At 38.0% G+C, this 72089-nt stretch overlaps 1 long non-coding RNA gene across 1 annotated transcript; it reads left to right on the top strand.

Moving 5' to 3' along the window:
* Positions 1 to 31983: 31983 nt before the first annotated feature.
* On the top strand, positions 31984 to 52362 carry LOC131273936 (uncharacterized). Its single transcript, XR_009181102.2, has 4 exons — positions 31984 to 32154; positions 34100 to 34302; positions 51769 to 51888; positions 52285 to 52362. It is a non-coding gene; the product is annotated as an uncharacterized lncRNA (long non-coding RNA).
* The last annotated feature ends 19727 nt before the right edge of the window (positions 52363 to 72089 follow it).

Raw genomic sequence — 72089 nt, 5'->3', positions numbered from 1 at the left:
AATTATATTTGCCTAAATTCAGAAGTGAAGAATGTTAACTCTTTTCCCTTTCCTAGCTAACCCATTATTATCAAGTTTCTCACACTTAAGAAGAATAAGGTAAAATGCCCCAGGTGAGAACTCCTGCTGTTACCAAAAATAATTATGAAAGAAATAACAATGTTAACTTGCACAGCGATTTATAGTTTGCAAAGTGCATTTTCATTTCCATTACCTCAAGGCTTACACCAGATTTGTGGGTTAGGTTTTTGTAGCAGACACTGCTAGATTCCTAACCAGAACCAGTACCTTCATTCTTGCTTGGCTATGAGATTCCAGATTTTATTCAGGAATGTGGCAGCAATAGGCTGAATCTCCGGCATAAATCACATACAGTCTGAACCAGTCATGTTGGCTCCTTCCTGTCTGCCTTGGATTGGTTTAGGGATGCCATGTGATATGGCACAGTTCCAGCCAATGACACATAGGGAAAGTCAGCTCTGAGACTTCTGGGAAATATTTTCCTTTCTGATAAAAGGAGACTGATGACAAGATGCTATTCTTTGCCTCCCCATTTTTTTCCTTGGGGACACAGTTGTCTAAGTACAGGGTTTTGGGAGGTGGTGCGGCCATCTTGTGACTATTGTAGGGTATACCTTTGACACAATAAAAATGGCTGAGCAGGAAGATGGGAAGACCTTGTGTTTCAAAGTCATCAAGCTAGTGAGTTAACTAGCTTCAGAATTGCCTCTTTCCTGACTTTTTGATTTCTATTACTGATTGTTGAAGTCATTCTCTCTAATATTTTTTGCAGGTGAGGATACTGAGGCTTAGAGCGGTTAAATGACATGCCCAGTATCACATAGCTGATAAATGAAAATTTCCAAATGCAAAACCAGTTCTTCTGATTCCATGTTTCTTTTCAGAATCTAGTCATTTATTTTACGAAGTCATGACAGATTTCTGGCTTGGTTAATGTTTGATTCCAACTAAGCTTTCCATTCATTTTCCTTTCTTTTTCTTTTTTTTTTTTTAAAGATTTTTATTTCCCATTTTAATCACTTTCAAGTATATAATTCAGTGTTTTCATTCCTTTCACATGCTTGCTACCATCACTACCATACATTGCAACAACTTTTTCATCACCCCAAGGAGAAACACTTTACTCATTAAGAATTAACTCCCCACCTCCCATGATCTATAATCTACTTCTTATCTCTATGATTTTGCATATTCTGGTTATTTCACATTAGGGAAATCATAACAACATCTGTCCTTTTATGTCTAGCTAATTTCACTCACCATAATGCCTTTAAGGTTCATCCATGTTGTAGCATATATCAGAGCTTCTTTCCCCTTTATATGGCTAAATAATATTCCATTGTATGCATATTCCACATTTTGTTTATTCATTCATCTACTGATGGCCACTTGGATTGCTTCCACCTTTTGCTATTGTGAAATAATGCCGCTATGAATATTATTGTGCAAATATCTGTTTGAGTCATTATTTCAATTCTTTTGGATATACGCCTAGAAGTAGGATTGCAAAGTCATATGGTAGTTCAATTTTTAACTTTTCGAGGAACCCCTGAACTGTTTTCCACAGTGGCTACACCATTTTACATTCCTACTAACAATGTATTAAGGTTACTAATTCTTCATATCCTCATCAATTGTTATTTTCCATTTTAAAAATAGCAGTCATTCTAGTGGGTGTGATATAGTATTTCATTTTGGTTTTGATTTGCATTTCCCTGATGGCTAATTATTTAAACATCCTTGCATGTGCTAATTGGCTATTTGAATATCTTCTTTAGAGAAATGCCTGTTAAAGCCCTTTGGTCCATTTTCTAATAGGGTTGTTTGTCTTCCTGTTGTTGAGTGGTAGGAGTTCTACAAATATTCTGGGTATTAAACCCTTATCAGATATAGGCTTTCCAAATATTTTCTCCTATTGTGTAGGTTGGCTTTTCAATTTCTTTATGAAGTGGCTCAATGGTTTTTAATTTTGAAGAAGTCAATTTTGTCTGTTTTCCCTTCAGTGGCTCATGCTTTTGGTGTAAAGTCTAGAAACCCATTGCCTAAAACAGGTTTTAAAGATATTTCCCTAGGTTTCTTCTCTAAATGTTTTACAGTTGTAGTTTGTATATTTAGGTGGTTGAACAAATTTAAGTTAATTTTTTATGTGGTATGAGATAGAGTTCTACTTCCATTCTTTTTCATGTGGATACCCAGTTTTCCCAGCATCATTTGTTGAAGAAACTATTCATATCCCATTGAGTGGACTTGTTACCCTTGTCAAAATCAACTGGCCATAGATGTGTGGGTTTATTTCTGACCTTGCAATTCTATTCCATTGGTTTATATGTCTGTCTTTGTGGCAGTACCACTGTTTTGATGACCTTAGCTTTGTAATATGTTTTAACATCATGGTACTCTCTTTCTGAACAAAAGCACAATTTTATAATCCCTGCTAGTTCAGCCAATCACTATCAACCTATCTTTCATAGTTGGCATGCCTATGTTTAGTTCACTTCACACCACAGACCCTACTCATATACAACTCCAAATCATGTGTACTCTTAAAGAAATTTGAATTCAAACTGAAGGAGAGACAGCATTTTGGGAATGAGGGAGGTAATTTGAGAAATAGCACAGATCACCTGTGCTCTGGTTAAGTCTACTACTTGAACAATATATTAGGAAGTCACTCCATTTCTTCTTTAGTCTGATGTAGATTAGATTAAAATTTCTAGCAGCTAGGTGTGTGGTTCTACAAATTAAAGTTTGCCTTTCATTAAGCAATCATTTAACAAGCAATAATTAAGTGCCTACTTTGTGACAAGTACTGACCATATATTTGGACTATAAGAAAAAAAAGTAGGAAAATTCTCAGCAAAAGAGCAATTCAATAGAAGAAACAAAGAACTATAATAAAATGTAAGAACAATGTGCAAACTATTACAAGTATCAGACCTAGGTAAAGGGAGGACTAGGTATAAAGATGCAAGGAAGGACCTCTTATATCATGTACACAAATTCTCCTTGGCTGCTGCTTTGCTCCTCCGCCCCCTCCCCGCCACAGGCCTCTGTGCAATTAGCAGCAAAAGACATTGATGCTCCTGAATCAGTGGCAGCAACTCCAGATCCTAAAAAGTTAAGTATTATGAGGCAGTGGCATATAATCAGTCCATATTTTTTAAAATCCATGCCCCTGCAGCCAATATTTCACAGGTGAGTAGGATACCTTCTATGGAAACTGCAAAATATAGTTTACCAAAATTTGTCAGTTCTGCTAAATCAAGGAAAATCCTATTTTAATCCTGAAATTTTTTGCTTCATTTATACATATGGGATGGAACATGTATACTTATACATGCTTAGAATAATTCCTCAGTAGGATAACTTGAATTAGGATGTTTCTAGGGGAGAAATTAGGGCTAAAAGCTATTTCTTGACAACATGATAGTCTATTAGACTCAAAGGATTTGTTATCACAGGAGCAACCTCAGGCTTCTGTTAATGAGGGATATTTGAATAAACTTATACAGTGAAGCCCCACTAGATGCAGATGGTGTATTTATTGGAGTCTCTTGTTTATAATATTTCATTTAAATAATAGAGAACACTTTTCATGTTTAAGCTTCACAGCACTGTCATCAGAACCACTTTGTTTTCCTTCTGAGGTTCTGTGACCTGCTACTTAGACTATCAGAGCTGCTTTTATTGAGCAGAGTCAGAGGAGGTCTTTGAAAGTAATGTTGAATCAGGAAATGGAAAGAAATGACTTCATAATTGATTAAATACTGGTGTTTGGAGTGTGTGCTATTTTTATTCATGTTATTTTCACTTTATATTGTTTCCATTTTTACCGTAGTCAATATTGCATTCATGTTTCTTAATGGGGGGTTTGCTTTAAGGCTAAAGTGCTTTGAACTCTTTGTGCTTCTATTCATCTCAGCTGGAGCCCCTGCAAGGTTGTCTGCTGATCGCTGAGAGAGCTCAGAAGGCAGAACATTATAGCAAATTAAGAGCACTCTGTTTGGTGATAACTCGGTTTGTCTCAAACCTTCAATGAAGAATGTTTTGTTCACTGAATACATCATACTGTTTTGCTAAACTAGTGTAATTGCACATCTATATGCCCTCACTTTTTACTGCAAGGAGATGCAGCCAATACCTATACAAAGCAGTCCTGGAATCAATATGCAAGAAATAAAAAGAGCGAGCAAAATGAATTTGCCCACAGGCTAGAGCAGAATAGAAATGGTCTCTGGAGGTGGGTGTTTGCTACTGCCTCAACCCTTTATTTGTTCAGCAGCTCCTAGACTCCTGACATTTTTATGCTGTGGTAACTTAAACCCTTTGTGTACTTCAGGGTCCCTGAAAGAGCAATCAGAGAAGAAAGGATGTGAAAGAAATATAAATAAATGAAAGAAAAAAAAATGAAACACTCTCAGGAAACCATAATAAGGAGAAAGCCCAGAAACAAAAAGACTCTTTTCTCAAGAAGGGAAGAATCATTTTAAAGTAAGAGAATTTTTTTTTTCTCTTTCTATATTATCCTAAGTGGAAGGCTTCTGTTTGTAGGTCCGTGTGCCTGTGTGCTTGCCTCATTCACTCCCTCACACATACAGAATTGGTGTAAACATGCCAAATTATCCCAATTTAGCTTTTGGCAACATCTTGCTTAATCTAGAAACTCAGTAATGTTGATTAGCATAATCAAGCTATCCTTATGCATATAGAACCTAAAAAAAGAAAAGAAAAGCGGCACCTATTTTTTAATTGGAGAATATAGTGCTGTGAGGGCAAAAATAAGCATCCTTTGACTATAATGGGACTTGTGGGGCAGAAAGTGTTGACTGTGATAGTTTCTCCAGACCTTGGGTGTTATGAGCAGGGAATTCAACTCAGATGTTAGCTCCTGGAAAACCGGAGTCATATATTTCTGTTCTCTACATTTCTTCATGTTTCCCAAGAGAGTGCAAACATTTTAGATGGTTGGTTATCTTTTTGTGGATTATATTGCTGTCCTTGTCCTTGCTCAAGCAGAGCTGAACTTCTTTGAGGCAAGATGATAGCTGCACTAGACACTAAAGTCAATGGAGGGAAGTGGACTTGGCCCAGTGGATAGGGCGTCTGCCTACCACATGGGAGGTCCGCGGTTCAAACCCCGGGCCTCCTTGGCCTGTGTGGAGCTGGCCCATGCGCAGTGCTAATGCATGTAAGGAGTGTCATGCCATGCAGGAATGGCCCCCGCATAGGGGAGCCCCACGCGCCAGGAGTGTGCCCCATAAGAAGAGTCGCCCAGCACGAAAGAAAGTGTAGCCTGCCCAGGAATGGCGCCTCACACGTGGAGAGCTGATGCAGCAAGATGACACAGCAAAACAACAAAAAAGAAACACAGATTCCCATGCCACTGACAACAACAGAAGTGGACAAAAAGAAGAACACGCAGCAAACGGACACAGAGAACAGACTACTGGGGTGGAGTGGGGGTGGGGGGAAGGGGAGAGAAATAAATAAAATCTTTATTTATTTTTTTAAAAGTCAATGGAATCCCTCAGTCCTATCTTACTTGATTTCTCAACAGAATTTGACACATGAGCTCTGGAGAGGCTACCGGACATACTATATGAACTTGGGCAGTTTATGTAATCTAGCAAAGCCCTCTTTTCTGCATTTGGAAAATGTGGATAATGGTATTGACTTCCTAGGACTGTCAGAAGGAATAAAAAAGTTGGTATATGGGAAACCAGCAAGATGGCAGCAGAGTAAGGAGCTCCTAGAGTCAGCTCCTGCTACAGGGCAGTTACCAAACACCCTGAGCTTTCTGGAGCTACCTGAAGCACCTGTTTGGGGGATCCAGGAGACCAGAAGAGCATCCCACAATGTCCTTGGGGAAGTGGAAGGAGGAGAATGCCCATCTGCAGAGAAGACTCGTAAGTAGAACGCTCCATGCCAAGGAGGCCGGTGCCCATCCTCCACTGGAGGCACAAGCCACCTCAATAGCTGTTCCATGGCTGGAATTTAAAGCGCCACTTCCCCAAGATGGGGAAGGAAGAGATGGTTGGGCATCAATTTCAGCTATGATGAGGAAATTCACTGGGCTACCGTGTGATCCTGAGAACAGCTAAGGTTTGGGCCTGTCCAAGTCAGAAAGAAGCTGGGAACTGCCATCTTAACTCTGTGCCTGGCACAAGGGGCAGTGGGGCAGACTGAAAATCCCAGGGCTGCTGGGGAATGGCTTCTTCCCATCCAGATCATATTGCAGGTCTAACCTAAGCCCCAGTGCCACCTACAGCAGGGAGGAAGCTGTGGGGACCTATGTCCACCTCTCTGCGAAATTGTTGGCCAAGCCACGGAGGCTACTGATCATCCTATTCTGGCAGCACAAGCCACCCAGGAGATGCTCTGTGATGGGAATTAGAAGCTCCATTTCCAAGAAATGGTAGGAGGAGACAGTTTGCTGCCTATTTCAACTGCTGATTGATAGACTTGGCTGGCTAAGAGATAACCCTGGGAAAAGCTGCGATGAGAACCAGGCCAAGTCAGAAAGAGGCTAGTAGCCACCATTCTGACTCTGCCCTCAGCCTGAGGGGAAGCCGGGCTGACAGTTTCTTTCACACAGATCAGCCTGCAGCCTGCCTAGGCTTCAGCCCAACCTCTAGCAGGGAAAAGGCTAAGTAGCCCTGCACCAGCCTATACCAGTAACTGCAAGGAACTTCGGCTGTTACAGACTGAAAATCAGAAGTCTACCAGGGCAACTGTGGTCATCTTAGGACTAGCACTGCATAGATTGCTACCCACACCTGCAGCTCCATCCCTGTCCCAGGCAGCGGAGATAGGGATGTGAAGCTCCATCAGTCTCTCTGGGCAACTACAGTCTAGGTTTGCATGTGAATATTGCACACATGTGGGACTCTGTCCCTACTCATAGCAAGGGAGAAAGTTGGAAGAAGCTTCATTGGCTCCTGGTGCAATGAGGGCAGCTTGAGCCTCCACAGCTTACAGCACCAACTACATGCTTGGCTCCTACTGCACAACCAACAAGGGAGAAATGATAGGAAGTCCTAAACTAGAGAGAAAAACTGCACCCAGAATAAATACTCTAGTAATCCAGATGCAAAGACACCAATCAAAAATTACAATCCACACCAAGAAACAGGAAGCTATGGCCCACTTAAAGGAAAAAGATAAGCCTCCAGATGACATAAAGGAGTTGAGACAACTAAGTATAGATGTTCAAACAAATCACTTAATAAATTAAATGCGATGGCTAAAGAGATAAAGATATTAAGAAGACATTGGATGAGCACAAAGAAGAATTTGAAAGCATACAGAGAAAAATAGCAGATCTTATGGGAATGAAAGTTGCAATCAATGAAATTAAAAAAACATTGGAATCATATAATAGCAGATTGAAGGAGGCAGAAGAAAGGATTGGTGAGCTTGAATAAATGGCCTCTGAAAGTGAACATACAAAAGAAGAGATGAATAAAAGAATGGAAAAAATTGAACAAGGTCTCAAGGAACTAAACGACAGCAGAAGGCAGGCAAACATATGTCATGGGTGTCCCAGAAGGAGAAGAGAAGGGAAAAGGGGTAGAAAGAATATTTGAAGAAATAAGGGTAGAAATTTTCCCAATCCTATTGCAGGACAGAGATATACATGTCCAAGAAGCACACACAGAGATATACATGTCCAAGAAGCACAATGTACTCCCATCCAAAGAAATCCAAATAGACCAACTACAAGACACATACTAATCAGAATGCCAAATGCCAAAGAAAAGAGAGAATTCTGAGAGCAGCAAGAGAAAAGCAATGCATGACATATAATGGATATCCAATAAGATTAAGTGCTGATTTCTCACCAGAAACCATGGAGGCAAGAAGACAGCAGTCTGATATATTTAAGATACTACAATAGAAAAGCTTCCAGCCAAGAATCTTATATCCAGCAAGACCTTTCTAGAATATTCACAGATAAACAGAAACAGAGAATTTCTAAGCAAGAGACCAGAGTTTCAGGAACTACTAAAGGGTGTGTTAGAGCCTGAAGAGAAAAGACAGGAGAGAGGGGGCCTGGAAGAGAGTCTAGAAATGAAGGTTATATCAATAAAAGTAACTAAAAGTATCAAAAGAGTGGTGAAAATAAAAAATTACAGATGAAATTCAAGTAGTCAGGTCAGTTTAACCAATGATATAAAGCACTTGCATTCAGAATACTGCAACTCAGTGTTAAAAGAAATTTTAAAAAGCCCTAAATAACTGGAAGAACATTCCATGCTTATGGATTGGGAGACTAAATATCATTAAGATGACAATTCTACTCAAATTGATATACAGATTTAATGCAATCCCAATTCCACCAGCATTAAAGAAAAAATTGAAACCAGGATCATTAAATTTATTTGGAAATGTAAGGGGTCCTGAATAGCCAGAAACATCATAAAAAGGAAAAGTAAAGCCTCATCTCTAGACTTTAAATCATAATACCTAACTATCGTGCTAAAAACAACATGGTACTGGCCTAAAGACAGACACAATAGACCAATGGAACCAAATTTATGGCTCAGAAAGATACCCTCACAGGTATGGTCAAGTGATTTTTGACTAGCCTGTCAAACTCACATAGCTCGGGTAGAACAATCCATTCAACAAATGGTGCTGAAAGAAATGGACATCTATAGCTGAGGGAAGGAAAGAAGACCCCTATCTCACACCTTATCCAAAAACTAACTCAAAATGGATTAAAAAACTGAAAATAAAAGCAAGAACCATAAATCTCTAGAAGAAATTATTGGAAAGTATTTTTAAGACCTGGTGGTAGGTGACGGATTCTTAAAGGAGATAAGAGAATGGACTACTGATGTTTAATATATGTAGAATACTTAATTTGTTTTACTGTAAAAATTATGGAAATGTATAAAGTAGATGGTAACACACAGTGAGTAACAGCTAGTTTATAAATGGGGATATGACTGAAAATGGTAGTATAGTTATGTAAATGCCAAATGACAGAATGCTAGAGAATAATCTAGGAACTGGATAGCACAGTAAACTAAGAGGTGGGTAAGAATTGTAGTTGATGGTACAGATGTAAGAGTGTCCTTTGTTAGCTAGAACAAATGTATATCACTATTGCAGGGTGTTGGGAATGTGGAGAAGCATGGGAAAATACAGCTGGAGTGACCTATGGACTGTGGTTAGTAGTAATAATATAATATTCTTGCATCTATGCAAAAGATGTACTGTGTTGATACTGAGGCAGTATGGAAAATGTGAGTCAAATGTACACTATAGGCATGGCAATAATCAGATGATATTATTTTATCTGTATCAAATGACACACCACATTCTGTTGTGTTGATGGAGGGGTGTTGTTTGGAAATTCTGCACATGCATGATTGTTTTGTAAGTTTACAACTTTGTCATAAAAAAAATATATTTAAAAATAATAATAGGGTGGGTTGGGGGAAAACACACACCGAAGGTATGATAAGAACTATGATTAGTAGTAAGATTTTGACAGTGTTCTTTCATAGTTTGTAACAAATGTCTCAGGACAATGCAAGGTGTTAGTGGAGGGTTGATGTAAGGGACTCCTGTATGAGGTTATGATGTGGGCTATGGGTGGGAGGCTCTTTGTCTCTTCAGAGATAACCTAAGCTCTCTGACTTGTGGGTGTGAGGGTAAGAGGCTGCAGTCCTGCCCTTGGTAACAATGGCAAGGACTCCAGTCCCAGGAAACAGTTTAACAATGCAAGGTCTATAAACTTTAAGTATTTAGGGGAAATGCAAACCAAATATGCTAAAAGCTTATCTAGAATGTATGAAGTCCATGCTAAAAGCTTACCTAAGATGTGAAAGGTATATATGCTAATTGAAGCCTATTGAGAACTGAAACAAAGGGACCATTTGGCCTTTCCTCTCTGTATAAAAGGGATTCAAAAATCTTGTTCGGGGCTCGGGATTGAAACAGAAAGTTCCCGAGTCCAGTCGGCCGGTCCAGTCGGCCGTCAAAAAAAACATTTTTCCTTCTCAAAATCATTCCTGAGTCCTGGCCTCTCTATAAGCAAATAATTGAACCTCTCTCAAATTCTACAACAGTTATGCATGTATGCTTTGTAAATTCACAACTTTTACTATACACGTAATTGTTTATATATGTTCATATATAAATAATATAAAGATAATAATAATCGGATTGGTTAGGGGAAAACTACTTTGTTTAGTAGTAATATTTGAGTGCTCTTTAATCATTAGTTAAAAAGGTTTAAAAACAATGCAAGTTATTGGTGGTAGGGTGAGATGTTATGTATGTTTGTTTTTTAAGTTCACAACTATTATATATTTATTGATTATGTATGAGTGATATATTTCAATAAATTTTTTTAAAAAGTTGGTATATGTAAAAGAGGGCATTTCTTGAAATATACCAACAACTAAAAAAATTCTGGCTATTTTATAATTATGGATCATTTAATTCCACACATTTTCTTCCTTTGACTTTTATGAAATCTATCACTTGAGCATATCTGGGTTCCATCTAAGGGTTTCTTTCCTTCTCCTTCCACAGTCTTCTTGGACAAGCCCAAAAACATCATGACTTCAATTCCAGCTATATGCTGAGGATTTCCAAATCAAAATTCAATCCAGGATTTCTTACCTAAGCTCAGAGCTTTAAATGGACCTGTATAAACAATAAAGACCCTGCCCCCAAACTTGACAGACAAGAAAATACATTTTTATCCTCCCAAATCTGCAAACACTTGCATCTATCTTTCCCTATTAAATGAAGCCGTTGTTTAGTGAGTTGCCCATGTTGGGAAAACCAGACATGATCCATTATATTCTTTTTCTCCCAGTGTCCCCATTCAGTTCTTCCTATCATAGTCACCACAGTCCTGGATCTGGTCACCAAAAGCAGTGACCCAGCTCCTACTGCAATCAATTACAACAGGTTTTCTGACACTAGACCTGCTGAAAATAATTTTCTTCCCTGAGGCTACAGCTGCAAGGATCTCTATCTCTCTTTCGCATAAAAGAGTAGAAAACTAGCTTTTTATCATATAGAACATTTAACTAGTTGCCGAAGTTTGTATTTATATTTTTAATTTTAACACATTTTAATTTTGTAGCCAAATAATACTTGTGCATCATATAAAAGGGGGAAAAAAACATGAAGTTTAAGTTTATAATATAAAAGTAACCATCATTTTTCTACCCTTCAATACCCTAACTCTTCTCCCAGAGACAACTACTTTTGCAATTTAGGTTTTTCCATTTGCTGATTCATCTATTTTATTCATATGTATTAGCTTCCCACTCTGATGAAGGAAAATTTTACAGTATAGAACACCCCATTTCCTCTCAACCTGCCTAATAGTGTTATGTATCTATTATTAATTAAAAGTCAGGGTTTAAATTATTTTGACTGTATAAATATTTTTCAAAGTAACATCAAGTAATATTCTATGATAATATTCCCTCACGATTTTAAATTTTGTTTTACATCATTTTGTATGTCTTTTTTTCCTGGCATTTCTAATTGTTTCCCTGCCTTTATTAGCATTTAATTATTAAATACTCCTTACCCTCCTCTTTTTATCTTTTTTGAAATTTTCATCTTTTTGTTTTTATTTTTCTAATTGTCTTTCTTCCTTTGCTCTTAGAGCCTATTGAGCTGTTCAGATTCTCAAGAATATTATAAAATCTCTTAAATCACAATTTTCCTGTATGTCACCCTCCTAGAGCAATTTGTCCACCTGCATTTACCTGGACTAATTGCTCTGTAGATTGGAGAGCTGTCCTTTAACATCTGTGTTTGTTTTGTTCCAGAGAAGCACAGCCATCGGCCTTGGCTTTCTATTTTTCCACCACCCCCCAAAGTATAGGGGCCTTTTCTATTATGGTATGTGCTTTCATTTTGTTAGAATATCTATAATCAGTAACTTCCTAGGAAAGACTAATGGGATATACACTTTTCACATCTCTGTATTCTTGAAAGTGTTTTATTCTAAAAGCGATTAATTGATGGTTTGTTGGGACATAGAATTCCAAAATTTCTTTTAAAAGTTATTTACATTCAGACATTTGAAAAGCTTCCATTATTTTTTCTAACATCTAGTGCCAAGGTTGAGCTGTCTACTGACAATCTAATGTTATTTTCCATTGTTAAGATCCATTTATTTCCATCTCTGTTGACTTTTAAAATATTCTCGTTATCCTTGATGGTCTGTATTTTCACAATGATGTATCTTGATGTGGGTCTTTTTCAATCATTGACCCCTTTCCACCTAGATATTCCTAACTTTCAGCTCTGGGGAGTTCTCTTGTATTATTTCCTTACTAGTTTCCCCCACCCCCCCTCTCTTTTGACTGTTTTCTTATTCCAAAGCTCTTGGTTGAGCTCCCTCAATTGATTATCTGACTTTCATCCTTTCTGATATAGTAGACTCTTAGGGATACTGGTACTATTTTACCTAAAATTTGACTTTATTTTCCATGCTTCTATTGATTTTTAATCTTTTTTCAATTGCAATCATCAATTATTGATTTCCATGAATACTTTCTTATGCAAAAAATTAGCTTTTTATCATAGCATGCTGTTCTTGTACTTGGATATAATGTGTTATCCCTGAGGGTGCTGTATTTGTTTTTATTTGCATGATTTATTAAATTTTTGTCTATCCCTGGGTTAGCATTATTAATTTTTTTTGAGAGCACTTTTTCTGCATGTTTATTTTGATTTTTAAGTTTGAAGTTCAAAACTTTCTTAAATATCTGGTGATGCTTGATTTTTATTTATATTTTCAATGAGGCAATAACACCCAGAATCAAGCACTTGAGTTCTCATTCCATTCTCCAATATATTGAGCTAAGTCTCCTTGGAGAAATGGCTGGTTCTAGGGAGGGCCAAAGAATATAAAGATGAACCTGAAGCACCTTTTAGTGCCAGTTAGTAAGGAAGTGTTGAAAAACACACACATAACAACGACAAGAAAATCCAACAATGGTTACATGTCAAAGGAAAATAGAAGCCAACTGAAAGGGCTCCCAATATCCCAACGGCCACAGCTGGAACATTTTGAGAAACAAAATAAATAGCACAGTATAAGATTATAACTCAAAGTATACAATGAACGTCTACAAGTCCACTCAGTCATACAAATGAATGATTAGATAAATAAATAAAAGAGAAAGAGATAAATCTGTTATGCAGAAAAATTCCAAATAATTTACTTAGCTAATCCACCCTCAAGGAGGCATAGCATGACTCACTATTTCTGAAGTTTGGATTTCACATGGTGACTTTTTCCAAAGAGTATGGACTGGAAAGAGGAACATAAAAGAGTAACTTTATAGTGGAGAAACTTGATAAACTCTACCACAGCCAGGTGATCAAGGATTAACATCATGAGTGATGTCATGTTGCTAGCATGTACCCTTGGTTTGATGTGATGAGAATGGCACTTTATTTTAGTGACCTTCCTAATCATAAATAAAACACTCACCAATTTCCAGCTGAGAAAAATATCTACAAAATACCTAACCAGTACTCCTCAAAACTGTCAAAGCCATTAAAAGCAAGAAAAGTCTGAAAAACTGTCAAAGTCCAGAGGAGTGTAAGGAGACACGATGGCCAAATGTAACATGGGGTTCTGGGCGGGCTCCTGGAACTGAAGAAAGGTATTAGGTAAGAAAGAAAGACAAGATATCTGAATAGAGCTTCAATTTTAAGTTAATAATAATGTATCAGTACTGTTTCCCTAGTTGTGACAAACATACTACACTAATATAAGATGTTAATAATAGGGGAAAGCAGGTGTGGAATATGTGGGAATTCTCTGAATAATTTTTACGATGTTTTTGTAAATCTAAAACTACTCTAAAATCAAAAGCTTATTTACAAAAATGGGGCAATTCAAAAGCAAGGTGGGAGCTCTGTGCATGAGTATAGCATGTGGGATCATCTCTACTTTGGGCAGAGTACCTTTTGGTTGGCGGGAGGTGTTCAGCTTCCTTGCATGAGGTAAAGGAATGTGGTAAAGGGAGAGGCTTTACTTAAGTAGGTTTTCAAATATTGCTCCTGTTTCAAGCCTGCATTCACAACATGACCTGTCTTCTTTGGCATTTCTAAATTCAAATCATCTCTGACGTTCTGTGGGGAGGAACGACCCTTGGTATTACAGCTTTCCTCATGAGGCTTCTTTGAGGCTATGCACTTCTCCAGGAAGCTTCTGCCTCAATTCTCCATCTTCTAATTTTTAAAAAATGTTTTATCTCCAGATGACCTTCCATTCTTTGTCTGTGTGTGTGTGTGTGTGTGAGAGGGTATACTTTATCATCACATATTAAGATTTTAAGGGAAGAGGAGATAACCTTAGTATTCTATATGCAACTTTGATTCAGCTTGACTTAGAAAACTGGAATTATTTTTTCTCAAGTAGATATCCTTTTTGCTTCAATGATTCTTTTTCTTTCTGACAGTGCAGCTTCAGAAATACTTTGGAAAGTCTTCACAGAAAAGGAATGAGCATTACACCAGGAATATTTTTTGATTTCCTCTGTTGTGTGTGATGAATGAGTGGTACTGAGAGTCAGGATTCTGGCTCACTCTCACTCCACTCATTATGTGTGTAAGGATAGAAAGTGGCTAGCTATGAGTTTTATTTGCAATACATGTGTCTAACTTTTGATCCCTTATCACTGATGTCCTACATTCACCCACTTCCGTCTTCAGGAGATAAATCCAGAAACCATTGGCTTATCAGGACCATTTCCTCATTTTTCCCAGTTCAGAAAACAAGAAGAAAGACTGATATATTTTCCACCAGTATGACTCAGCACAGTTACTCTTTTGAAATACACATAATGAGCTAAGTTTTTTCTACCTTTACTTTTTAAAAAATTTCTCTCCCCTTCCCCCCACCCCCACCTCAGTTGTCTGTTCTCTGTGTCCATTCACTGCGTGTTCTTCTGGGTCTGCTTCTATTGTTGTATTGTTGTCAGCGGCACCAGGAATCTGTGTCTATTCTTGTTGCATCATCTTGCTGCGTCAGCTCTCCTTGTGTGTGGTGCCACTCCTGTGCAGGCTGCACTTTCTTTCATGCTGGGCAGCTCTCCTTACAGGGTGCACTCCTTGTGCGTGGGGCTCCCCTATGTGGGGGACGCCCCTGCGTTGCACGGCACTCCTTGCACACATCAGCACTGCACGTGGATCAGCTCCACACAGGTCAAGGAGGCCCTGGGTTTGAACTGTGGACCTCCCATGTGGTAGGCAGAAGCCCTATCCATTGGACCAAGTCTGCTTTCCTACCTTTACTTTTAGAACAATAATGAGATGGGTCTGAGCATGCACAAGTGATACTCAATGAGGAGGTGAGGAGAATCTTCACCTCCATGTTTCAGAGGTTTCAAAATCATTTGAATGGAGCTTACTAAATTACACACCTTCCTGGAAATGTTTATGTATTTCCCATCCTCCCTGCTCCCAGAAAGAATCGCTGCCTTTTTTTGTGAGCCATGGTTACTGATGATATTGAGTGGCACCCTCAAGCAACAACTACCAATTAGAGGTTCCAGAGTCAGAATCCCTTTAACTATATGAAAAGCACTTAATACTATAAACCTTGTTTTCTTCCTCATTTAAAACAGAATAATAATGTATAACATATAGGGTTACTGTGAGTGCTAAATGATACACTGCATAGAGAGTGTCTGATATATAAATAATCAGGATACATCACCTATTATTATTCTGGTAGAAAATAAAAATTGAAACCCACAAATATAAACAGAGCATGGGGACATATTAATGTATATTAAATTCAACAAATATTTTTCATATAACTCCAATTCATGGGGCTATAGGGTAAATAAGATGTTGCTCATTTTCTCAACATTCTTGCAGCCCATGGGAGAGAGTCCTAGTCTATTGGAGAGAGTCCTGTAAGAAACGATAGGCATTTTGCAACATTATATGATACATGGGTTGCTAGAAGTATGCAGAGCAAAGAGGCAAATAATTCATCTGGGGTCAGTTAAGGAAAGATATTAAGGTGTCTAAGCTTAGTGTTTCAAACAAGTCTGGGGGCTGAGCATGAAGGGAAGACAGGTGAACACAACATTGAAATGAGACTGAGCATACTTTCGTGGTAGGTTTTTTGGAAATTCAGGAGCCAGCAGTGGTGAAAGACAGGGAAGATGTCATCAGAAGTCACTGACTGCTATTTTATAGAAGAAACAGAAATCTGGAATTTCAAAAGCAAAGGGTGGAGACTTGAATCGGTAATTAAATAGCAGTGATAAATCCAAGTATGTCCAGTTGCTCAGAAAATATGTCAGATTTCTTGCAATTTCAAATACCTTTTATTAGACTTTTTTTTTTCATTTACTATCTTAAGCACATCAAATTTTCTCTGACATACAGTTATCCTCTTCAGTAACTCAGGGAAATTTCTTTGAGAAATCATCTTAAATTTCACTTTTGGAATCTTTTGAAACTGCTCCATCTTCAAGCTCTTGAATTTCCATAATACCTTCCCGTCCTCATCTTTCTTACTCCCCAGTAAATCTGCATTCTAATCTTCATTCTCTCAATTGCATCCTAGTTTACCAGCCCATTAACCTTTGCCTCTCATCCTCTATTGGAATGTATGTGAGCCCAGTATTTGCTGCCAATGTATAGTCCCTCTCCTCTATGTAACATTCTTAATTTTCTTACAACTTCTTCACAATTCCCCACTGTTCCTTCTTTGCCAATCTAGGCAACATCCACCATCTGTTTTCTTTGATGCTAGAATTCAAAGCACTTGATGATCAAAGGCATTAAACTATTCATGGGGTTTGCCACAAATGTATTGTGGGGCCTGTTTGTTCTGTGTTAAAAATCTTACTTTTCTACTAACCATACTTAACTGAAGACTACTATTTTATTTCTACCTACAAACCCAACAAAATGTTCCTCTTGAACCTGACAAGATAATTGCACACTTATTTACTCCCTTTACTTTATAGTTATTTTAAATGTATCTGCTTCAACTTTGCAAAGAGCCTTCATCCATTCTATTGGAGCCTTCCCTGTCTTTTAATCCTTTGCTACTTTCCAAATACATAAATATGTTCAAGCTTCTTTTATTTTAAAACCAAAAATACAAACACAACTTCCTATATCCCCTGCTCATACTTAAACCATTCCAAATTACATGCAATGCTCATACCTTTGATCATGTTTCTCCCTTTTCCTGGAATGCAGTCCTCCTCCTCACCTGGCTATGATCTCATCAATCCTCAAATGGAACTTCAAGGTAATATCTCGCTCCTCTGGGAAGACTGTTTCTTCCCCTCCCTGCAGTCCATGTTAATTGCTTCCATTACATTCTTCCACAGGCCCCTGGTGTTATCTCCATCATAGCACCGATAAGGTATTCTAAGTATTCAGTTTGTTTGTATCTTCCACATATCTCTGAGGTCCTCAGCTAAAAACAGTGGTTGCCATCCATCATTACATCCTCTGCAAATAATGTTGTCTGAGTCATAGCATGCACTCAGTAAAGGAGTGACTGAATGAATAAATTAATGAAGCCAAAGGTTGCTTAAATGTGCCTTTTCTCCAAACTTAAAGATCTATGTTCTTTATTGATAAGCCACAGATGGTAACACCAAGAGGTGCAGTTTTTTGGCAATATTTGATTCTAGAGCAAATGTTTTCCCAACAAAGGCCGTATGATCCTGGTTGATGTAATTAGTTTCATGTGGTTTTCTTATTGTCATCCCTGTTCCATTTTATATCAGCTATAGCTGATGTGGGAAAAAGAGAGCTGCAGGCTAAGGAGAGACTATCAGCATGTTGTGGTGACTTAAGAAAAGTCCTTCTAATTGACCTGTATTATTAATAATAAAAAATGCACTTTCTAAGTTTGAGAGACAGAAAAGCTATGGTTCCTGCACAGCAAGGTGTCTGTAGCTCTACCCTTCAGCTGCATTTGAGAGAGAATGAAAAGCCTAATTGATTAATTTTCAGATAATGCCACACAACGAGGCATTCACCTTATGATTTCTGAGACCTCAATGGCAAAGTGGAGTTTGATGAGACTATATGTTTCCAGGAAAATTGAAATGATATTTAACCTAAAAAATGTAAGTTATAACACCTTGGGAATTGAATGCCAAATAAAGATACTCACTAGAAGAGAGATTCTTGAGAAGCAGCACTATTGCTTAAAAAATAAAATGTTTCTAGGACTGATAGTGGACAATAAATTGGAAAGTAAACATGTAATATTTAGGGTGATTTGAAAAACAATGTAGTTTCAGTTTGCACATGCCCAGGCTCTTTCATGGATCAGTTAGCTAATAACTCCTTTCTATAAAGAATTGATATGACCATGGTCAAAATTCTGCAGGAGAGGACACACAGAGAGAGGGATCAATTGAAAAATGAATATATGTTTTTAAAAGAGACAACTTTTTGTTGGCAAGTTAAATAAATTCCCCCAAAATACGTGATGACTTTTTTCAGGTATTTAATGCAGGAGAAATCTTTACAGAGATCAATAGAGAATATTAACCATGGGAAATTAATGATACATATTTCTTGTTAATATAGCTTGCAGACTTTCCCAATATTGTGAAATTAGTGATCTGAGCAGACAATGCTATTAATTCCAACCATCCTTTCCTAATATTTAATTTCTTGATATTATAAGAAAAATGTGCAGGTAAAAAAGTTGCAAATAAATTATTCAATTTTACTCTTTCAGTAACAAATCAAACCTAATCTCAAGTACACCATACATCATTGGTTAGATCTATATTTTTATAACAATGTTAATTTTTCATTAAATTTTTTAAACCTTGACTTTTTAAATGTATGTTTTATTTTTTAGAACAGTTTTTGTTTTACAGAAAAAATAGGAAGATAGTATAGAGAGTTATCATATACCTGATACCCAAGTTCCCTTATTATTAACATCTTATATGTTATGTATGTTACATGTATGTATGGTACATTTGACTCAATGAATCAATATTAATGCATCATTGTTAACTATAGCCCATATTTTATTTAGAAGTGCTCAGTTTTTGCCTCATATACTTAAAAAAATTTAGGAGTTACCAGGGATTGTACCCAGGACCTTGTACATGGGAAGCAGACACTCAACCATAGAACTACATCCACTTCCCTTAATACACTTTTTTATAATCCATTATCCCAACCAGGATTCCATATAACATTCAGTAATAATGTCATCTTAGCCTCCTCCTGAATGTGACATTTTGATAGACTGCTCTTGTTATTTAAGATCTTGACAATGCTGAGGAGTACTGGTCGGGTGTTTGACAGAATGTCCCTTTAATGGGAATTGTAAGGTATTTTCCGTATGATTAGACTGGGGCTATGTGATTTTTGGAAATGAACAAGAGAGGTAAAGTGCCATTCTCATCATATCATATCAAGGGTTTATATTATCTACATAACTTATTGGATATTGACCTTGATCAACAGACTGAAGTAGAGCTTGTGGAGTTTCTCCATGGAAAGTTACACTTCCCCTGCCCCCCGTATTTCCATACTGTGGTCTTTGGAAGGAAGTTAGTATGTGCAGCCCACACTTAAGGGGTGAGGACTTGTGTCCACACCCTGAAAAGGATTATCTATATAAATTATTTGGAATTCTCCAAGAGGGAAGATTTGTCTCACTTTTCCCATTTATTTATTTAATCATTCATTTAAATTAGTATGGACTCATGGATATTTATTTTATACTTCAGTTTATAAGATAATATTACTTTATTTTGTTGCTCAAATTGTTCCAGTTTTGGCCACTGGCCCCTATGTCCCCCTCCTTTATTTTTTAGCAAAATTTTATTGTTTTTTTTTTTTAAGATACATAGATCACACAAAATGTTACATTGAAAAATAGAAGAAAGTCAATAAAAAAATAAAAAGAAAAAAAAAGAAAAAGAAAAAGAAAAATAGAAGAGGTTCCCATATACTCCACTCCCCAACCACCCCACTCCTCCCACATCAAAAACCTCTTTCATCGGTGTGGCACATTCATTGCATTTGGTGAATACATTTTGGAGCACTGCTACACAGCATGGATTATAGCTTACATTGTAGTTTAGACTCTCCCCCACTCCATTCAGTGGATTATGGCAGAATATAAAATGTCCTGCTTCTGTCCCTGCAATATCATTCAGGACAACTCCAAGTCCTGAAAATACCCCCATATCACACCTCTTCTTCCCTCTCCCTGCCCACAGCAACTCTGATGGCCACTGTCTCCACATCAATGATACAATTTCCTCCATTGCTAGAGTCATAATAGTTCTATAGTAGAATACCAGTAATTCCATTCTAATCCATATTTTATCCCTCCATCCTGTGGACTCTGGGATGGTGATGTCCACTCCACCTCTAAATCGAGATGGGGCTTAGATCCCACATGGCTGATGGAGGCAATTCTCCTGCTTGCAGTTGTAGACTCACTCAGTACCCTGGTGTGGTGGTTGAACATCCTCACCTCCGTTAGCTTACCTGGGTTAAGTCCAATGAACCAGAGAGTAAGTGTTGCAGCTCTGCTGAGGCTCAGGGTTCAGCTGGCACATGGACAGTCCAGCGATTCAACTCTCCCAAGCATACATCAACCCCAACACCAACCACAGTTTCAGTAAAAGTGACAGAAGAGGCATGTGTAGAGAGGTTACATCTGAGTCCAACTCCATCACACTCAGGAACACAAATTCCAAATAGGACCCACAGGCAAGGGACTGAACTCCAGAGCCATTTGCCATGACCATAGAACCTGTTTGTCTCCAGAGCTCTCAGAAGGACCAGTACCTGGGTTATATCTACTTTGGCTGTCTCTAGGATCCTGCTGAGACGTGCATAAGTGCAATCCTTCTGATGACCTCCTGACTCTTTTTTGAAGGTTATTAGCCATATAAACTCATTTGTCTTTACCATTTCCCACTTTTATTCAAGGTCTTTTTCTAGTTGCATCACCAGTTAGTGATTGGTAGTAATCCCTTGGCACCAGGGAGGCTCATTCCTGGGAGTCATGTCCCATAGCTGGGGGAAAGGTAATGAATTTACATGCTGAGTTCGGCATAGAGAGTGGCCACATTTGAGCAACATAGAAGCTCTCAGGAGGTAACTCTTAGGCACACTGCAGCTCTAGGCCTAGTTGAAATTTCAAGCACACAGGCTCATAAGCATTGTCTTCGGTAGCAAGGGCCCATCACTGAACCATCCTTCTTCACTAGTCTTTGCCCTTGCACTTGGAGGATTGTTGCTGTTCCACTGAGGAATGTAACAGAGCTCCACTGGCTAGGACTCAGCACTCCCTCAATTGTCAGGTATAACTCTACCTAATATGACAATACCCAATGAATACCCAAACATATTTATATACCCTATATAAATACCCAGGATACTCCCTCACAACCATGCATCCCCCATCAATGAAACCCCACACCAGTGCTCCTCCCCTGCCATAGTTGAACCCCTCTGTGATCCAAAACGTCTACAAAAATGAAGTCTAATATATTTCCAAGTTGTTAGTAGGAAAATGAAATAGTAATGATAGGTTTAAAGATTAGAAATAGAATACATAATAATTTAGAAAAACTAAAATAAAGTGAAAAATAAATTGGGGTATTAAAAATGCGAAGTATAATAAAACTTTGATGATTTGACTTTCATCACTGTAATAAGTGTTACCCTACATGTACAGTAGCAAGGCAGTTTCTTCCATTCCTTCCTCAGTGTCTAAATTCTTTTTTTTTTAATTTTTAATTTTGTCTTCAAAAAAATTTCTGATCACAGTAAAGTCACATTTACAATATAGGGGACTCCCATATATCCAACATCAAACCCTTTTGCCCCTTCCCTTGAGATAATCATTTTACATGTGGATGTTATATTTGCTACAGCAGATGTACAGATATTGAATAATAGCTATTAACCATGGTTCCATTATTGTTTACCTTATGGTTTATATTTTAGACTGTACACTTGTCTAAATTTTTGGTTACATTATGGTTTACATTATAGCTTACATTTTAGACTATACACTTATAAATTTTTGGTGAAATTTAACATGGCATATATCCATCATTGCACAATCTTGTAGAAAACTTCCATTGCCCCCCAGTTACTCCCTCTTCTGTATGTTCAATTCTCTATCCTCCTCTCCTCAGGGCCCACAGTGACAACCAAGCTTCACTGTTTGAAGGACAAGATTCATAGATATTTGCAACAATGCTGAGGGCTTGACTCACTATTCTGTCCTCCCTAATTGGGAGCCACCCATACTCTTGAGAGACACCCTCTCCTCTGTTTGAGAACATCAGACCTCCCCAGGTTGGGGGTGAAAATCAAATACCTAGGAATAAATTTAACTAAATATGTAAAAGACTTATACATAGAAAACTGCATAGTACTGTTAAAGGAAATCAAATAAAACTTAAATAAATGGAAGAATATTCCCTGTTCATAGATTGGAAGACTAAATATCACCAAGATGTCTATTCTACACAAACTGATCTACAGATTTTATGCAATCCCAATAAAAACCAACACAGCATTTTTTTAATGAACTGGAAAAACTAACTATGATATTTATTTGGAAGGTAAAAAGGTCCTGAATAGCCAAAGACATATTGAAAAAGAAAAATGAAATTGGATGAATCACACTACCTGACTTTAAAACTACTACAAAGCTATAGTAGTTAAAACAGCATGGTATAGGCACAAGGATAGACATACTGACCAATGGAACTGAATTGAGAATTCTGATATAGATACTCATATATACAGTCATCTGATATTCAACAAGGCCACCAAACCCACTCAACTGGGAGAGAATGGCCTCTTCAACAAATGGTGCCTGGAGAAGTGGATATCCATGTGCAAAAGAATGAGAGAGGATTGCCATCTCACACCTTATACAAAAATTAACTCAGAATGGACCAAAGATCTAAATATAAGAGCCAAGACCATAAAGACCTTGGAAGACAATGTAGGGAAGCATCTCCAGGACCTTGTCTTAGGAAATGACTTCATGAATTTCATACCCAAAGGATGAGCAGCAAAAGAAAAAATAGATAAACGGGATCTCCTCAAAATTAAAGCCTTCTGCATCTCAAAGGAGTTTATCAAGAAAGTGAAAAGATAGCCTACCCAAGGGGGGAAAATATTTGACAACAATTATCTGATAGGAGTCTAATATCCAACATATATAAAGAAATCCTGTATCTTGAAAATAAAAAGACAACCCATTCAAAAAATGGGCAAGAGATTTGAACAGATTCTTCTCCAAAGAAGAAATACAAATGACTAAAAAGCACATGAAAAGATGCTCAACATCACTAACTACTAGGGAAATGCTAATCAAAACTACAGTGAGATACCATTTTACAACCATTGGACTGGTGGCTATTAAAAAAAGCGAGGACTGAATGTGCTGGAGAGGATTTGAAGAAATAGGAACCTTCATCTACTGCTGGTGGGAATGTAGAATGATCCAGTCATTCTGGAGGACAGTTTGGCAATTCCTCAAAAAGCTAGCTATAGATTTGCCATATGACCCAGCAATTCCACTGCTGGGTAGATACCCAGAAGAACTGAAAGCAAGGATATGAACGATATATGCACACCAATGTTCATAGCAGCATTATTCACTATTGCCAAAAGTTGGAAACAACCTAAATGCCCATCAACAAATGAATGGATAAACAAAATGTGGTATATACATACAATGGAATACTGCTCAGCTGTAAGAAGGAATACAGTACTAACACATGGGATAACAAAGATCAATCTTGAGGACCTTACATTGAGTGAAGCAAGCCAGGCATTGAAGGACAAATACTACATGACCTCTTTGATACGAATTAAGCAAATCAAGCTGTCTCAGAAAGCTAGAGACTGGAAGATAGGCTTACAGGAAATAGGCAGGATGAGGAAGGTTGTGAGCTGATGCCTACATGGGCAAAATCTATGATAAAGTGGAGGTAAGTAGTTGTCCTGTGTCCCTTTGACATACTCAACATAATGGAGATTTTTTTGTTTTTCCAAGAGGCTTCTTACTTTTTGACACTGAAAACTTTCTTGAGGCTCGTCTTTTATAGTTTCTGCCATGCTCCTAGAAGCAGCCATGTTTCTTTTTATTGGAGAATGATACTAGAAACCAAGATCTGGGTACTAGGCATGCTCATTGCTACTGGGATGTCATTGCTTGTTAGCTCTCAGCTGAAAGAGAAAGGAAATGTGCATGTATGTATACTAATCCATATATATGGATATATATATGAATATTTCTATGAGAGAAAATATGCGTCTATATTAAGCTAAACACAAGTTCATACTGATGTCTCTAACTGTAACTCATCCAATAACATTTGGACCATTCTAGTCTTTTTTATTTGTTTATCAGTAACTTTCCCCACTTAAGATTGAGAAATCTGGCCCTTACCACCTACCATCCACATACATAATTGTTCATTTCCAGTATACATGTATAGCTTTGTCACATTGTTAACCCTTATTCCTGTGAAATACTTTTTTGTCACCTAAAGAGTTTATTTTGCATTTCACAGATTCTAATCATTTCCAAAGTTACTTGGGACAGCATCTTTACCTCCAACCCTCCTTCAATGAGGGTGTTTCATATTCTGTAATACAAATTAGATTGTATTTAGATTGTAAGTAGATTGTATTAGATTGTTTTCCTTCATTTCATTCTGTGATTCCCCAGAACTGCTAAATTATTTTTAAAAATTTGCATGCATTGTATTTCACTCTATGTACTGTAAAGTTCAGTGGGTTTTGGCAACCCATAGTGTCATGTATCTAAAATTACAGTATCATGCAGAATAGTTTTACCACCCTAAAAATTCCCTCTGCTTCATTATTCAACCCTTTTCCCAAACCTCCTAGTGCCAGGCAGCCAGTAATGTTTAATGTCCCCATAGTTTTTTTTCTTTTCTAGAGTGTCACAAAGTTACAATCAAATAGTATATATCCTTCTTCCACTTAACATTATGCATTTAATATTTATCATTGCCTTTTTGTGTATTGGTCACTCTCTTTGTTTCTTTTTATTTTTTATACTATACATTTTTTTAATTTGAGAAGTTGTAAACTACAAAACAGTCAGGCATAATGTACAGTATTCCCATATATCATCCTTCCACAAACAACTTGCATTGTTGTGGAACATTTGTTACAGTTTATAAAGGAACATTATCAAATTGTTACTGCTAACTATGGTCCATAGTTTATATTTAGTGTATTTTTTCATAATTCCTTTATTATTAACACCATGTATTAGTATTGTGCATTTGTTGTAGTTCACAGTCCATCATCTACCACATGGTTCACTGTTTTATACAGTCCTATGACTTACATGTACAATCCATCCATAATCACTCATTTCTTTTAACCACTGAACAATAGTCCATGGTATAAATGTGCCAAAATTTATTTATTCATTAACCTCTTGAAGGATATCTGGTTGCTTCCAATTTTTGAAAATTATTAATAAAGCTGGTATAAATATTCACATGCAAGTTTTTGGTAATCGCCTGCAGGGCGATTGTTCAAGTGTATGGCAAGACAATGTTGAGTTTTATAAGAAACAGTCAAACTATTTTCCAATATGGCTGTACCATTTTGAACTCCCACTGACAATGAATGAAAGTTTCTGTTGTTCTGTATCCTCACCAGCAATTGATTTTGTGATTTTTTGGGGAGATTTTAGTCACTAATAAATATGTAGTGATATTCTCATTGTTTAATTTTCAAGTCCCTAATGACAAATGATGACAAATGTCATCTTTTCACGTGCTTATTTTTCTTCTATGTATCTTTTTTGAGATGTCTTTTCAGAATTGTTGCCCATTTTTGGTTGCTTCCTTTTTCATCAGTTTTAAGACTTTTTTGTATATTGTCTATACAAGTATTTTCTCCCAGTTTGTAGTTTGCTTTTTCAATCTCTTGACAATGTTAGTTTCTCAGCACAGGATTTTTTAGAGTTCAATTTATTAGTGTTTTCTTGTTTGCCTCATGCTTTTGGTACTCTATCTAGAAATTCATCACCAAATGCAAAGGCCCTAAATTTTCTCTTCTGTTTTCTTCTATAGGTTTTATACTTTTGCATTTCACATTTAGATCTATGATCCATTTTGAGTTATTTTTTGTGTAATATCTGTAACTAGGTTCTTTTTTGCATATTGACATTAATTGTTCCAACATCATTTATTAGAAAAACTACATTTCCTCCATTCAATTCCCTTTATACTCTTTTCAAATACCAGCTTATCATATTTGTGTGGTTCTCTCTATGTGCTCTTATTCTGTTCCAAGTTCTATTTGTCTAATCTTTAATCAAGACTACATTGTTTTATTCTCTGTAGCTTTATATTAAGTCTTTAAGTTGGGGAGTCTCAGGACTCCAATTTTTTTCTTCTTCAGTACTTTGTTGGATATTCAGGGTCTCTTGCCTTTCCATATAACTTTAGAATCAATGTATTGATATCCAAAAAATAACTTGCTGGAATTTTTTTGTTCATTACTTTCTTTTTGCTGGAGTATTAGTTAGGATTGCATTGACTGTATAGATCAAGTTTTGAAGAATTGACATTTGAATAATATTTTATCTTCCTATTCTTAAATATGGAATATCTCCATTAATTGAGATCTTTGATTTCTTTCATCAGAGTTTTGTAGTTTTCCTCATATACATCTTGGAAAGGATTTTGTTGGATTTATACTAAGGTCTTTCATATTTTTGGTGTTAATGTAAAAGGTGTTGGATTTTTAATTTCAAATTCAAGTTTTTTATTGCTGATATATGGGAGACCAAATGAATATAGTACATTAACCATGCATCCTGCATCCTTGCTACAATTGCTAATTAGTTCCAAGATCTTTTTTTCTTGTTGCTGATTCTTTGAGATTTTCTATATAGAAAATCAAGTTATCTGTGAACAAAGAAAGTTTAATTTCTACTTTCCCTATCTCTATACTTTTTTGTTTCATTTTCTTGTATTATTGCAGTAGCTAGGACTTCCATTATCTAGGATGCTGAATAAAATTTATGAGAGGGACCACTCTTGTATTGTTCCTGATCTTAGTGGGAAAGCATTTACTTTCACACTATTAAGTATGGCGTTTGCTGGAGGATTTTTTTGATGTGTGTGTGTGGATGCTCTTTACCAAGCTGAGGAAGATCCTTGCTTTTCTAGTTTACTGAGTTTCCATCACAAATACATGTTAGAGTTTGTCAAATGCTTTTTCTGAATCTATGGACATGATCACATAATTTTTCTTCTTCGGCCTGCTGATGTGACGAATTGCTTTTACTGATTTTGGAATGTTGAACTAGCCTTGCATACCTGGAATAAATTCCACTAGGTCACGGCATATGATTCTTTTTATACATTATTGGATTCAATAGGCTAATATTTTGTTGAAGATTTTTGCATCTGTTTGTCATGTATATTGGTCTGTAATTTCCCTCTCTTGTAAAGCTTTGCCTGATGAAGGTATTGGATAATGCTGGCCTCATAAAATGAGTTTGGAAGTGTTAGGAAGACAGTATGGTACTGGCACAAAGATAGATATATAGGTCAGTGGAATAGAATTGAGAGTTCAGTAATAAACCTATCAGCCTATGATAAAGTGATTTTCAAGAAGAATGCCAAGACCATCCAATGGGGACAGAATAGTTTTTCAACAAATACTAATTGTATTGGTACAAATGGATAGCCACCTGCAAAATAATAAAGTTGAATCCTTACATCACACCATATATGAAAATTAACTAAAAATGGATCAAAGACCTAAATATAAGAACTAACACTATAAAACTCTTAGAAGAAAATTCTGAGTAAATCTTCATTATGTTCAGTTTGGCAATTGATTCTTAAATATGACATCTAAAGCATTAGAAACCAAAGAAAAAGTAGAAAAACTGGACATAATAAAAATAAAAGAACTATAGTGTATCAAAATTTTACATGAAAGTGTAAAGATAACCTATAGAATAGAAGAAACTAGTTGCAAACCAAATATCTGATATGGGTCTATTATCTTGAATATATAAAAAACTCTTACAACTTAACAACAAAAAGACAAATAAAAATGGGCAAAAGACTTAAATAGTATTTTCTCTGACAAAGACAGACAAATGGCAAGAACTGCATGAGAAGATGGTCATTGTCAATTTCATCAGGAAAATACAAATTAAAACCACAACGAGATATCACTTCTTACTCATCAGGATAGGCATAAAAAAAGGAAAATAAAAGTCTTGGTGAGGCTGTGGAGAAAACAGAACTCTCATACATTGCTTTTGGGAGTGTAAAATTGTGCAGCCACTTGGGATACAGTTTGGTCATTCCTCATAAAGTTAACCATGAATAATAGTCTTATACATTATTGGATTTTATTTGGTAATATTTTGTTGAAGATTTGTGCATCTATGCTCATGAGAGATATTTAATTGTAGATTTTATTTTCTGGTAATGTCTGTATTTCATTTTGGTATTAGAGTGATGCTGGTCTCGTAGAGTAAGTTAGACTGTTATTTCTGCTTCTTTATTTTGGAAGAGATCATAAGAAATTGGTATCATTTCTTCCTTAGATGTTTGATAGGAATTATCAGTGAAGCCACATTAGCCTGGTGCTTCAGGTTTGGAAGGTTATTAATTGGTGATTCAATTTTTTTAAATAGATATAGGAATATCCAGATGATCTATTTCTCCTTGTGTGAATTTTGGTAGTTTGTGTCATTGAGGGAATTAGTTTATTTTATCTAAGTTGTCAAATTTCTGGTCATAAAATATTCCTTCATTATCCTTTAACATCCATGGAATCAGTATTGATGAAATTTCATTCTGATATTTGTATCTTCTCTCTTTTTTTTTAGTTAGCCTGTTTATGCTTTTATTAATTTTATTTATCTTTAACAGAGCCAACATTGTTTTGTTGATTATTGTTTTCCTATTTTCAATTTCATTTATTTCTGTCCTAATTTTTATTATTTCCTTTTTTTTCCCTTCATGCTTTAGGCTCAAGTTACTCTTCTTTCTTTAAATTCCTATGGTGGAGAATTATTATATTATATTATTATATTATATTATATTGTTGATTTTAGACTTTTATTTTCTAACATATACATTCCAGCTATAAATTTTCCTTTAAATTCTTCTTTCTCTGTATCCCATAAAGTTTGATAAGTTGCATTTTCATTTCTGTGTAGTTCAAAACATTTTTTATTTTAGATGTGTGTTTGTTGATTAATCTTCAAATATCTGGGGAATTTCCAGCTATCTTTCCATTATCTATTTTTTATTTAATCCAGCTGTGGTCTGAGAACATACCATGTAAGAGTTCTATTTTATGTTTTCTGAGGTATAGTTTATAGCCCAGAACATGGTCTATCTTTGGTGAATGTTTCATACACGCTTGAGAAGAATATATATTCTGCTGTTGCTGGATGAAGTATTCTATATATGCCAAATACATTAATAGGGCTGTTGAGCTCACTTTAAGGTTTTCTGCCTACTTGATCTATCAATTACTGAGAGAGAGGTATTTAAATTTCCAAGTATAGCAATGATTCTAGTTTTCCTTTTATTTTTTGCCTCATATATTCAATACTCTATTATCAGAAACATGCATTTTAAGGATTGTTATGTTTTTTAATGAGTTTACCCCTTTATTATGTAATGCTCCTTGTTCTGAAGTCTACTTAGCCTGAAATTAATAGAGCTATTCCAACATTCTTTTAGAGAGTGTTATCATGGCATAGCTTTCTCAATTCCTGTACATTTACCTCATCCAATCCTTTATAATTAAAGTGAATTTCTTGTAGACAAGATATAATTTGGTCTTGTTTTTTATCCACTTTAATAATCTGTCTTTTCTTTTTTTTTTTTTTTTTTTTAATTTTTTTATTTTTTATTGACTTTGTAATAATATTACCTTAAAAATATATATGTGAGGTCCCATTCAACCCCACCCCCCCACCCCCCCTCTCCCCCCCCCCAACAACACTCGTTCCCATCATCATGACACATCCATTGGATTTGGTAAGTACATCTTTGGGCACCTCTGCACCTTAATGTACTTGGACCCTTCATATTTAAAGTGATTATTCATGTGGTCAAAGTAATTTCTACCATAAGTTTCATTATTTCTTTTTCCTGCTCTTTCTCCTCTCTCTGGTTTTAATTGAGCATTTTATTTTATTTGATCTCCTGTCTTAGTATATCAATCATACTTCATTTCAAAAAAAGTTAATGGTTTCCCTAGTATTTATAATATACAAATATAAATTTTATACTAATTAAAGCCCCCCTTTCAAATAACACTATACCACTTCTCATGTAGTACAAATATTCACAATTTATACCTCCAATCCATTATGTTATGCTCATTCATCCATTTATCTATATGCTATGATGATCTGATATTTTTTCTATTATTACTTTAAACAAACAGTAGTCACTTAGATCAAATTTTATAAACAGTAGTCACTTCGATCAAATTTTTAAAAATTAGTTTATTGTACTTTCATTTATTCTTTCTCTGACAGTCTATTTTATTCCTTTATGTAAATCCAAGTTACTGACTGACATCATGTCCTTTCTTCTAAAGAACTTGTTTGTTACCATTTCTTGTAGAGAAAGTCTACTCTCTGAATTCTCTCAGTGGTTGATTTTCCTCCTAAGAAAATCTTATTTCTCCTTCAACTTTGCAAATAATTGTGGTGGATATAGAATTCTAATAGGATGGGGTTTTTTTTTTTCCATCCTTTTCCACACTTTAAATATTTCATTTAACTCTTTTCTTTCTTCAGCTGTTTCTATAGAGAAGTCCATTGTTTGCCTTATCTTTGTTTCTCTATAGTTAATGTGCTTTGTTGTTTTTTTTTTTTTCTTTCAAAATATTCTGTCTCTGGTTTTCTGGGATTCAGTGCAGATATGCTTAGGCATAGATTTTTTGGTATTTATGTTTGTCTGTGTTCTCTGAGCTTCTTGGATTTGTGCTTTGGTGTCTATAATTAATTTTGGAAAATTCCCAGTCATTATTTCTTCAAATATTTCTTCTCTTCATTCTGTCATCTTGTATTCTAATTATGCATACATTATACATTTTAAAACTGTCCCACTGTTCTTTAATATTTTGTTCTATTTTAAATCTTTCTTTTTTTCTCTTTGGATTTCAATTTGGGAAATTTCTGCTGATTTATCTTCAAGCTCACTGATTTTTAACTCAGCCAGCTCCTGTCTACTGCTGAGTCCATGAAAGGCAATGTTCATTTCTGCTAGAGAGTTGTTTTTTATTTCCAGCATTTCCCTTTCTTAGAGTTCCCATTTCTAGTTACATTACCCATCTGTTCTTGCCTGTTGTCTACCTTTTTGATTATAGTACTTAATATATAAATCATAGTTATTAATATTTTAATTTCCTGTGTGATAATTTCAAAATCTGTTTCGTATTTGAGACTGATACTGATGTTCGTTTTGTGTTTTCAGACAGTGGTTTTTCTTGCCTTTTAATACATCTTATAATCGTTATTGAAATCCGAGTAATAGGAACTGAGGTAAATAGGCCTTCATCATGAGGTTTTATGTTAATCTGGCTAGGAGTTGGTCTTGTTTAATGCTTGCTGTAGTTATAGGTGGTAGAAGCTTTCTGTTTCTCTAGTGATATTATTTGTTTTTGTTTTCTAGGTTATCTTTGGGCTACTCTTAGAATTCCTTCTTGGACAGGGTCTATATTTAACTATAGTCTATGGTTTTTACGCTGGTGCCCTTGTGGTATGGTGATAATGTAAGGAAGAAGAGAAACATTCTAGAATATTATGAATAAATTTTTTAGAAGGCGTGTGACCTCATAAGTGTTTCTTAGCTCCCCTGCTCTTTCAATACATAGCTGAGGTAAGAAATCTAGATAGGACTGGGATGAGGGAAATCCCCGGATGAGATAAGGCTCTGGTAAAAATTTTCCCCCTAAGACAAGAACTTTGTTAGGGACAACACTACACCTGTGTTGCAACCAGTAGATGGAGTAACCTGAATGCCTGGAGGAGAACCAGCTTCCCACCAGCAGTGGGCATCAGCAGTGACAGACTTCTAGGTAAGTAAGAAATAAACTATTGCATTTGCATCATTATACATTTGGGAGAATTTATTAGAACAGTTTAGCCTACAATACAAATGACATGGGGGATCCTGATGCCATTTCTCAAAATGTGGAGCTGTAGAGGAGGAAAGTTTGTCTTGGGAAAGTGGCACTTTATATCTGTTGAATGGGAACAAATCTTAAACATCGAATATATTTCCAGTCCCTATGATCTTGGCACAAATTGTAAAGTTTCTGTCTAGCCAGAATCTGTGTTTAGACTTTAAAATAAAAAAGTAGTTACTAAGTCCATTGCTATGGCTTCTGTTCTGAGATTTATTTGTTTCTGAACATTGGTTCAGTCTTCTTCAATGATCTCTTCCATACAGAAGCTTGCCTTCTCTTCCTCTGTCCAAACATTCTATCAAAGACCATTTACTTTCCTTCAATACTTCTAAGTAAAATTATCTTAACATTTCCCTGGATAGCTTTGTCTATTGCTCAAATACTTTGTCACTGAAATACAGTTAACCTAAGGAGATTAAAGTTTGATGGAATAAATGCAACTAATGCAACTTATAGACCTTAGTTAACAGTAATGTAAATTTTTTTAGGACAGGCCAAGAAGGTGTTACATCAATGCTACAGGTAAAATATGAAGAATATGGGATTTTATAAGATGGATATGACTAAGCATTTTTTTCTTCCTTTTCTTCAGTAGCAAGGAGACCTTGGCCATGTCATTTAACTGGTCTGTGCTCATTTACATATCTTTCTGAAAACTGGAGAAACAATTGAGTTTGTTTTAAGGATTAAATTAGGTTAACATGCCTGGACAGAATTTTTTAAGCTGCCTTTTGTCCATTATTTTAATTTTTGAAGTTGAAATAAAATTTACTAAAAATAAATAAATAAGAAAATTAATTAAAATAAAGGGCAACAGCTGTGCTCACACAGCCATGTGATTGAGCCAGCTATTGCTTGGCTCATGAAACTAATACAAGATTGGATTGGAATGGGACTTGGATTAAAGACTACCTCTGTGGTTTCTGTAAATACTTTGGTACATTGGATGAGATTTTCATAAACTATTTCCTTTACCTATACTAGGAGAATTTACTATGAGAAAAATAACCCTTAATACCTAATCTGAAGAAAATGCATTTATTACCTCTCATTATGCATATATGTATATATCTCTAGATATTTGGATTAAGAAGTAAAAATGGTATAGCTTTTTTAAAAATCCAATAAACTGAACAAACTTTTATTCAAATGGTTAAAATGTTCAATTACATATGAAGCAGAAGATATAAAGTTTTAACTTGTGATAGAAATGAGTTTATGAAGAACTATTAGGATATATTTTCAAAATAACCAACTTGCTACAGTTAATTCGTGAATACATAGCTCCTGATAATCTCCTGTAGAGTAAGTCTATTCTGTAACTGCTGTGAGTTTTATTTAGGTGATGAGAGTAATTACTCTTGCTATCATTACATGTTTGCCATATATACTCTAGTCTTTAATTTTGTTATTATTCTAAGAAAATATTGAAAAATTTCTTGACATGTTTTAGAGAAAGGAAATAACATGTCAATGTGCATCCACTCATTCAATCAATAAATATTTATTGAGAGACTACTATGTGTTGGATACTGTTGATAATACAGGATACATGGGTTAAGAAGTTTTGATTCCTTCCGATTGAACATACACTATTTAGCCATTTAAGTAGAAAGAGATTTAATGCATGGAATTATATACTTTTGAAATACTTGAAAAAGGTAAAGCTCAAAACTGAGCCTCTAGAATAATACAACTGGGATGTTGATTGAGCCTTTACATGAGGCACCAACAGAAAGTTAATGATAAAAACAAACAAACAAAAACCTTTCAGTGCCAACTACTACCCCCAGAATTACAGGACCTTACCTGAAAAATTGAAATTTCGGTACAGTTCCAGAGCCAACGGTATCTGCTACTGATGTTCCAACACAATGGATGCCTCGAATATAACCGCTTAGCTTCACACTTAATTTCTTCTGAATTCAAGTCCCTGTGCAAGTGCATCTAAGTGGAAGAACTTAAAGCATAACAGAAAACTTGGCAGCAAGGGTGTCTGAAGAGTCCAAGTTTTAGCTTCCAAGTTTTTACCGAACAGTAAGTCATACTTGATGGAAATTGAAACAGATGTTATCCAACCCAAATTACCAGGGAATAAAATGAAGTTAAATGTCTATTGATACAAGGTATGATAATACAATTCCTATTAAAACACATGAAACCAAATCTGAGGAGGTGACCAAAGGGAAGTTCCTGGGGAAAGCCATAGCTAAGCACTGACCTAAGAGGAAAATGAGTTAGCCAGGTGAATGCAACCTTCACCTGGTCCTAATGACCCACTAGATGAATGACATAGGCAGGGTCCTTGAAAAGAAAGTGCTGAGCAGAGCCCAGATTAAGTTGGACTTTATACACCAAAGTAAGGAGTTTGCTCTTTCTGCTAAGGGAATAAAGCATTGGAGGGTTTAAGTAAGGAAATGGCATACCCAGTTTTCCATTTTACAAGCTTCACATTGAAAGTGAAATAAACGTTTTTGGGACTTGGAATTGTCCTGGATGGTGCTGCAGGGACAATTACCAGACACTGTAGGTCCTCCCATGGTCCACTGAATGGAACGTGGGAGAGTGTGGGCTATGATGTGGACCATTGACCATGAGGTGCAGCGGTGCTCAGAGATGTATTCACCAAATGCGATGAATGTGTCAAGATGATGGAGGAGAATGTTGCTATGGGGGGAGTAGTGGGGTGAGGGGGCTGGGGGTATATGGGGACCTCATATTTTTTTAATGTAATATTAAAAAAAAGAATAAATAAATAAATAAATAAATAAAAGAAAAAAAAGAAAGTGAAATAAGCAAAATGAATTGGGAAAGGACAACACTGTAGGCAGGGAGACAAGTTAGGAAAGTCCTTGCAGTTATATAAGTTTGAAATAAAGTAAGAAGGGAGACAAGTGGTCAAGTTTGAGAAATATTATTATGTACACTAACAGATATTTGGTTTTAGTTGGGGAAGTGAGAGAGAGGAATACATATGCAATATGATAAATATAATATACATAAATTATAAAATTTATACTATAATAGAAATGATATATATTACATGTAATTATACTATAATATGTATCTATTTAGATATATTTATTATGTATTATATTACACATGTATATAGAGATACATTATACCCTTTTTGTGAAGACAGTGCATGGTGTCAGCTGATATACAGAGCATACAAGAAGGAGGAGGAGTTCAGTGTTGAGCGTGATAAGTTTATGTCTATGGGACACCCTAGAAGATGTCCAACGAGATATGGAATAGAAATTCAAAAGAGAATATTGGACTAAATGTAGAGCTTCAGGATTTATTGTCACATAAATGACACTTGGAGTCATAGGAGTGAATAGAATCATGCAGAGAGAGAAAATACAGACTAAGAAGACAGCAGTGGTATCAAAGCAATAATAGAATAGTCAGACTCTCAGAGATAATGGTAGTGACTAGTTGATCATGGTAATCCTCCAGAGAAATAGGTGGACAGTCTATTAAATTCTTACTTGATCTGTATAAGCAGAAGAGTTCTAGGTCAAGTGAATGGAAGAATAATTTGAATCACCAAAACATTAATTCACAGGTGTGAGCCAGTTTATCCACCCAGAACTCCTTAAATGAAGCAGAGGCTGGGCCCCTTGAGGAAAGACCCTGCTACACTAGCAAACATTTATATCACTTATCTTTCTTCCAGATGTCTGCAAATGTCTTTTGCCAGGTATAGCAGTTTGATATAGTTATGAATTCCAAAAATAGATATTGGATTATGTATGTAAACTGGTCTGTACCTGAGCATGATTAAATTATGATTAGGACTTTGATGGGGCCATGTCAGTAGGGTGTTGAGTCCCTGCCCCATGGTGAATGGGGACTCACAGATAAAAGACATGGCAAAGGACAGAGTTGGAGATTTTGATGCTGGAGTTTTGATTAGGAGTCTGATGCTGGAGTGTCAGGTGGAGCCCCAGGAAGTAAGCACACAGAGGAAAGAGAAGCAAGCCCTGGGAAAAGAGGACCTGAGCCAGGAAAAGAACACAGTGGAATAGAGATAGCTCCTTAGATACAGCAGAAACTCCAGGGAGAGTGACAGAGCTGTTTGCCTGATAGTGTATAGCTGCCCTTGTGGAGAAAACAGAGGACCTGAGCCCAGAGAGAAGCAAGATCTGGGAAGAGAGGAACCCAGGAAGCCTGAACCCTGGCAGATGTTTGCCAGGAAATAAACTTTGGTGAGGGAAGTAACTTATGCTTTATGGCCTGGTATCTGTAAGCTCCTACCTCAAATAAATACCCTTTATAAAAGCCAACAGGCTTCTGGTATTTTGCATCAGCATGCCTTTGGCTGACTAATACACCAGGTGACTGTGCATTGGAAAGAAGGATATAATTAGACTTTTCAGAGATTGTTGAACACTGGCTCTGAACTAACAGATTCCAAGAGCACCAAAACCTTACTGTGGTCCACCAACCATAGGTGCTTATGGAGTTCAGAGGATCAATGGAATTTTAACTCTGGTCTTTCTCATAGTAGGGCCAGTGGATCCCTAAACTCATCCTGTGTTTTTCCCTCAGTTCTGGAATGCATAATTGGAATAAATCTACTCAGCAACTGGGAGAATCCCCACATTGGTTCCCTGATCAGTGGAATGAGAACGCAAATACCTTACCATTAAGTCTAAAGTTGTAGCTACTTCTTGCTCACTAGGTCCAATCAGCATAATGTCATCAATGTAATAAAGCAGTTTGATGTCTTTTGGAAGGTAAAAGCCAAGTGGAAACCAGTAGAATTGCCTTTTCCTAGAAAAATAGTAAATCAGAAACAATACCATATTACTGAAGAATCCTTCAGGAGATTAGTGGACTAATCTCTAGTCAAGGGCTTGAAGAGGCATAACCATATTTTTATTCAACTTGCCTATTTGGCTCCTGCAGAAAAGAGCAGAATGGCGATGCATTATTGTAAACTTTACCAGGTGATGACTCAAGTTACAGATGCTGTTCCACATGTGGTTTTATTGCTTGGGCAAATTAACACATCTTCTAGAACCTGGTTTGCATCTATTGACCCAGACATGCTTTCTTCTTGACACCTGTTAGTAAAGACTACCAGAAACAGTTTTCTTTCAACTGGCAAGGCCAGCAATATACTTTCACTGTCCTATCTCCGGTGTGTATCAATTCTTAAGGCATATATCATCATTTAGATGCAAAGACTTTTATCATTTTTCAGTTACACAAAGCATCACATTGATCCATTATGTTGATGACATTATGCTAATTGAACCTAGTGAGCAAGAAATAACTACTTTAGATTTATTGGCAAGATATTTGTCAGGGGGTGAAATTTCTAGGGGTTCAGTGGTGTGGGGCATGTTGAGTTGCCCTATATTTAGGGATAAGTTGCTGCATTTTGCCTTCCCACAACCAAAAAGGAGACACGAAGTCTAGCTTCTTCTGATTTTGGAGCATATTCCAAATTCGAGTGTGTAGGGTGGCACCGTGTGGGAGCGCAGCGACAGCAAGGGTCGGCTCGTCTCCAGGCGCCGGTGCGAGTCGGACCCGGGTGGTGGGAACGGGCGTTAAGGCCCTCCGCTTGGGGTTCGGGCGTACTGCCCGCCCCTCTGCCCAGCTGCACCCGCTTCCCCCTCGGTGGCCTAACCCCGCCTCTCCCCCGAGGGCCACCTCCGCGCCATGACAGCCCCGCCTCGCTGCCGCCGAGAACCCTGGCTACCCCGTCTTCTGCCCGCAACCAGTGATGCACCCCTGCACGAACCTATCAGCCGTCTGCGGCCCCCCGGCCACGCCCCCTGCCCCTCCCTCGTCTTCGCCCTATATTAACCGCTGTACTTCCTGAATAAATCAGACTTGCGCACAGATCCTGGTCTCCTCTGTAGTATTCTTCCTACCGCGTGTCCTCCGCACCTTGCCGGCCCTGGAGCGCCTTCTCGGAAGGCCCCACCGTGTGTTGCAGCCCTCCGCCCGAGCCCACACCGCCTCTGCAGCGGCCCTCCGGGCGAGCCCACACTGCGACACGAGTGTACTACTCCAGCCTATCTACTGAATGATCCCAAACACTGCTAGTTTCTAATTGGACCCAGAACAAGAAGAGGCTCTCCAACAACCTTACGCAATATAATTCAGTAAATGCAAGGGTGTCTGATAGAGATATTGTTTGAAAATTTTGGTAGGCCCCTATATTAGAATCACAACACAGATCCACAGGATTTTGGAACAAAGCACTGCCATCCTCTGTGGATAATGACTCTCTTTTTGAGAACCAATTTTTGGCTTGCTCCTGGGCCTTAGTGGGTATAAAATACTTGACCATGGCCTACCAAGTTACCATGAGAGCTGAGCTGCCCATCATGAACTACGCAAAAGTTTGGGTATGCACAGCAGCACTCCATCATCAAATGGGAATAGCATATACAAAATCAGACTCAAGGAGGCTCTGAGGGCACAGGTAAGTTATATAAGAAAGTGGACTAAATGCCCATGCCCCCCACTCCTACTACATGATTTTCTCTTTGGGAGCCTACAGCTATAGCCTCATGGGGGAAGAGAAAACTAAGGCCTAATTTATATATGATTCTACCCATATGCATACATTACTTGAAAGTGTACAGTTGCTATACTACTGCTGCTTTTTGGAGAATCCTGGAGGAACAGTGGTGAAGATAATCCCCTCACTGGGTAGAAATTTCATCAGTGCATTGGTTGTTCATTTTGCTTGAAAAGAAATGGCAAGAGGCACACACATATGCCAATTCATGGACTGTGGCCAATGGTTTCTCTGAGTGGTCGGGGCCTTGGAAAAAACATGATTAGAAAATTACTGACAAGGAAGTCTGGGGAAGAGGTATGTAGATGGACCTTACTAAATGTGTGAGAAATGCAAAGGTATTTGTGTCCCATGTAAATGCTCATAATTCACAGAGCAGAAGAGGATTTTAATAATTTAGTAGATAGGATGACCTTCTGTGGATCCTATTCAGGCTTTTTTCCCAGTCACTCCTGTGATTAACCAATGGACTCATGTAAAAAGTGGCCACGGTGTTAGGAATGGAGATTATGCATGTGCTCAGCAAGATGGGGTTCCACTATCAAGGCCAAACTGGCTACAACTGCCAATCGATGTCCAACCTGCCAACAACAGAGACTAACACAGAGTCCCTGATATGGCACCATTCCTTGTGGTGATCAGTGAGCTACCTAGACAATTTCCATAATGGAAGAGGCAGCATTTTATTCTTATTTAATAGATAGTTATGAATATCAATTTGCTTTCATTTCATACAATGATTCTGCCAAAATTACCAATTGTAGTCTTATAAACTGCCTAATCCACAATCATGGGTATTCTATACAGTATTGCTTCTAATCAAGGTCTTCACTTCATAACAAATGAAATATGGCTATGAGCCCATGCCAGTAGAAGTCACCAGTCTTATTTTGTTCCCCATCATCCTAAAGTGAGCTGGATTGATAGAATGGTAGAATGACCTTTTTTGAAGACTCAGTTACAGCTCCAACTAGGTGGCAGTACCTTGCATGACTGGGGCAATATTATCCAGGAAACTGTATGTGCTCTAAATCAGCATCCAAATATGGTGCTGTTTCTCCCATAGCCAGGATTCATGTGTCCAGGAATTGGGGGTGGAAATGGGAGTAGCACACTCACTATTAACTCTGGTAATCTACTAGTAAATTTTTCCTTCATGTCTCCACTACTTTATGTTCTGCTAGTCTATAGGCTTTAGTTCAAAAGGAAGTAATGCTTCCACCAGGAGACAAACAATGATTCCATTGAAATGGAAGTTAAGTGCCACCCAACCCATTCTGAGCTCCTCTTGCCTCTGAATCAACAAAGAAGGCAGTGACTACAATGGTGAGGATGATTTATTTTGGTTACCAAGGGGGGAATTGAGTTGCTACTAAACAATAGGGGAAAGAAGAATATGTCTGGAATATAAGAGATTCCTTGGAGCATCTCAGTACTACCATGCCCTGTGTTTAAAGCCAATGGAAAACGATTAAAAACTCAGTAGAGTCAGGGCAACTAATATCTCAGACCTTTAGAAATGAAGGTTTGGGTCATCCTACCAGGCAAGAACGGTGACCAGCCAAAATTCTTGCTGAAGGCAAACAAAATATGCAATGCAATGTTAAAGTAATCATAAATACCAGTCATGACTATGTAACCAATTGTGGAGAAGAGGGTTGTACGTTATATTCCTTTTTTTATTGTGTAATGAATATATCTTTGTTTTCTTCTCTCCCTTATTCCCTTATCATGTAACATAAGATTTATTAACTTTACATCATATATTTAAATACTGTTAACTTTACATCATGGTAGTTAAGTTACAGTATATCAAGCAGGAGACGAGCATCACAAGAGCTTTGCATTCTCTTTCAAGTAAAGATTTAGTGTGTTTTTATTTTGTACACAGGATAGTTGTATCATGTTAAGTGGAACTATTACTTTCTTATTGTCTTTATTTGGATATTAACTATTAAGGACCTGTGCATAAGTGCCAAGTTGACAAGGGATGGTCTGTGATGCTTAATTTTATGTGTCAATGTGGCTAGACTATAGTACCCAGTCATTTAATCAAGCCCTAGACTAGATATTGCTGTGAAGGGATTTTGTAGATGTGGTTAATGTTAAAGAAAAAAAAAAGGCTCTCACTGGAACACAGAGACTGATGATTACAGGCAGGAAATCTATTGGGAAGCTTTCCCAGCAACATGGGTCTGAAGATTAGACTTCAGCCTGCTCATGGAAGGTGGCAGATATGCTTTATACAGTACCTCAATAGGCAGGGAAATGTTAGCCCATGGGAAGGGGGTTAGAGTCAGAGGGGTTGATTGCCTGGGATCAGTAAGGGGCTGTAAAAGTGAATTCTTCTTATGTATGGCTTGGGGGGTAGTGGGCTAGGAGGTAGGGTATTCTTGGAATGTGGGATGGTTTGATGCGCCTGGGGCTAGAAGAGATGAGGGTCCTTATCTGCTCCATTCCTACTGTGATATGGCTCATTCTTGGGGGGAGATACCCTGTCTTTCTCTGGTAGGCAGCTTTGCTCAATGGATCGGAATTGAGTCACAGCCTTATGACATGTTAATCATTGCAAACTTTGTAAGGCAGGACCTCTAACATTCCTAACTCTTTGATTATATATATAGGATGAAGGACCCAAGTAATGGGAACACTGGGCAGAACGGAAGGGAGTGGGAATTCGGGGCATCTACTAAGTCTGACTACTTCCTGCTGTCACAGGGTGGTCAAAGGTTCCCTTCTGTTCTGTCCAGTGGGTTCTCATTTCTGGTTCTGAAGAGGTTGGTATTGGAGTTCATGTAGCAAAAAGATGCCATTTACATATTCCTGTGTTGTTGATTGTATGATTTGGCATATGAATCCGACAAGAAGCTGTAAGAGACAAGGACCAAAAAGAAGCAGCAGCAATACTATCGGTAATGGTGTCATTAAAGTTTTGAGATTTTCTTCTACCTGACTCATTCTGTTAATATAGAAACAAGTTTCATCTATGATTGCACAAGTGCCTCCCATGACAGCAGTGAGGACATCCAGTGCTCTTCTATTTTGCATTACAACTGATGCCAGGCTGTTAATTTCCTATATGGCTGCATTCCAGAATAGCTGTAATGTGAGGGAGATATTTAGGATTGCTCATTCTAACACTGGAATTCCAACAAACCAGAACAGACCGCGAAAGATGGTGTGTTCTATGCCAGCCTTTCTAGGATTGGATTATCATGGGCATGATAATCCAAATTTTGGGTCCCCTAAGAAAGTGCATCTTTTTTTGTTCACTCAGTTGTTGAGGCTAAAGTAAGGTTTGAAGAAAAGAACCAAGATTAGGTATCTGTCCAGAGGAGGCCATATCTTAGGGTTTTAGGATAGTGGTGTTGGGGATAATAGATACTATAGTGCAAGTTTCTGTCCATATGGTAGGAAGTGTTAGGTGTGCAGTATTATCACACAGAAAATAGAAACCTGTGCCCATAAGTGGTAGTGCTGTTAAGGGGCCTGAGGGAATAAAATAAGAATGAATATTTGAGTTCCTCCATGTAACACATAAAGGAGAATAGTGGGGTTTGGGAGTATTGTATGTTAGGTTAATCTGGCAGAGAAGATTTGGGAAAAGAAAAGTGAAGAAATATTTTGGGTTTTTCTAGGTTTTAATCTGGTTAAATTGTCCTACTTCGAATAACTTGGTTTGTCTATAAGAGCTATTGAAGCACACAGTACATTTTCACTATAATTTTTATTGCTCACTCTTGTAGGTAGTGCTTGATTGATGCCTGAGTCATTCCAAAATAGGTTGAATTAAGATGTTTACCTGGCACTTTCAAATCTACCTGCCAGGGCAGTGTAGTAGTGCTAAAGAGTAGAGTATGATTACAAGCTGTAGTGGGTATATGTCCTAAATTAATAAGGTTGCGTGGATAGGTATTTAAAGCATAAAATAGGTCTGTCCTTTAGGACGGTGACCATAGCAATAGAATTTGAATTTTCCCCTGAATGAGAGATGTTTAAGGCCTGATGGAGAATTAGTATATCTTCATATTCTAGTAAACTTGGGAGGGGGGCAGTTCTGTAACCCTTTGGCCTCCAAAGCCAGGGTATTGTGGGTGAACATGCAGGAGAGTTTCTGGACTTAGAGGAAAGGCAGGTAAGGATATAGTTTCAGCATGGATATGCTCAGGGCATATCCAGAAATCAGAATGGGTAATTGCAGTTGCCATGGTTTGGATAGTATCTGTAAGGGGACGATAAGGGGCTTTTTGAGAGGTTAGTACAAAGAGGAGCAGAAAAGTGAAATACAGGACATCCATCATAGAGAGACTTTGGACAGTAAAGAAAAGGAAGAGGGTGGCAAAGGAGAAAGATTTCTTCAGGGTAAAATCAGAAAGCTCTCCTTGTAACCACAGGTCCTGAATGATGTAAAGGTACTACTTGAGTGAAAGGGTAGAGGGGGTGACAAAGTGTGAGCAGAGAATGATACAAAACATGTTGGCCTTGAGTAATAACTTACGAATAGGTGCTGCCAGATTTAAGTATAATTATGACTGAATGGCAGGAAGGGAAAGGGAGAGAGATTAAAGGGAAAGGGGGTTGGTAGTAATTGGAATGTTGTCACCTTGGTTTTTTGTGAGTTTCAAGCATAGGTCTCTGAGAGGTTCACAGGTGTATATATCTTGAGTGTTAGGTCTAGGAGAACAAGAAAAGGACCCATCCATTTTGAGGTTAAAGACTTGGGATGTAAGGCCTTTAGGTATACCCAATCACCTGGATGAATGCGCAGTGAGGGGACAGAAGGTTCCAGTGCAAGAAGAGTGGAGTCAGTTAGCTGATGCAGGAATGAATACATTTGTGTTAGGTCAACTGTTATTTTTGAAATCTGATAATTGAGGGTATATTGGCAAGGGTGAAAGAGCATCAATGTAGGATTTCAAAGGGGCTTATGCAGTGTGATTTTCAAGGAAGGGTTCAAATACTTATGAGAACTAAGGGCAGAAGTTCAGTTCATGATGTCTATACCTGCATTGTTTATTTGGTTAATTGTTGATTTAGGATCCCGTTTGTAAGAGTTTGATATTATTGATGAATTCCAGAAAGTAAATTGGATTATGCTTGTAAACTGGTCTTTTCCTCTGGGCATATTAGATTATATTGGATTCAGAGGTTAACTTGATTAAGCAATCAGGTAAACCTCGTGTGCCAATAGGGCTTTGAATCCCTGTCCCTTGGTGGGTGGAGACTCACAGATAAAAGACATGGCAAAGGACAGAGTGGAGTGTTTTTAATGTTGGAATTTGGAAAGAGAAGCAAGCCCTGGGATAAGAGGAATGCTGAGCCTGGAAAGAAGCAAGCCCTGGGAAGAGAAGAACCCTGAGCCTGGAGAGAAGCAAGACCTGGGATGAGAGGAACCTAGGAAGCCTGAATCCTGGCAGACATCAGCAGCCATCTTGCTCCAACACATGGAAATAGACTTTGGCGAGGGAAGTAACTTATGCTTTATGGCCTGGTATCTGTAAGCTCCTACCCCAAATAAATACCCTTTATAAAAACCAACTGATTCTGGTATTTTGCATCAGCACCCCTTTGGCTGACTAAATTAATTATTGATTTAGGATTCTGTTCATGCGCTCAACTTTTCTGGATGGCTGAGAGCTGTAAGGAATATGTAACTTCTAGGTAATTCCTAAGGCACTACAAACCCCTTTTTTTGGTCTCTGAGGTGAAGGTTGTGCCATTATCTGACTGCAGAGAGGAGGGAAGGCCAAATCTGGGAATTACTTCTGTTAACAGGATGTTAATTACAATATCAGCCCACTCAGAGGTGACTGGAAATGCTTCAGCCCATCTGGAAAAGGTGTCTGCAAAGACCAAGAGGTATTTAAACTTCTTTACTGGTGGCATATGGGTAAAGTCCAATTGCCAGTCTTGTCCTGGCATAGAACCTCTGAATTGGAGGGCTGTGAAAGAGAGAGGTGTAAAGTTTCCATGGATATTAGTTTGTTGGCAAATAGAGTAGCTTTTCATAATTTCTTTTAAATATTTTGGGAGTTCAGGGCAGTGTAGAGCGTTAGATAAGAGTTGTGAAAGCGGTTTGTGTCTTACATGGTACTGATTGTGCAGGGAGGTGAGAATGTCATGTGTTTTTCATTTGTCCGTTTTTTCATGAACCACCCCTCAGTTTGTTTTTCTCCAATAAGCAGGAACTTTGAGGTTTCTTCAGGTGTGTAAGGGGGGGGGAGCAAGGTATGGAAGTGCTAGGATAATGGGTGTGACAGTGGAGTGTGAACCTCGGTAGGGTTGCATAGCTTGCACTTTGACTTTAGCATCGGCTCGATTATTGCCAACAGATGCAGAATTCAATTTTTGGTGGCCTTTGCAGTGAATTAGATCAGCATGGGTTGGAAGTGATGCCACTTTGAGTAATTGTAGGATGAGATCTTTGTTCACAATGGAGGATCCGCTAGAGGTTAGGAACCCTCTCACCTGCCAGATGAGTGTGTGTGAGTGTAGGATGTGATATGCATATTTAGAGTCCATGTAGATGTTTAGGACTTCCCCCTTGCCTCTGACCAGTGCTCTGGTGAGGGCTATGAGCTCAATTTATTGTGAGGTTGTGCCAGGGGAAAAGGGACCTGCCTCAGCAGTTGCAGTTAAGGTAACAATAGCCTATCCGGCCTGAATGGTGTTGTTAAGTTTCATAGAACTGCCATCAATAAACCATGTATGAGTAGGATTAGAAGGAGGGGTGTCTAAAATATTAGGAAGGGTTTGGCAAGGAGATCAAGCACTTCATTACAATCCTGTATGTAATTAGCGGTGGGTGTTTCTGGGGGTGGGTTGGGTTCGGTGGGAAGGAGGGTGGCAGGATTGAAAGGAGGACAGTGGTGTAGGGAGACTCCATGGTTTTGTAGAAGGGTTGCATGGAGGGCTTGGAGGCAGGTGGAGGGGACAGATGCAATAGATTTGTGAGTTAAGAGAGATGAAAAGGAATATGAGGAAAAACCATCGAGATGATTTATCAGAGATAGTTTAAAGCTTTCTTGCACCTGAAGGCAAGTTGCAGAAAGGGTTTTGAGGCAAGTAGGACAGCCAAGGGTTACAGGATCTAACTGTTTGGAGAAGTAGGCAATGACTTAATTATCAGAGCTGTAGGGTTCTGTTAAGATTCCCAGTGCATATCCATGTCGGGTATCGACATGGAGGGAAAAGGGTTTAGCGGGGTTAGGAAAGGCTACAGTGGGTGCAGTCATCGAGGCTTCCTTAAGCTCACAGAAGGTGACTTGAGCATTAGAGGGTGATCAGGTGGCCTTCACAGGTTGCCAGAAGCAGTTTGGTAGAGAGGTTTAGACATGGGTCCAAAGTTTAGATTCCAGAGACAGAAAAAGTTGACTAGCCCTAAGAAAGAAAGGAGATCTGCCTTGGTCTATGGGAGTGGATAGTCCCTGCCAAGTTGGATTCCATCTGTGGTTAGGTGTTTATGTGAGGGAGAGAGACGAAGACCTAGATAGGTTATTTCAGTTCTAAAAAATTGTCCCTTGTTTGGGGAGATGCCATATCTCCGAGGAAGTTAAGCAGAGTGATAGTGTGAGTTAAAGAGGTCTGTAAGGAGGGGCTACAGAGGAATAACTCATCGACATATCGAAGGAGGGTACTGGAGGGAAGCTGGAGGTCAGAGGGATCTCATCATAGAGCCTGTCCAAAATGTGAGGACTATCTCTAAAGCCCTGGGGAAGGACCATCCACATTAATTATTGGGAGTTTAAGGGGTCCTCTGGGCCCATCCATATGAAAGCAAACATGTCTTGGGAAGTTTCATCTAAGGAGACAGTGAAGAAGGCATCCTTAAGATCAGTTATGGTGAGACAAGGGACCTTATGGATTAGGAACTAAAGGGATGATGGGTTGTGTTTCTTCACTGATGGTTCTAAGGTCCTGTACAAGGTGATACCTCCTGTTTGGCTTCTTTATTGCCAGGATGGGGGTGTTAAAGGGTGAGTTGGTTGGGCACAAAAGACGGGCAACACAGAATTTGTCAATAAGACCTTGGTGAACACTGAGGGACAGGGGATACTGAGGAATGTTTGTGAAAGAGGAGGTTTTTTTTAAGACTTTTTTAACAGGGGTGTGTTGTGCTGCAAATGAAAGAGAATTAGTATCCCAGGCCTGAGGGCAAACTTCTGTCTGTAATTATACTGGGGTAATGTCAGTAGGGATCGGGAAGGGGGTAGGTGTAGTAGACAGGAGGAGAAGGAAGTTGGTTTGAGAGGATGGGAGAATAAATAAAATGGAAGAGTGGAATTTGGATAATATGTCTAGGCCTAACAGTGGGGAGGGACAAGTAGGAATTATAAGAAATTGATGAGAGAAAGTGAGATCTTCTCTTGAGCATATGAGCGGTTTGGTAATTAAACGGGAAGAAGGAATGCTGTCAATCCCCCCACAATAGAGATTGAGGAAGTGAATAAAGGCCCTGAATGTTCTAAGAGGACTGGATATGTGGCCCCGTGTCAATTGAAAAGGAGATCGGCTTACCTCCAACCTTGATGCTAACCCCTGGTTCGGACTTACTGATGGAGATGTCGGACCTTCTGAATCCAGTACCTGTCAGTCATCTTTCATCAGTCCAGGAAGGTCTGCAAAGGAAAATCCCAGCTCCAGGTCTATGGGGTGCATTGGAGGAACTTTCCTGGAAACAGGGTTTTCAGGACAGTCCAACTTCCAATGACCTCTGTGGCAACACACCGGGCAAGGCCCCACTGGGGGCCTGGGATCAGGGCAGGAGTGGGCCCAATGCCTGTCCTTTCCCACACTTGAAACAGGGTCCCAGGGGTGGCCAGAGGGAAGAAGAAGAAACAGGTTTTCAAGAATCAAACCTGAGGGCAGCAGCTAGGAGGGAGGCTTTAGCTGGATCCCGTTTAGGTTTTTCTAATTTGACTTCCTGTTCTCCATTGTTAAAGACCTCCAAGGCTGCTTTAATTATGTCTTTTTGAGAGGTCTGAGGGCCCTCCTCTAACTGCTGTAGTTTCTTTCTAATATTGGGATAAGACTGAATGATGAAGTGAGTGTGTAAGTACAGTTGACCAGAATCTGAGTCAGGATCTAAATTAGTATATTTAAGAAGAGACTCAGTTAATCTATTCATGAAGACAGCTGGATTTTCATCAGGTTTCTGTGAGATATCTTGAATTTTATCACAATAAAGTGCCTTAAGGATAGCCTTCTTCATGCCTTCTGTTATTCAGGCTAAGAGATGGACCATGTGAGCAAGGGTGGTAGAGCCTTGTTGGTAATCCCAGGAAGGATTAGTAGTTGGAACTGCAGTGGGGCCTGCTGGGGGTCTGTTAGGGTTTTGAGTATGCGTGGAATCTACAAACGTGGTTGCTGTAGTCCAAATGCGCTTTTTTTTCTTCTGGAGTAGTTGAGGAAGTAATGATAACATACGTGTCCTGATAGGTAAGGTCATAGGAGTGTATGAGATATTGGAATTCCCTAATGTATGCGGCAGGGTTTCATTAGAAAGATCCTAACCTGCTTTCTATTTGACTCAAATCTGAGAGTGAGAAAGGAACCTGAACTTTAGTTATTCCTTTGGCTCCTGCTACTTCTCAGACGGATAAGAGGGAGGTTGGAATTGGTGTAGAGCTAAGAGGTGGAGAAGGGCCAGCCTTTGCATCAATAGAGGTGGAGGATAGCAATGGGGGAGGAGAAGGGAATAGTCTTCATGAACAAGTATGAGGGGGAGAGAAGGGGGGAGCAGAGGGTGGCATGGTGGAAAATGGGGGGTCGGAAGGTGGAAGTGATGAGGGAGTAATGGAAATGGGGATGGAGGGTGAGGGGGAAGGTACATAGGGAGGAGGTGTGGGAGGAGCTTGTTCTGAGCGATAGAAGTCGAGATTTTCAGAGATTGTAGAGGATGAGGAGGAAACTTTCTGAGATGGTTTTTGGTGTAAGAGATGGATTTGATATAAGGAACAGGACTGGCAAATGGAGGGACAATTTTGAAGGAAAAAAAGTGCCTGAATGTAAGGAATTTTAGACCATTTGCCAGTGCTCTGGATGAAACTCTCCAAGTCTTGGAGAATTTGGAAATTGAAGGTGCCATTCTCTGGCCATTGACTTTCATTGTCCAATTGGTATTGCAGCCACACAGAGGTTGAATAGAAAAATGAAGTTTTTTTGGGTCTACTGTCTCCTTTTGGGTACAGTGTTTTAAGGTTATGAAGGAGACAACCAGAGACGTGGGTTTTTTTTGGGGGGGGTGGGGTGGGAATTGAATTCCCCATTTGAGGTGGTATGGGTGAAACTAAGGATCTCTAGGACAGGGGAGATTCTGAGACAAGTGGCCCCAAAACAGTCAGAAATCTCCAAGGAAATGGGAAACCGAGCTTAAAGCCAGCTGTCTCTGGAGTCAAGGGGCTTCTTCCTAAGAGGATGCAGGCTTTCTGCCCACCGTGGCCCCTGGGGACAGCAGTGAGGATCACTCACCTAGTGCGAGGTTTTTCAGTGGTTGTCCTGGACAATGGAAAATGGAGAGAGAAAGAGCAGGATCTTCTGTCAGAGAAATCCTTGACTCACCCAGCAATGACTCCGGGTCCAATGTTGGATGGGCTGTCTCAGCAGTGGCAGGTGGAAATGCCTCACCAGTTGATCAGTCTCAACATGGTCCCAGATCCGGATATTTGGAACCAAATGTTAGAGGAAAACGGTGCTCACTGGGACACAGAGACTGATGTTTGCAGGCAAGAAATCTATTGGGAAGCTCTCCCAGCAGAGGGGTTCTGAAGTTTAGACTTCAGCCTGCTTGTGGAAGGTGGTGGATATGACTTTATACAATACATCAGTAGTCAGGAAATGTTAGTCCATAGGGACGGGGTTAGAGTCTGAGTATAAGGGCCTATAAAAGTGAATTCTTCTTATGTATGGCTTGGGGGTAGCAGGCTAGGAGGTAGGGTATTCTTGGAATGTGGTAGGTTTGGATGGGCCTGGGCCTGGAAGGATGAGGGTCCTTTTCTGCTCCATTCCTACTGTGATATGGCTCATTCCTGGGGGAAGCTATGTTCTCTTCCTCACATAGGCAGCTTTGCTCAATGGATCAGAATGAAACCACAGCCTTATGACCTGTTAATCATTGCAAACCTTGTAAGGGGGGGACCTCTAACAGTTAACATTTGTAATCAGTTAACTTTAAGTAAAAAAGATTATCCTCAGTAGTTATGGGTGGGTCTCCATATCCAAGCAGTTCAAGACCATAAGACAAAATACTGAGATTTCCTGGAAAAGAAGAAATTCTGCTTCTAGACTGCAGCATGAAACTCCTGCCTGAGTTGCCAGCCTGCCAGGCTGCCCTATAGGTTTCAGACTTGTCAGACCCTATCTCTCCCCCACAACTGTGTGAACCAATTCCTTAAAACCAATCTCTCTGTGTTTGTACATATATAGGTATATGTCTATGTATAATCTTTTATTGTTTCTGTTTCCCTGGAGAAATCTTGCTGATCCTACATGAGAGACAAAACAAAACAAGGTCACTAGAGAAATGGAAGCCTCTGAGACCTATAGCTATAGCAAATATTTTTTTAAAATCTTGGCCAAATTAATATAAAATTTCACAATAATGATGGCCTTTAACCATTTTTCCTATTATCTGGATTTCAACAAAAACTATAAGACGTTAAAAGTCAAGGGAAAACGCTGTTTAAAAGACAAAGCAAGCATCAGAACCAGGCTCGACTATGGAACAGATTGTGAAATTATCACACAGAAAATTTAAAATAACTATGGTTCTCATGGAATAAGTAGACAACATGTAAGAGCAGATGGATAATGAAAGCAAAGATGACACCTTTCAGAAAAGGAAATGTTGAAAGTCAAAAATTCTAACCAAAATGAAGATTGCCTTTCATAGTAGCATGGACATAGCTAAGGAAATAATCAGTGAGTTTGAAGTCAATGGAAATTGCTCAAGCTAAAATGCAAAGTGAAAAAAAAGAGGGACTAAAAATAGAACAAAAATCCAAGAACTGTGGGACACTTACAAAAGGTTTAATATATGCATAATTGGAAGGCCAGAAGGAGAAGAAAGAGCAAATGAGGAGAGGAAATACTTAAAGCAATAATGACTGAAAAATTTCCCAAATCGATAATGGCAGACAGCAAATCAAAGATCCCAGACTCTAAGCCAAGTACGATTAATATCAAGAAGAGAAAATGGGTAGTAGATGATGAGATTTCTGCAAATGACAGTGGGATGTAATACAAATTACAGGGAAGTCCTAGGCATGGGCATAAGTGTCCAATTCCATTGTGGGGGGACAGGTGGACAAGGCAGATGTGAATCCAGAAACCTTGCTTGTTGTGAAGTTGAGGTAATCTGAGACTGATTTATTTTCTTTTTTCTAATGCAAAAATAATTGCTGATCATGGGATCAAATTTAGGAGAGTTGCGAATTTAAGGATTATGGTGAGTTTGGGCCCAGTTGACAAGGAAAATTATAAAGCAAAGATTCTGTAATGTCTATACCTGTGCTGTAGTAGGTGTGGAGACATGGTATGGAGACTAAGGATTTGTCACAGGAGCTCTGATCAGTCAAACAGCCCATGTAATGGGGATAAAGGGGACATGACACAGAATCCTGCCCCATGTGTCACTTAGACTTTCCCTGATCCTAGTCTTGGCTTTCTACTCCTCAGGGGGAATGAATTTTCCCTCCTCCCATCCCTTCATGGTATTTATTCATTCTTCTCATACAAAACATTTTATAAGGTCTAGTTATTTTCTATATTCTTTTTGGGAACAAAGTATGGCATCAAGAATATGCAAACATAAACCAATGTAATTAATTTATAATGATTTATATGCCTTATTTATCTCTCCTATATTATAAGCATAGAGTATAATGTAATGATTTGTGGTGAGGTAACATGCAAAAGTATTATTTAATTTGCTTTCCCTTCCCTCTCAAATTTGACAGCAAGCTGGAAAGGCAACAAGATAGCAAAGATTGGAGAAAAAAGAGCCACATTTTTTCTTAGCTCTAGTTCAAATTATGACCAAATGTGATCAGCATAAATTTGAAAGGCTGTGCAAGCAGGTAAGAGCCACCTCCCTCAAGCCCACTCCCCCCTTAAAAAACCTACCACTGCTTTATAACCAAAACTGGGGACAAAAAGAGAGCATTTTAGGGATAAGGTCAGCATTTAGAATCAATGTAGTGGCCATGTTGTCTTCCTGCCTCTGAGTATCTTGAGGTGAGAGAGGTGAACAGCAAAATGAAAGGCTCCTTGAAGTTTTGCAGAATTTAGGAGTGGAGGAAACTTGCAATCCAGGTCCCAGCAGTGATGTTTGAAGGCAGCAGGTTCTCAAATGCACCAAAGGCAGCCTTCAAGTATCCCCTAGGTCCTAGTTGAAATGAGAGAGTATCTGTAAATTACCACGGGGCCACAGCGGGCAACAGAAATCAGCTGAGATAGTGCAAATGTCTTACTAGGAGGTCACCAGAGAGGAACCAGAGAAAATGTATCAGCAAGATGAGGGGACATGAGAAAAACCCACGGCAACTTCAAGAGTAAGCAATGCCCTGGAGACAAGGGGATGGGGGTGGGGTGGGAGGGTGGGAGGTGGACTGCTGGAAGGAGCCTGCCCGTCACCTGTGCTTGGAATGCAGACAGTGCAGTGCTTTAGCAGGGACACCCCGCAAACTACCCACATCAAGAAGCAGATTCTCTCCGTAGCCTTGATGGGGTAGTGTTATAGAATTTGAGAGCGGTTCACTTATTTACGTATAGAAAGGCCAGGACTCAGGAATGATTTTGAGAAGGAAAAAGGTTTATTGATGACTGGCCGGACTCAGGAGCTTTCTGTTTCTAAGTCCCTTTTATACGGAGAGGAAAGGCCAAATGGTCCTTTTGTTTCAGTTCTCAATAAGCTTGAATTAGCATATATCTTCCACATCCTAGGTAAGCTTTTAGCATGGACTTCATACATTCTAGATAAGCTTTTAGCACATTTGGTTTGCATTTCCCCTGACTATTTAAAGTTTACAGAGTTTGCATTGTTAAACTGTTTCCTGGGACTGGAGTCGTTGCCATGGTCACTAAGGGCAGGACTGCAGCCTCTTATCGTTCCACACCCACAAGTCAGGACAGATAGTTTAGGTTAAGGCTATCTCTGAAGAGACAAAGAGACACCCATCGCCCACATCATTTCCCTCCTTATGCCAAAGTTTACCTTGCTAAGCTTTGGCATAATTTTTGTTGAAGCTTTGAGGTGGGTGGCTGTTTGTTGTTTTGACTGATTATTTTACTTATCAATTTTCAGTGTAGCATCCAGGAGCCTGTTCCCAGAAGTTTATAAGTTTTCACTCTGGACAGTAGAATCCTGGGGTGAGGGCCCCCCTGCAGTCGTTTGAGGCCACCGGTGCCCATGTAGATTTTCATCAGGCTCCAGATCCATCTATTAATTATTTTACCCTTAAAGAGTTTACACCTTTAATCTTAAAGGGGTGCTGAAGGGAGATGATCTCTTTTCTATAACTACTTCTTGCTGACCCTGGGTTGTAGTCCTTGCTTAACAAGGTATAAAACTCTATTTTATTTTAACTGGAAGAAGATGGATCTGGTCTTCTGCATGAAGTTGGATGAAGTTTTCATATGGTTAATAAGATGTTCACTCTGAAAGAAACAAACAATTAAAAATTTGGAATACCCGTTTTAAAAGAGGACATTGGATTACAGAGGTAGACAAAGTTAGGTGCTTATAAAGATGGCACTCCTTTTTAAAAACTGGTAGGAACAGTATATATATATATTTTTTCTAAGTTATTTATTTTTAGAGAGAAATTGCAATAGATACTTTGCTTTGTTTGAAGACACATTTCAAGCTGTTTAATGATTGTCACTCATGTGCTCTGTCAGATGCTCCTGGTGAACTGGCACCCTTTGGGCAACTGGTTTCATTCAGGATTAGTACACCAAGTTGGAAATTTTCTTAGTTTTTAGCTGTGGGAGTAGTCAGAACTACAGAATAAAGCTTTTTAACATTTTGGTTTTAATTGTACAATTTCTAGTAATTTTGACTTGTTCAATAGGTGACTTATTATTAGCAAACAAGCCTCATTTTTGCTACATAGTAGAGTACAGTAGACTGCCACCTTATTCTATAGACATGTTAATTAACTGTTTAGAAAATGAATTTACTAGGAATTTAACATATCTAATATACTTTTGCACTTAATCCAAAATAGAAAAGATAACATTATAATTATTAGGCATATATTTAGTACAGGATAAGAGTATAGCACTTAATATTAATTAATGTATTATTTAATGCGAAGGATTCAGAGTTGCAATTAATAGTTTTAAGTTTCAGGTTTGTAATACTTTACATGTTTTCTCTCCATGGGAGCAGGCCATAATACCATCTGTGTTTAAGTTTTATTTACTGTACCTTGGTATCATGGCTCCATTTAGCATGTGAGCAAATTGCAGCATCGTTGATTCTAGAGAGAGTTTCCAGTATTTTACTAGCCTGGTGCATAGTGCTCTCTGGCACTATGGAACGTTGCCAGTCTGGAGGCGATATCCATTGTACATTTGGCTGTACCAAGTCATCATTGGCTGCTGCGGGAGCTTCAAACTGCAACATAGTTTCCATCTACTTCAGAAGCAGAACCAGAAGATGATATAGCAAATATTTTTAATTGAGGGGTCAGTGACCAGCCTAGCCAATAACTCACATGGAGAGGCAACTTGTAATGTATACAAGGCCTGGTTTGAATGCACAAAAGAGTTTGACAATGTTAAAGTTTGTTCCTTGTTTTTATATATATTTTAAACAATTTAATGCGACACATCATATATCAAATGACTGTTTACTTATACAATTTTACCATGAAGACAATAGTAGGTATTTTACTTTAGTAATAGAGGGAAAAAACTATATTTCATTGTGAAAATGAAAACAAAATATTCCCAATAGAATCAAGATAACTTTTTATTACCATTTACTTAAATATGCACCTTGCGGTGGCCTTCGGACAGGTTTTGTTACTATGAAGTTATTTTTTTTAGTTAACAATGACTTCTGGAACTAGAACTATTTAAACGTTTTCAGTTTGGAATATGTTTTACAAACTTTTTATAATTGACTACAACCACATTGACTAGTTACCTTACATTTAAATAAATTTATTAAATTACAGTTACTAACCAAAGAAATTTACTTTATTTCTTTCAGAGAGAATATCTACAATCTTTTTTTAGCTTAATTTTATTAACGTGAACTTAAATTTTTATTACTCTAAACATTTTGTACATATGTTAATTTAGTTTATAAGATTACACTTAAGCTAAATAAAATTGAAACCATTATAGTTTATGCAAGGAATGTTCTCTTTTTATCTGTATAGGAAGCTAAAACTTTTTCTTTGTTTAAGTTATGAAAATGAATAATTTTTTTAAAAGCACATTGACTACCAGGTTTCAAAACACATTACACAATTAGTTAATTCATTTAATCATAATCCAGGAAAGATTTCTCCATAGATTTTATGAACCTCTTTTTTTTTTTTTACTTACTGAAATTTGTTAACAGAGCCACTAATTACTTTTATTTTATGGCTTACGAAAGGTTTAAACTGGGGAATTACAGAGCAAACTGATTCTTAATTCCCCAGCCTAGTAGATAGGTTTAATATGCACTTAGTCCTGCCCTCAAAACTCTTGCAAAGAGGAGGCCCTTTCCCAATAGTTCCTATAATTAGATTTCTATATGATCTTTCCATCCTGCTTAGTCTAATTTGGACTCCAGGAATATTTATTCACATATAACTGCATATTTAATTTTTAACAATTTGAATAGAGCTCTTTTAGGAATTTTCACATGTTAATTTGATATTATTATCCCAATGTATGAAGATATACACTGAGCAAGTAGGCACAAGTAGAGTTAGACACAGAAACACAACTCATTGATGTTACTTGTAATTTGCATTATTTTATATACCATTTAGTTTAATTTGGGTTTTAGAAATATATATTACTTATATAACTGCATATTTAACCCCAATCATTTGAGCAAATAGGCAGGCATGAACAGTTTGACACAAAAACATAACTTTAGTTACTTAAAACTTCTATTTTTTTTAACAAAATAAGTGTGACTGCAAAACATTTCAAAGACTCCTGAAACTTTTCTTAATTTGCACTATGACTGTGCAGTTTTACACTATGACCATGCAGTTTTACACAAAAATTTTGTTTCTTAACTAATGGATTGTAACCAAAATGTTTCCAATTTTCTAATACAATTCTTTTTTGTTTTAGAACTTTATATTTTACCTTGAATTTAGCAGAATTTTAATAAGCAACAAGATTAATTTTATGTATACTTACTGAGGCTATTTGAAGCCTCAGGGAGACAGACTGGTTTCTCTCATGAATTGCCACTCTTAGGAACACTGACAGTTAAAGCAGGAGACTTCCTTTATTCCCCCCAGTCCTTGGAGATAATAAAACTGAAGTGATTGTTTAATCTAAAGGGCTAAGAATTCCACTAGGCAGCAATTTAGTTTACATTTGGATTCATGAGAGAAAGCAGGGTTACTAATAACCAGTAGGACAGGAGACAGGGATGTCCCAAAGTATGCCTTTCCCTGGACTATAGGGGCAGATGCTGTTATGAGATAACCATAGGCAAAGGCAAGGGGTGGGGTTAGGCTTGAAGCAACCATAAACGAAGGTAAGGTTAGTTTAGAATTTACATTTACAATAATAGTTTCAGGCTAAATTTACTCAGTTGTAATTTCAGTTATTATTTTTCTACTGTTTTATAACATAAATGCATCTATAAATGATCATTAACTCTTAGTTACAGTTTTCATTAAGTTTTAACCTTAAGGTGAATTGGATACTTTTATTAATTAAGCTACAAGAATTTTATTAGTCACAATCTTGTGAAGTTCTGCCTTTTCTTAGTACTGAAACAAATTCTCATCTGCAAGTTATGCATCTAATTTACCAGCAAGAGAGCATTGGCATTTAAAGATTCATTTTAAACTACTTTTTTACCTTTTTTACCATGAATTCTTAGGCACCAGCAAGTGACAAAAGCCAAACATAGATTTTAAAGTGGCGTTTCATTCCTTTTTTTTTTCCTCTGTAGTCTCACAACCCTGAAGTTCCCAGCCAGACCATTGAAAAGGCTATCAAGTGATTAGAGGTCAATTGTTTCAACCTATAGCCTCCTTTCTTCAAACAAGTTTACAGTTCTAAAACATTTTAGAGTATTTCTACAGTTTCACGAGATTCGGAAAGTAGAAGACCCTGGGCAGAATGCAAATGTATTTTGACCTTGACACCCCAGGGAGGGAACTTTACTGCATTTATTTTGATTCTGCTTTTCATCCCTTTTACCTTCCCCCTTCCAGGCAGTCAGGTGCACAACAATCAAATAGGAATATGGCTTATGAATAGAAGGTGTGGACTAACTGGAAAGGGACAAGCCACTCCCCCCTTTCCAGCTTTTTGCCAAAATGGGCAGACAGAACCTACTCAAATTTGGCACCCCTCCAGAGGACTCAGCCACCCTGACTGGGGAAGCCCCAACAAACCCAGGTGCATGGTGCAGACACAGACGGCCTCCAAGCCCCAGCAAAGGGGCGGACCGGAGTTGAGGCAGCAGAGCATGCACAAATACCCAGACTCCACAGTTTTGCCCCATAATCAATTCACCCCCTTGCCAATGGCAAGGGAGGGTTCTAGCTCAACTAAATTCTACTTTACATACCCACACAACTCCAACATAGCGTTAAGCTGACACATACAGAAGCACAAAGGTCACTAATCTGACCCACAAGTCCTATATATATATTTTTCCAGCATGGCTGCCCCCACAGCCATCACAAACCTTAGAGAGAACACTTAACATTAGTATCTGGTGTAAAGACAATTCAATTGCAATTCAGCACCATAACAAAAGATTCCAGCTAGACCTTTTTCACTGCTTAACTTTATACCCAGACCAAGCTTCACTAGAAAAGCTGATCCATTTTCCTGTAACCAAGATTTTTAAAAATCCAGACCAATTTCCAGGACATCAGGACTTGAACCTATAAACAGTCCTTCCTATTATAATTAAGCCTCCACTCCTTCAGTGGATATAAGACCAGTACCAGATTCTAACATGCAGTTAGACAAACCCAAAACACCAGGCTTTTTCCCGGTTTTCTCCTTTTTCCACACCTAGAGAGAACGGCTTCCCCCCAATTTTCTGGGGCTACTAGGGTTCTCTCAGGAGGTGATCAGACTCCCTTCTTAGCAATTAAAGCTAGGGCTTTCCAGACTGTGCTCACCTGGGGAGTCTTACCTTCTTCCATGTTTGGAGTTCTTTTCTGTTCCCAGAATCCTTCTCTTCAGACCTTCCATTGCCCTTGATTTTTGCCGGGAAGATTCTGGTGAAGCTCACATCTTTTCTGGATTAAACTTAATCCAGGGGCACCCAGATTTGGGGTTCACCCAAGTCCTCCCAGCTTCCTCGGGGATTTGGAAGGGGTAGCAAAATGCCACCATCTCTGGCCTTCATTTGCAATCCCAGATGAGCCCCCAAAAATATTGTAGAATTTGAGAGAGGTTCAATTATTTGCGTATAGAAAGACCAGGACTCAGGAATGATTTTGAGAAGGAAAAATGATTTACTGATGGCCGGCCAGACTCGGGAGCTTTCTGTTTCTAACCTAAGCCCCAAACAAGATTTTTGAGTCCCTTTTATACAGAGAGAAAAGGCCAAATGATCCTTTTGTTTCAGTTCTCAGTAGGCTTGAATTAGCGTATATCTTCCACATCCTAGGGAAGCTTTTATCATGGACTTCATACATTCTAGATAAGCTTTTTAGCACATTTGGTTTGCATTTTCCCTGAATATTTAAAGTTTATAGAGTTTGCATTGTTAAACTGTTTCCTGGGACTGGAGTTGTTGCCGTGGTCACCAAGGGCATGACTGCAGCCTCTTACCGTTCCACACCCACAAATTAGGATAGACAGTTTAGGTTAGTTAAGGTTATCTCTGAAGAGACAAAGAGCCTCCCACCCATAGCCCACATCAATATCACATAATGGATTAGCTTAAAAAACAAGTATTGGCTCATGGTTTCAGATACTGGGAATCTGACATCTATCAGCAACACTGGCTTTCTCCCTGAAGATGGAGTGTTCTTGTGCTGGCGACAGCAATCCTTGGGGTTTCTTAGAGTTCCTTGGCTTCCCCATCACATGGCAATATCCTCTCCTTTCATTTGCTCTTCACATTTCCCACTGAATTCAGACTTCTGATCTCTATAAATCCATCTGTAATCCAAAAATAGACCCATCTATTTCTGTTGGGCCATACCTTAACAAAAAAAGAAATATCCTCAAGAAGTCCTATTTACAGTGGGTTTAAACCCACAGGGATGCAGATTAAGACTAAGAGCATGTCTGAATTGGGTTAGTTAATTCAAGTCACTCTAGTACAGGTGGAAATCAGTGAAGTCATTTTATAAGACATGTACCATACTTGATTCTGATTCTGTGCTTCAAATGGATTCAAGATAGATTTATAAGTCATTGCATATTAAAACAAAAGCTGACTAATTAATTCTATTTGGATAGTGGCAGTAACAAAAATATATTTCTGTTATGTAAAAACAGGAGTGTCATTTTCAGAAATCACAAATCAGTATTAAGTGTGTCTTTTATCTTTCCCCTGCTGGCTCACCACAGACTGAAAAGCAGCTTGGAGCCTATAGCACTTGTGTCAGGAGGCTTTGTGATAATAACTACAGGATAGAGAAAAAAGCTTGCTTTCCTTTTTCTGTGACAGGCAACTCTTTCTCAGACAAATATTTCTGAGTTGCATAGCTCCTAGGCTTTCCTTGAAATACTTAATTCAACTAAGAGGCAGGCATTCTTCTCTGCAGCCAGTTTCTAAATCAGCCCACTGGGTGATAATTAATGCTGATGGCTACACAAAAGCACAATTTGAATGAGGATATGTCTGAAGATATTGTTTTTGAAGTAGCTGCAGGCCAAATCAGAATTAACCTTAGAAACTATTAGAAGACAGCTAAGAGGAAGAATGGATTAGGCCTCAATAGTATTATCCTGGCCTACCAGATAAAAATTCCTTCATTTCAGGAAACTTGACTCTGCTATTAATTCTCTAACTCCAGATAAGCTCCTGCTCTCCTCCTTCTTTCTTTTGCTCAGTCTTGCAACTTTTTTCATTTTAGTTTTTGAGAAAACCTTTATTTTACCTTCATTTTTGATAAAATTATTTTCAACAAATATTTCAGTGGATGCTTAGTTCTTGGGTAACAATGCTTTCTTTCACTAGTTTTACTTTATTTTAAAATTTATTTTAAAGAAACTTTAGATTATGTGAATGTTATATAACAGATAAGGGGATTTCTGTATGCCCCACTCCCTCCCACTACCACACTTTCCCAAATTAACACAACATCCTTCATTAGGGTAGTACATTTCTAACAACTGATACACACATATTGAAACAGTGCCATTAACCATGGATTTATACTCTGTCCCACATAATTTTGTAAGTTATGACAAAATATATAATGGCTGCTATCTGTCAATGTAATGTCATGCTATACAATTCCAGTGTCATGAAAATACCACCATATTATACGTATTTTTTCTCTCCCTCTCCTCAGATCTCTGAAGAAAGTTCTGCCAGGCTCTTTCTGACTAGAGGAGCCCACATCAAATCTTGGTGTGTATTTCTATCTTTCTCTCCTATTTCTCAGTAAGCTCTGTTCTTTCCCCCATTTCCCAAATAAATTTTTACTGACCAAACTAAAGAAAAAAAAGAAAAATGTTCTTCCATTGCTAAAATAATAGTAAGTCTATAGTAGAAATAATAGTAAGACTACTTTAGTCCATTGTTCATTCCCCAATCTTGAGGATTTCAGGATAGTGATGACCACTCTGCCTCTAATTAGATTGATGTGGGCTATGGGTGGAAGGCTCTTTGTCTCTTCAGAAATAACTAAGCTGTTTGACTTGTGAGTGTGGAAAGATAAGAGGCTGCAGTCCTGCCCTTGGGGACTGGCAGGGCTCCAGTCCCAGGAAATGTTTAACAATGCGGGGGCTATAAACTTTAAGTATTTAGGGGAAATGCAAAAACCAAATATGCTAAAGGCTTATCTAGAATGTCTGGAGTCCATGCTAAAAGCTTACCTAAGATGTGGAAGATATATGCTAATTGAAGCCTATTGAGAACTGAAACAAAGAGACCATTTGGCCTTTCCTCTCTGTATAAAAGACGTTTGAAAATCTTGTTCGGGGCTCGGGATTCAAACAGAAAGCTCCCGAGTCCGGCCGGCCGTCAATAAACCATTTTTCCTTCTCAAAATCATTCCTGAGTCCTGGCCTCTTTATACTCGAATAATTGAACTTCTCTTAAATTCCACAACATTTTTGGCGACCACGAAGGGACAATAAATGAAGGCCAGAGACGGTAGCATTTTGCTGCCCCTTCCAAATCCCCGAGGAAGCCGGGAGGACTCGGGTGAATCCCAAATCTGGGCGCCCCTGGATTAAATTTAATCCAGAAAAGATGTGGGCTCCACCAGAATCTTCCCGACAAAAATCGAGGGCAATGGAAGGTCTGAAGAGAAAGATTCTGGGAACGAAAAAGAACTCCGAACATGGAAGAAGGTAAGACTCCCCGGGTGAGCAGAGTCTGGAAGGCCCTAGCTTTAATTGCTAGGAAGGGGAGGCTGATCACCTCCCGAGAGAACCCTAGTAGCCCCAGAAGGCTGGGGGGAAGCCGTTCTCTCTAGGCTTGGGAAAAGGAGGAAAACCGGGGAAAAGCCCTGGTGTTTTGGGTTTGTCTAACTGCATGTTAGAATCTGGTACTGGTCTTATATCCACTAAAGGAGTGGAGTCTCGATTTTAATAGGAAGGGTATTTATAGGTTCGAGTCCTAATATCCTGGAAATTGGTCTAGATTAAGGAAAACAAAACTTGGTTACAGGAAAATGGATCGGCTTTTCTGGTGGAGCTTGGTCTGGGTGTAAAGTTTAAACAGTGGAAAAGTCTAGCTGAAATCTTTTGTTATGGTGCTAATTTGTGAATGAATTCGCTTTATACCAAATGTTAAGTGTTCTGAGGTTTGTGATGGCTGTGGGGGCAGCCATGGTGAAATAAATATATAACTTGTGGGTCAGATTAGTGACCTTTGTGCTTCTGTCTGTGTCAGCTCAATGTTAGTGTCGGAGTTGTGTCCTTATGTAAAGTAGAATTACAGCTGAGCTGGAGCCCTCCCTTGCCATTGGCAAGGGAGTGAAATGATTCTGGGGCAAAAGCTGAGGAGTCTGGATGTTTGCGGAGTCTAGATGTTTGTGCATGCTCTGCTGTCTTGTCTCTGGTCTGGCCCTTTGCCGGGGCTTGGAGGCCATCTGTGTCCGCGCCAAGCACCCAAGTCTGTTGGGAATGTCCCAGTCAGGGCGGCTGGGTTCCTGGGAGAGTTGCCAAATTTGAGTAGGTTCTGTCTGCCCATTTTGGCTGAAAGCTGGAAAGGGGGGAGCGGCTTGCCCCTTTCCAGTGAGTCCACCCTTCTATTCATAAGCCGCATTCCTGTTTGTTGTGCACCCGACTGCCTGGAAGGGGGGGAAGTGAAGGAGGTGAAAAGCAGAATCAGAATAAATGCAGTAAAGTTCCCTCCTTAGGGTGTCAAAGCCAAAATACGTTTGCATTCTGCTCAGGTTCTTAGAAGGTATTGTAGTAACCTTAAGTAAGAGAATGTGTTCTGTGAAGGTAAAATTTTTGTCTTAAGGGTATAAATTATAAAGTTTTACAAAGCATTGTTTAAGGTATTAAATGGCTAATTGCAGAAAGTCATTATTTAACAAAACTGAATTGATAATAATAATAATAAAAGGCAATTTTATAATAAACCTATTCAGCAGCCAATCTCCCCTGCCAACTTGCTTCCAAAAAACTGTTTCTGGTATTATTACATGCTACTAAGTATTTAAAGTGAAAAAAAAAAAATTCATTATTTTAACAAACTTGTTTAGTATTAATTGCAATTATATGTTGTAAGAAGTTTGCCTGGTAACTTAGTATGTGGGATATATGGAGTGGGTTTTTATTGTTAAGGTAACAGAAGGTGATTTTGTCCTAAGATAAAATGATTGATTATTGGGAAGAGTAGAGTGTGGGACAGAACCTGAATGAATACTGAAAGTGTAGAAGGTTTGTGGAAGGGAAATTTTTATGATTAAAATTGAATAAGATCAATATACAAAGAAAATCTTTTATCAATAGCTTCTTGTGCTTTAACCTCATCATTTCCTCAGTGTTTAAAGAAGAGTCTTACCTCTTTTAAAAGAACATTTATGTTCTAGAAATCAAATCCTGAAAAGTAGCCTTTTATTTCAAACTAACTGCAAGAGATTTATTCTTTTACTTTAAAGGAAAAATTAAAGTAATGGTTAAGTTCATTTAATATGTTATAAGTTGAATGAAAGGTATTTAAAGGTGTTATAAAATTAATAGGTTTTTAAAAATTAATAAAAACTGTAACTAAGAGTTAAAATCATTTATAAATGCATTTATATTATAAAACAGTGGAAAGACAATAACTGAGATTATAGCTGGGTGAATTTAGCCTGAAACTATTATTTAAGTGTAAATTCTACACTAACCTTTCCTTTGTTTATGGTTACTTCAAGCCTAACCTCACCCTTTGCCTTTGCCTACGGTTATTTCATAATTGAGAAGAGCTGGGACATCACTGTCTCCTCTTCTGGTATTAGTAACCCTTTCTCTCATGAATTCAAGTGTAAACTAAATAAATGGCTGCCTGATAGAATAAGGTTAAATGGCCACTGGAGTTTTATTATCTCCAAAATCAAAAGGGGGGTGGAGGGGGAGAAGTCTCCTGCCTTGACGGTCAGTGTTCCTAAGAGTGGCAATTCATGAGAGAAAGCAGTCTGTCTCCCTGAGGCTTCAAATAGCCTCAGTAAATATATATAAAATTAATCTTGTTACTTATCCAAAATTCTGCTAATTTCAAAGTAAAATATAAAGTTCTAAAACAAAATGGTGCTAAGGCATTGAGAACATTTTGGTTATTACAATCCATTAAGTAAGAAAGAAAATTCTTGTGGTAAACTGCATGGTCATAGTGCAAATTAAGAAGAGTTTCAAAAGTCTTTGAAAAGTTTAAAGTAACTAAAGTCATGTTGTTGTGCCAAACTATTCATGTCTGCCTATTTGCTCAAATTGTTGAGGTTAAATATGCAGTTATATTTATAAATATTCTTAAAGCCCAAATTGAACTAAGCAGGATGAGAAAGTCATAGAAATCTGATTATGGAAACAATTGGGAAAGGGCCTCCTCTTTGCAAGAGCTTTTAAGGCAAGACTAGGTGTGGCAGATTAAACCTATCTACTAGGCTAGGGAATTAAGAATCAGTTTGCCTGGTAATTTCCCAGTTTAAACCTTTGTCAGCCATAAATTGAAAAAAAAAAAAAAACCCAAAGATTACGTTAATTTTCACATAAGGAAAATGTTGATGTAACCCGGCGGCCTGCTGCCTCAGTCTCCCACTCCTGGGTTGGACTGCAGTGGAGGAGACCAGTTTAGGCCAGTCCTATGGGCAGTGGAAGGATGCCCAAGAAGGAGCTAACTAAGTCGGTGCCATTTCAGCACTAAATTCTATTCCTTATTTGAAAAAGGGGGGGAGCAGGTAAAAACTAAAATGGTTGGAATGTGATAGAGGAAGCAGTTAAATCAAACTTTTGCGTGGGAAAGTTAAATCTCAGATAAGCTGTAACTTCTGAAGTATCCAATCTATGGAAAAACAGAGGAAGAGCTTGCATGCTAGGCTTAGGGGTATAAATTGTGTCATTTTTCTTTGTTCGGGGCACCAGCCATATCTGGCTCTGCGCCCCTTCTTGCAAGATTGAGAATAAATTATTTTCTTCTCCACAATCTGGTGAGCCTTATTTTCTTCCAGAAGATTTCTTTCCAACAAAATAAGGTAATTAGTGGCTCTATTAACAAATTTCAGTAAGTAAAGGAAAGTCCATAAAAACTATGGAGATCTTTCCTGGGTTATGATTTTTAAAAAATTAAGTAATTGTGTAATGTGTTTTAAAACCTGGTAGTCAGTATGCTTTTAATTTAATAATTTTCATAACTTAAAGAAAAGAAGTTTTTAGCTTCCTGTAAGGGAAAAAGAGAACATTCCTTGCATAAACTATTATGGTTTCAATTTTATTTAACTTGAGTGTAATCTCCCATAGTTAATTTATAAACTAAATTAACATATGTACAAAATCTTTACAGTAATGAAAATTGTAAGTTCACATTGGTGAAATTAGGCTAAAGGAAAAAGATTGTAGATATGCTCTCTTAAATAAAGAGTAAATTTCTTTCATTGGTAATTGTAATTTAGTAAGTTTATTTAAACATGAGGTGGCTAGTCAATGTGGTTATAGTCAATTATAAAGAGTTTGTAAAACATCTTCCAAACTGAAAATGTTTAAATAGTTCTAGTTGTAGAAGTCATTGTTAACTAAAGAAACTTAGATTGGTATTGGTAGCAGAAATAACTTCATGATAATAAACCTGTCTGAAGGCCACTGCAAAATACACATTTAAGTAAATGGTAATAAAAAGTTGTCTTGATTCTATTGGAAAAATTGTTTTCATTCTAACAATGAAAAATAATATTTTTCCTCTATTACTAAAGTAAAGCACCTACTGTTATCTTCATAGTAAAATTGTGTAAGTAAATAGTCATTTGATATATGTATTGCGTTAAGTTGTTTAAAATATATATAAAACAAGGAATAAACTTTAACATTGTCAAACTCATGTGCATTCGAACCAGGCCTTGTATACATTACAGGTGGCCTCTCCATGTGAGTTATTGGCTAGGCTGGTCACTGACCCCTCAATTAAAAATATGTGCTATATCAGTCTCTGGTTCTGCTCCTGAAGTCGATGGAAACTATATTGCAGTTTCAAGCTCCTGCAGCCAATAATGACTCGGTACAGCCAAGTGTACAATGGATATCGCCTCCAGACTGGCACTGTTCCATGGTGCCAGAGAGCACTATGCACCAGGCTAGTAGAATACTGGAAAATCTCTGGAATACTGGAAGGATGCTGCAACTTGCTCACTGCGTTGAAGAACATGCTAAGTGGAGCCATGATACCAGGAGACTGTAAGTAAAACTTAAACACAATTGGCATTATGGCCTGCTCTCATGGAGAGATAACATGTAAAGTATTACAAACCTGAAACTCAAAACTAATAATGGCAACTCTGAATCCTTATGCATTAAGTAATACATTAGTTAATATTAAGTGCTGTACTTTTATCCTGTACTAAATATATGCCTAATAATTGTAATGTTATCTTTTCTATTTTGGATCAAGTGCAGAAGTATATTAGACATGTTAAATTCCTGGTAAAATCATTTTCTAAACAGTTAATAACATGTCTATAGAATAAGGTGGCAGTCTCAGCCAGTCTCAGTCAACTTCTATATTCTGCTGTACTCTGCTGTGTAGCAAAAGTGAGGCTTGCTTGCTGATGGTGAGTCACCTATTGAACAAGTCAAAATTGCTAGAAATTGTACAATGAAAACCAAGGTGTAAAAATCTTTATTCTGTAGTTCTGATCACTCCCACAGGTGAAAACTAAGAGTATTTCCAAATTAGTGTTCTAATCCTGAGTGAAGCCAGTTGCCCAAGGAGTGCCAGTTCACCAGGAGCATCTGACAGAGCGAATGAGTGTCAATCATTGAACAGCTTGGAATGTGTCTTCAGACAAAGCTAAGTGTCTGTTGCAATTTCTCTCTAAAGATGGATAACTTAAAAAAGAATATATGCTGTTCCCACCAGCTTTTAAGGAGTGCCATCTTTATAGGCACCTAACCTTGTCTACCTCTGTAATCCAATGTGTCCTCTTTTAAAAAAACGGGTATTCCAAATTTTTAATTAAGTTTGTTTCTTTCAGAGTGAACATCTTATTAACCATATGAAAACTTCATCCAACTTCGTACAGAATGCCAGATCCATCTTCCTCCAGTTAGAATAAATTAAGAGTTTTACACCTTATTAGGCAATGACTACAGCCCATGGCCAGCAGGAAGCAGTTACAGAAAAGAGATCTTCTCCCTTCAGCACCCCTTTTAAATTAAAGGTGTAAACTCTTTAAGAGTAAAAGAAAAGTAATAGATGGATCTGGAACCTGACTGGAAATCCACGTGAGTGCCAGTGGCAGCAGAATAACTGCAGGAGGCCCCTGCCCAAGATTCTGCTGTCCAGAATGAAAAGTTCTAAACTTCTAAAAACGGTCCTGGATGCTGTACTAAAGACTGATAAATAATCACTCAAGACAACAAACAGCCATCCACCTCATAGCTCCAACAATAATTATGCCAAAGCTTAGCAAGTTAATCTTTGGCAGAAAGGGGGGAATGATGTGGGCTATGGGTGGAAGGCTCTTTGTCTCTTCAGAAATAACTAAGCTGTTTGACTTGTGAGTGTGGAAAGATAAGAGGCTGCAGTCCTGCCCTTGGGGACTGGCAGGGCTCCAGTCCCAGGAAATGTTTAACAATGCGGGGGCTATAAACTTTAAGTATTTAGGGGAAATGCAAAAACCAAATATGCTAAAGGCTTATCTAGAATGTCTGGAGTCCATGCTAAAAGCTTACCTAAGATGTGGAAGATATATGCTAATTGAAGCCTATTGAGAACTGAAACAAAGGGACCATTTGGCCTTTCCTCTCTGTATAAAATACGTTTGAAAATCTTGTTCGGGGCTCGGGATTCAAACAGAAAGCTCCCGAGTCCGGCCGGCCGTCAATAAACCATTTTTCCTTCTCAAAATCATTCCTGAGTCCTGGCCTCTTTATACTCGAATAATTGAACTTCTCTTAAATTCCACAACAAGATCCCATGGGGCAGATGGGTGGAACTTTCCTGCTTGCAGTTGCAGACTCTATCTGTTCCTTGGGATGAGTATTGCACATCATCATCACCTTGTTAGTTGTCCTGGGTGAGTCTAATGAACTGGAGAGTAGGTGTTGTAACTCTGCTGAGATTCAGGGCTAACTGGCACATAGATGGACCAAAGATTTAAGTCTCTTGGACATACACTTATCAAGTATAGTAGTAACTACAGGTTCAAATAGAAGGGGAAGAAGAGCCATTTGTAGGGAAATTACAAATGAATCCAACTCTTTCATACTGGGGAGCATAAGTTTCAAGGTAAGGCCTGCTGGTAGGGTGCCAAACTCCTGAGCTGTCTGCCCTGCCTATAGTGTCTGGATATCTCTAGAGCCATCAGGAGTCCCACTATTTGAGGCAAAATTTACTGTGGCAGTCAATGAGATACTGCGGAGACGTGCATACGCGTAACCTCTGGAATGACCTCTAACTCACTTTGAAGTATCTTAGCCATAAGAGCCCTTTTGTATTTACCATTCTCCCCTTTTGGTCAAGGTCTTTTTCCAGTTCATTGCTAGTTGGTGCTTGGTAGTAATTCCTCAGTGCCAGAGACACTCATACTAGGAGTCTTGTCCCATGCTGGGGGCGGGGGAGGGGGGGAAGGTAGTGTGTTTATATGGTGAGTTTGGCTGAGAGAGGGGCACATTTGAGCAACAAGGAGGTTTTCAGGAGCTAACTCTTAGGGGACATATAATACTAGGCTAAGTTTCGGTTTCAAAAGAAAAGGTTCATAAGTACAATCATCAATATTAAGGGCTTGGTGCAGTGGTCTGTACTCCTTCACTAGGCACCATCCCTGTACTTGGGGAATTCTTGCTATCCCATTTGAAAGATGTAGCAGAACTCCCCAGGATCAGAATTCACTATTCTTTCAGTTATAATGTTGATCTCCACCCTCTGTGGCAATGCCTCATGAACACTTGAACACATTAATGTACCTTAGAGGTATGTCCCAGATGAACCCCTCCCATGCATTCCCCTACCACTGACACCTCGCACCAATGTTTCTCCCCTACCAAAGTTGTGCCCTTTCTGTGATCCAAAACCTCTCCAAGGATGGAGCCAAGAAAATAGCCAAGTAAAAATAATAATAAAATGAAATAATAATGGTAGCTTAAAAGAGAACATAAATTTTTTAAAAAATTTTCAAAAGGAGTAAAAAATTTCTAAATCATAAAAGAAACTTTTTTCTACAATATGTCTTTCATCGCTGTAAGAACAATTGTCTTGTATATACAAGTGATATTTTTTCCCATATGTTCCCCAGTGTCTTACTTTTACCTTTTTATCCCATTTTATCTTCAAAGAAGCTTTAGGTTAGAGAAAACTCAAGTAGAGAATATAAGAGATTCCCATTTACCCATACCTTCCTCCTTTCCCCCTCTCACTTATTAACATTTTACATATGGATGGTACATATGTTACAATTTATGTACAAATATTGAAGCATTTTGTTTTTTTGAAAATACGATATTTTCGTCTTGCTTACACCTTCCAGTGCTTGGCATATAGCAAGTATACACATATTTGTTGGATGGATAAATAACAAATCCATATTATCTCATGACAAAATATGTTAAATATGTTTTCAAATGGCTACTGGCCATCCAGACATCTTTTGTAAAATGTCCTTAAAATTTTGCCTAGTTTTATAGTTATTCATCTTATTATTTATATATATAAATTTCCATTTGGTGTAATTTTCCTTTAGGTAATTACTTGTAATGCAGGTCTGCTGACAACGAATTCTCATTTCTTTTTATCTAAAAATATATTTTTTTTCACCATTTTTGAAGGGTAATTTACTGGATATACATTTAGAATTCTTGGTTGATAGTTTATTCCTCCAGTATTTCAAATATATCATTTCTATGCCTACTATGCCCCATTTTTTTCTGATGAGTCACTAATCATATATTCTCCCATATGTAGTATATCATTTTAGTATTGCTGCTTTTAAGAGTGCCTCTTCATTTTTAAGTTTCAGCATTTCATCTGTGATTTCCTACCAGTAGTTTTCTTTGTTATTTATCCTGCTTGGAGATTGTTGAGGTTTTGAATTTGCAAGTAATTTTTTAAACCAACTGGAGGTTTATAGACATTCTCTTCTGTTCTTTTCTCTCTTTCTGCTCCTTCTGAGACAGCAATCACACTTTTTTGGTACCATTTGGTGTTATCCCATAGGTCCCTGAGACTCTCCTCTTTTTTCTTTTATTTTTGCAATCATTTTTCTGTGTGTGTGTGTGTGTTTTGTGTTGGGATATTGCTATCATTTATCTTCAAATTTTCTGATTCTTGGCCATAGCCAATTTGTAACTATGCCTAATTAGTTAATTTTAATTGTAATTGATATACTATTCATATCAACAGTTTCCATTTATTTTCATTTCTCTGTTGAGATTCACTATATGTTTATTCATTAAAACCACTTTATCCTTCATTCTTCAAACATATTTATAATAACTGCTTTGAAAACTTTGCTTGATAAATTCTCACCAAATTTGCTTTACTCAGAGTCAATTTTTACTGACTCTTTCATTCCTGAATATGTTACATGTTCCTGTTTTTATACTAGGATGTACCCTGATAGTGCTCTCTCTTTTATGATACCTCAGATGGTATCTCCAACAATGGTTAAAGCTCCTCTATGGCTCCAGGTTCCCCAAGACGACCTTGTCTCTGTAGTATCAGCTTCTTAGTCAACCACAGCATGTGGTGTTTAGCAAACTACCTCTTATTTTTTTCCCTTAATAATCTCTAACATTCCTTGCAGTTCTCCATTGACCTTCTAAGCTCTTCCATCATGTGTTCAATAAATTGCCCATGAAACCCATAGTGATCAATGTTTTTTGTCTGAAATCTGAGAGACATTCCCCATGAACATAGATATAATATCCCATGGGCACCGGACATAAATTAAACAGAAGATTGCCATGAAAGAATCTAACTTATAACTGATTCCAGTAGGTTTGGTTCTCTCTGTAAATCCCAGCAAACAGTACAAGGTGCATAAAGAAAATCATTGGGGATTTCCATTCTGTCTCATGTTTCCATGCCTTCTCTCATTCTGCTCTCCCCAACCATGAAGGGACAATGATATTTGCTGAGGTTAACAAATGACTAAGCTTTAGCCCGTGTAAAGCAGAGGGTGCTGTCTTGCAATTGGCTTCTCTTACTGTGGTATTCCTGTGCTCTGAATGGGAGTTATTTAGACAGGTTATCCAGCATTTAATCATCCATAATCTAGTAATTCTGTCTGATAAATTGTCGTCCCTCACTCTATGACAGTTGTTTCATTAGTTTTATGAAACTGATGATATTTTATTATGCAGGTTAATAGTGGACAGATTTGGTGACCTGCCCAGATATCCTTTCCTGGGCCAGCACACCCATCCCTTGGTTCTTGTTAGTATTGGGTGCTAATGGCAAATAAATGCACTCTTTTTCTGGGGAAATGCCTTCAGATGCAGGAGTTGCCTTTCCCAAATATCCCTAAGAATGACTGAAATAGAGGTATAAAACCCTGGCCCCTGTGCATCAAGGCAGGACACCTCCATGGTATCATCATCATCATCATCATCATTATTATTATTATTTTAGTTAGGCCAGTAAAAAGAATTTATTTGGGAAATGGGGGAAAGAACAGAGCTTGCTGAGAAATGGGAGAGAAAGATGGAAATACACACCAAGTTTTGGTGCAGACTCCTCTAGGCAGAGAATGCTCCACGGTATTACTCAGGGTTCAGAGCTCCCTGTGGGATCTTGATGAAGCTAGACTTAAGCTAAACTTATATATTTGCTTAGTTTCTTCCCTGTTTTATCCTTCTTTCCTCACCTCTTTTATAAGCTTCTCCTAAGAACATTCCATAAGTAAATCAATACTCCAGAATTCCTTGTCTAAGTGTTGATTCTAGGAAAACCTATCTAAGCCTGGGTATAATGCAATCATTTCTATAGCCAGAGAGTACTGTTCACAGACTGGCAGAATGGATTAAAAAAAAATGAGTCATCTTTACACTGTCGACAAGAGACTCACCTTATAAGCAAGGGCACAAAGAGACTGAGAATGAAAGGTTGGAAAAATATATTCCATGCAAATAGCAACCAAAAAAAAAAAAAAGAGCTGGAATAGCTACACCAATATTGGGCAAAATGGGTTTTAAATGAAAAATTCTTATAAGACATGAAGAAGGCTTTATATATTAATAAAAGGGGCAGTTCACCAAGAAAAAACAATATTTATATACCTAACTAGGTTGCCCC

This window comes from Dasypus novemcinctus, chromosome 17, assembly GCF_030445035.2.
Source record: "Dasypus novemcinctus isolate mDasNov1 chromosome 17, mDasNov1.1.hap2, whole genome shotgun sequence".
Lineage (NCBI taxonomy): Eukaryota > Metazoa > Chordata > Mammalia > Cingulata > Dasypodidae > Dasypus > Dasypus novemcinctus.
This window is presented reverse-complemented; position numbering and strand designations above follow the sequence as displayed.